A 72,089-nucleotide genomic window follows, 5' to 3' on the forward strand; every position below is an offset into this window, starting at 1 on the left:
CTTTATGCAAATCAAATCAAAATAATTGCAAACAGAACTCCCTCGGGACTGTTGTTAGTTGGAGGCACTCGTTGTTTCGAGCAAGCAATGGATTGATGCTTGTTAGTGGAGGGGGAGTATAAACTTTATCATTCTGCTTGGGAACCGCCTATAATGTGTGTAGAATGGAAGATATCGCCATCTCTCGGTTGTTATGTTGACAATGAAAGTATGCCGCTCAAAATATTATTTATCTCTATTTCAAAATCGAGCTCTGGCACCTCTACAAATCCCTGCTTCCCTCTGCGAAGGGCCTATCTATTTGCTTTTATGTTGAGTCATCACCCTCTTATTAAAAAGCACCAGCTGGAGAGCACTGCTGTCATTTGCATCAATTACTATTAATTTATATTGGGTATGACTATGACTGGATCTCTTTTACCATGAATTACAATGTTTAGTTAGTCCTTGATCTTTAAAGGTGCTCTGCATTTATGTTTTGCGGTCTCAGAAAGGGCTAGGGAGATACCATCTTGTTATATCATATCATGATTGTTTTGAGAAAGTGTTGTCATCCGAGATTTATTATTATTGCTCGCTAGTTGATTATGCCGTTGATATGAGTAAACATGAGACCTAAGAGTTATTGTGAATATGGTTAGTTCATAACCTTTGCTGAAAACTTGAATGCTGGCTTTACATATTTACAACAACAAGAGCAAACAGAGTTTGTAAAAGTTTTTCTTTATCACTTTCAGTTTGTCAACTGAATTGCCTTTGGACAAGCAAAGGTTTAAGCTTGGGGGAGTTGATACGTCTCCGTTGTATCTACTTTTCCAAACACTTTTGCCCTTGTTTTGGACTCTAACTTGCATGATTTGATTGGAACTAACCCAGACTGACGTTGTTTTCAGCAGAATTGCCATGGTGTTATCTTTGTGCAGAAACAAAAGTTCTCGGAATGACCTGAAACTTCACGGAGATTATGTTTGGAAATAATAAAAAATACTGCCGAAAGAATCAAGGACAGGGGGCCCACACCCTTTTCACGAGGGTGGGGGCGCGCCTGCGCCCCCCCCCCCCTGGGCGCGCCCCCTGCCTCGTGGGCCCCTTGAGCTCCACCGACCTCAACTCCAACTCCAGATATTCGTGTTCGGGGAGAGAAAAATCAGAGAGAAAGATTCATCGCGTTTTACGATACGGAGCCCCCGCCAAGCCCTAAACTCTCTCGGGAGGGCCGATCTGGATTCCGTTCGGGGCTCCGGAGAGGGGAATTCGTCGCCGTCGTCATCATCAACCATCCTCCATCACCAATTTCATGATGCTCACCGCCGTGCGTGAGTAATTCCATCGTAGGCTTGCTGGACGGTGATGGGTTGGATGAGATTTATCATGTAATCCAGTTAGTTTTGTTAGGCTTTGATCCCTAGTATCCACTATGTTCTGAGATTGATGTTGCTATAACTTTGCTATGCTTAATGCTTGTCACTAGGGCCCGAGTGCCATGATTTCAGATCTGAACCTATTATGTTTTCATGAATATATGTGAGTTTTTGATCCTATCTTGCAAGTCTATAGTCACCTACTATGTGTTATGATCCAGCAACCCCGAAGTGACAATAATTGGGACCACTCCCGGTGATGACCGTAGTTTGAGGAGTTCATGTATTCACTATATGTTAATGCTTTGGTCCGCTACTCTATTAAAAGGAAGCCTTAATATCCCTTAGTTTCCGCTAGGACCCCGCTGCCACGGGAGGGTACGACAAAAGATGTCATGCAAGTTCTTTTCCATAAGCACGTATGACTATATTCGGAATACATGCCTACATTACATTGATGAATTGGAGCTAGTTCTGTGTCACCCTATGTTATGACTGTTACATGATGAACCGCATCCGGCACAATTCTCCATCACCGATCCAATGCCTACGAGCTTTTCACATATTGTTCTCCGCTTATTTACTTTTACGTTGCTACTGTTACAATCACTACAAAACCCAAAAATATTACTTTTGCTACCGTTACCGTCACTTCCATACTACTTTGCTACTAAATACTTTGCTGCAGATACTAAGTTATCCAGGTGTGTTTGAATTGACAACTCAAATGCTAATACTTGAGAATATTCTTTGGTTCCCCTTGTGTCGAATCGGTAAATTTGGGTTGAATACTCTACCCTCGAAAACTGTTGCGATCCCCTATACTTGTGGGTTATCATTCGCCCAGAATATGTTCTTAACTCTGTCAGACTCATCAAGTTGCATGTCACAGAAGAATTCCCTGTTTGTAGCTTTCATCTCCCTAAATAAGTTGATAGTCTTTAGGATATCTTCCACATCATCCATCCTTGAATTCTTTGCTTTGCTGCATATTTAAAAGTGAACAGTCATTCAAAAATGCATGTTGAACTGGCGTCAGGTCATGCGTTGCATAATATGTTTGTACTGACAGAGGAAAAAAGACGGAGGTGGCTTATGGGAGGAGAACAAGTTTGTACTTACAGGTTAATCAGGTCTTTGGCATTCATTTAAAGGAAGTAGCTACCGGGGTCATCGCCGCCCAATATGCTCATGATTTGCGCGTGTTCAATGCCTTTGAACTACAGGTACTTGACGTACTCCAAGATTGTTTTGTCAAAGTTTTTGTGGGACTGCAAGAAGACAAGCATTTGGGGGGGTGAGCTGTAGCCTGTGATTGTGTTCCCAGACTACCTCTTTTACGACAAGTGTTCCATCCTTTTCCCTCTTCAGCCTCATTTTAGCCCCGCAGTTAGTCCTGGCTGTCGTCTTGTTCCGCTGTCTATTTGCTTCTAACACCTTCGATTCATAGACTCCATAGCACGTGCAATAAAGGTAGACTCTGGTCTCAACCTTGGAGCCTTCCCTGACAGCAAAACCCGCATGCTTTGCATAGACGTTGTAGAAGTCCTTTGCTTCTTTGAAAGTTTCAAAGCGCATCTCTAGCCTTGGCAGAACGTAAGCTTCAATGTTAGGTGGCTGCACGCAACAGTGAGCAAACAAAAACGCAGTTATGAAAATGTTAGGATGGGGTGGTCACAGTACCATGGTATGGACTGTTCTTGTATGTTTTTTTGTGAATGGATACTTACATGTGTATAGCTCTGTGCTGCCTCCGGTGTTTGCTGTTCACCCTGGTGTATGGGCGCAGGTGGTGTCACCCTTAGCACATGCAGCAATGCATCTCTTAAAGGGAGCAATGTTGACGAAGCTCTCCGTCTCTCATTGTACGGCCGTCTCCCCTCAGAATCATTGTGAGGTTGCTCCTTTCTATATGGCTCATATCTTGTACTTTGCACCCTGCTAGAGTGGCCAAATTTTCTGTCTCTTTGGCCTGGTCTTCCCGTCGCAACCGCTTTTGCAGCACGGATGATTGATGTTGACAGAGCGACTGGTGGAAGCCTGTGTGTCCCTGCCTTTCTGCATGCGCTAGGGAAGGAAAACATTTGGCGTTGGGGAAATTGTTGACCTTGATGCAACCCAGCAGTGGCAAAGCTTGTATTCCCAGATATTGGTGTTTGCTGCATAGAAGAACATGTCCGTGCTTCTGATGATTCTGGTGTAGCTTGAAATCTGCCTGTATTATTGAAGTATCCATGTGCAATTTCTGGTGTTACCCAACGAGGGGGTGTCCCATATCTACTTGGCCCATCAAACCCTCGCTGCATGTGCCGCCTTGCATGTTTCTGCAATGACATTCAACAGTTTTGGGATTAATATTTTCTGCATTTTTCTCGTATACATGTTGTGGGTAACATGTCATGCACTGAAGGCAATGTACAAGTTGAACTTGCATCGCTGGCCGTTATTAAACTTTGTTTTCTATTTTGTATCTGGTTTAGTTTTCAGTCGAACTGATGAACATACATGTTCAACACTGATGTACTGATCTACTGATTCTTAGCACTGCTTGTAAACTGAACATTGAACTTCATCTGTTATGGAAAGTTTTTTACTTTTTCCCTATAACTGATGCATAAACATTTGGTGCACTGCTTGCAAACTAAACATTGAACTTCAGATATGTATGGATATGCATATATATATAAGTAATGCACGTCTTCTCTTTTTTTCATCTATAACTTATGCAACTACACTAGAAGTACTCCTAGTTTATGTATCATTGAACTTACTGTGTAACAAATGTATATTTTTTCAACAACATTCTTTTACTAGTTTGAACTGACTCAACTACACGGCATGCACTAGTAGAAATAACATCATACAACTTGCAGTGGTAGCCGAACCTTATATAAAGCCTAGTAGCTACTTGGATTGATGCATAAGTTTATGTTTTTTGGCTTGAACTGAAGCTAGCATATTAGAGGTACTGACAGTAACCTCGACATCCAAACTGTGCATCAAGTGGCAGGGGTGTAACGAACTGATGCAAGCATTTTTGCAATGTACTATCTGCTTCTGCATCATAGGAACATGTGTCACTGATGCAGCACACATGTAGTACTGATGAATCTGATAGTGTAACATGTAGGCAGATCATAGTGTGTGCAATTTTTAAACTGAATCTTCTTGTTGAAAGTTTTTCTAAATTTGAATGGCTTAAAAGTAATTTATAAAATGGTACAAGTTCCACCAAGTTCGTATTTTCGAGCTAATTTTTAACCCTACGTCCAAATGCAGCAAATGATATGGCGTTCGAAAGCTTGAGGAAATGCAAAACTTTTTGGTATATATTGTTTCTCCCAATTCCTTACTATTTTAAGTCAATTTTGAAAATGGCTAAAACGTATTTTCATCGTAATTTCTACAAACTTTATCGAAATGTGGTAAATAATATACCGTTGAAAAGCTACGGAAAATGTGAAACTTTTTCATGTTGATGGTTTTCTCTGATTCCTTGCTGTTTTCATCAAATTTCAAAAACGGCACGATCAGTCGTTCTGTCTTTATTGCGAAACTGATTCTTCGAAAATGCACCGCGTGAAGAACTTGAACTTCTCGGCATGTCTACTTGAACTTCACTCTGTTTTTCACGTACTTTTTCCCCGTAGCTCTCTATCCACTTACCAGAACACTCACCGGAATTAAGCAAGTGATATACCGGTGGAAAGCTGTTGTAAATACGCAACTTTCCCGTGTTGATCATTTTTTCATACTCGCAACGGTTTTAAAAGTTTTTCATCTCAAATTCATTCAGTGTAGTAGTTGAACTTCCTGCTGTTTTCATGTTGAACTTCTGTGGCGTATTTTCGTTTGTAATTTTCTCATCCATTGGTCAGTGTTACACAAATGATATTTCTTTTGTACAAACCTATCTGACAATAATTTTTTTAACTTTCTCTGATGGAGGACTTGAACTTATAACAACAACAAAATTGGACCTTGCTTTTTAATTCATTTTGTCATATTAAACACACACCATGTGGTACATGAACCTTTTCCATTTTTGAAATTTGTTTTTCTTTATTTTCTTTTTGAAATCAAATAGCTCACAAATAATAACTGAACTTCTTTGTCGATTGAGAGAATTATTTTAAAATGCAAAAAACAATTTATTTTTCTTGTTTTTGAACATGAAAATACAAGGTGAACCTCTCTCGCAAGATTTTTTGAACTTCCCCTGACAGAGCACTTGAACTTCTTTCAACAAACCTTTTAAGCTTTTATTTTTCTATACTTTTATGCTCACCTCAAATTCATTTATTGCAGTACTTGAACTTCTCATTGTTTTCACTATGGACTTCTTTCACATTTTTGTTCAACCTCTCTCACGAGAACTTTTGCACTTTCTCGGGTCAAGCACTTGAACTTCTAGCAACAAAACTTTAGGCCTTGCATTTTCATTATTTTTTTAATACAAAATGCACACTGTGTAGTACGTGAACTTTTGGCCATTATCAACCTGAACTTCTGAGATCATGCGTTCTGCCTTCATCGGAAAAACCGAAGTCTCCGAAAATGCACTTCATGAAGAGGTTGAACTTCTGGAGCAGTTGTTTTTGAACTTCACTCTATTTTCACGTGTTGTTTTTACCCGTAACTCCCCAACCACTTACCAAAATGGAGCAAATTATATAGCAATGGAAAGCTGTTGAAAACACGCAATTTCTTTGCATACGGTTAAACTTTTTTTGAACAACTGTAACATCCCAAATTTTCAATTTGGAATGTTATACCTTAGATCATCACTGCATATCATATTTTATTGCATTTTGGCTTGATCCTAGAAGTTCTACGCAACTCAAGGACCCACGGAGAGAGTTGGGGATTTCGTTATTTTCATATTTGAGTTTTCTCAAATTTCGAAAAGAGGATCGTTTGATTTTAATTATTTTCTCTTCGAATATTTCTTTTATGAAAATAAAAGAGAGGGGATAAAATGACTTCCCCAAAATAAAGAAATATTGGAGATTTAATATTAAAATCAAATAAGATTTTTATTCGGAGTTTTATCGCTATTTTATTTGAATTAGGAAAAATATGTGTTTTCCAAAATTGCATTAGAGGCCCAAATAAATGTTCACCTTGTCCGATAAATTTTTAGCGGACGGGGAAAATTTGTTTCAGGATTTTTGGAGTCCGTTTATTATTTCGTTTCTTCGTTTTTCTATGCGGATTTTTTTTTTAAAGTCAACCGACTTACCGGGCCGTGTCCGACCTGGACACTGCGCCCAGGCGGCTTTATAAGCCGAGGCCCGCGACCCCGAGGCCCAAGTCGCCCGCCCCGCCCGAAACCCTAGCCGCCGCCACCGCAGATCCCGCGTGCCGCCGCCGCCTCGCCGACCCGCCGGAGCAGCGCCGTCGCCTCGCCGCCGTCCCGCCGCCGCCGCCCGCCGCCGCCGTCGGTTTTCGCGAGAAAACCGATCAGTTTTTTTCGAAACCCTAGATCCCGTTTTTTATTTTAGATCGGTTTTTTCCAGTTTCGTTATTTAGCGAACGTCCGTTCGTACATTCTTTTAACGAATGGTTTTCACCGGTTAACCGCAGAGAGCAAACGTTCATTCATTAGCCTGTTCGTCAGTTTTCTTTTTCCAGGGTTTTTCCGCGATTATTTTCGATCGTGATTTCTGACCCGATTTTTGTTCTAGTATAACTTTTCGCTCGTTTATCGGAATCAGGCAATTCAAGCGCCTAGATCTTCGCCTCGCAGCCCTCTTTCTGTTTAACCAACTTGAACAAGATTTTGCTACTGTAAAATTTGACTTTAGTCCAGATTAGTAAACGGGTCTTGTTTCTTTTGCAGTTTGAGTTTTGTTGCTTCGTTCGATTTGATTATTTTTGCAAACCGGAGTTCTTAAGTTGAACTTTCTGGTTAGATCTCTTATTTGGAGTTTTACCCGTGCTTCTAGTTGAGTGCTTATTGTATGCTTGTTTGTTTGCGATAGAGTACCCGGAGTGTGAAGCGTGCTACTACGAGTCTCTAGGTTTCGCGGATCATCAGCAAGGCAAGTAACACTTTGATCATACCTCTTTACTACCCAGTTTTATTGCATTAGATCAATCCTCAAACAATTTTATGGTTAGGATCTGATTAAATTGTGGGTTTTGGGAAGTAGATGAGGTAGTACCTATTCACCTGTTCATTATCAAACCCTTGGGAGTTACTTCTATGTTGCTTATATTGCTATGCTATGCTCGTATACGTGGATTGGGTTTGAGTGTATTTCATGACAGATGTGAGTTTGTTAACTAATGGTTCAACATAAGGTGGCAACTTAATTTCACATCTGGGTGGATTGCTTGTGGGCACCTGGAGAATCCAGTGTTTTCCTAGGATATCCCGGAGGACCCGTGTGATCATCCTACGGCCCGCCACCCAGGCTCAAAGGGATCATAAGATTATTCATGCTAGAAACTTCCGTGTGCAGCCACAAGATATTATGGGCTCTAGCATAGTTGAGTAAGTTGCATGAAGCTCTTGAAGAGGTAGACTAGCAGATGTAGTGGGTTGTAGGTGGTACTGTCTACCCAGAGTAGAGAGTTAATGCTTCAGAAAAACTATGTCTCGAATCTCCGACCATGGATGTATTCGAGTCTTGTGGGGGAAAAGTGCGCAAACCTCTACAGAGTGTACAAACTAATCATGATTAGTCGTGTCCCCGATTATGGACATCTTGAGTATCTAGATCTTGGACTATCATGTGGATCTCATCACTTTTAATATAATTTGATTGGGTTTAATGATGATGTTTAATTGGGATTGAGTTGGAGGAACCTTCTCAATGTTTAACAACCACCATGATAGTTAACTAAAATTTATTCCTTTGTTGTAGGGAAAAATTGGCTTTTCGCAAAACATATTAACCATACAGCCTCCACCAGCCAGATATGCATGTAGTGATAGCATTTATTCTGTTCATTACTCTTTTGTGTTACATTGCCAGCATATTCCATGTGCTGACCCGTTTCGGGCTGCAACGTATCATGTTGCATACTTTTCAGACGACGAGTAAGGAGCCATAGGTCGTTGTCTTTCACTCAGTGATGCCGTTGGAGTTAATGGACTCACTTTATCTTCCAAGCCTTCTGCTGTTATCGTTTTAGATGGCCTTAAGCCATATTTATTGTAATAAGCTCTCTTTGAGACCTTCGATGTAACAAGTGTGTGATTGCTACTCTGTTATAAATCCTTCGAGTACTGTGTGTGTGTTAGCATTACCGATCCAGGGATGACACTGAAGCACAGAGACTTGACCCTCTGAGGTCTGGTCACTACAAGATGGTATCAGAGCACACGCTGAATGTAGGACACGACCCCTAAGCTAAAAACTCTAGATCACTAGTCTCTTCTCATTTCTGACTCCTCTCCATTTTCTACTCTTTAGGATGGTGGACGCAAGGAACAAGTTTGCACAACCGGACGAAGACACACCTTTTGGACGACATTTGAAGGAAGTTACTAGATACCTGAACATCGGAATACCAAGCTTCACCAGGACATACAACGCCACCTTACCAGAAGAGGAGCGCTGGATGATTCAAGTTCAAGTTCCAGGAAGGACGTTCGCGCCAGTCACTGAGCCCATAGAGTTTTCCTTTGACACACCCACCTGGAGTCTAGGCAAGAGCATGACAGCCCACATCACCATGGGACGCATTGGAGAAGTTTACCACAAGGATATCAAGGATACTATTTACCAGATTTGTGGGTGCCGAGATGAGCAATGGGAGATGATCAGCACCAGGAAGGATAGATCTATTGCAGCTTCCATCCAGGAGTTAATCCAACACATTCGTCGCCAGGAGAATCATATGTGCGCAGGCATGATGGATCTGAAGAAGGCAATGACCAGGATCACGGAGCTAGAGGAAGAGCTCAAGGCTACTCACGAAGATTATGAGGAGGAAATCGTCGTACTAGTGGAGAAGAATGACGACCTGACAAGGAAGTTGGGAGTATTCATGGGAGACCCCGCGCCAGGAGGAGAAGATGACGATTCCACTTGCCCGGAGAACTACACCATCATCGACGACACCGACTCGGACCCCGACGATAGCAATGATGACTTTGTTGATGAAGCTAGAGCAGATATTATGGAGTCTTCCACCGATCAATTTTTCTAGTCGACCACCATGTCAGTAGTAGTATTCCCCCATGTATATACTACAGTCCGAGCACTTTTGTAACGATATTAGGCCGATTGTATGCCCTTGTTTGAATTGATTGAAGTGATACGATTGTGTTTGTCTCATGTGCATATGGGTAGTGGTTTCCCCCTAGACCTCATTCTACTCTGTTATCTCACCTTTTCTAAACCCAGCAGATGCCTCCGAGACGTGACAATGGATTTGCTTTCCCACCGGAGCTCACCCAGTTGATCCAGCAGCAGAATGCATTGATGCAGATACTAGTCCAGAATCAGAATCAGGGGAACAACAACAACCCACCACCACCACCACCTGTTGATCACTTAGCCCGTTTTCTAAGGCTGAATCCGCCGGTGTTCTCCAGTAGCACCGAGCCGATAGTTGCAGATGATTGGCTCCGCAAGATTGGAAGGGAGTTGACCACTGCAGGATGCACAGATGTGGAGAGAGTGCGTTTTGCCGCACATCAGCTTGAGGGACCCGCAACATCATGGTGGGAGAATTTCACAGCCACTTACCCCATCGACACTGTTAAATGGGACCAGTTTCAACAGGCTTTTCGCACTGCCCATGTATCAACAGGAGCTATGGCCATGAAGAAGCGTGAGTTTCGCAACTTAAGCCAAGGAGGACGCACAGTTGGCCAGTATGTGGATGACTTTAGTAAGCTAGCACGTTATGCCCCAGATGATGTTGCTACGGATGCAGCAAAACAGGAGAAGTTTCTGGAAGGACTGAATGATGAGCTGAGCATGCAGTTGATGGTGGCAAATTTCAATAACTACCAGGAGTTACTAGATAGATCTCTCATGATTGAAGGGAAGCAGCAGGAGATTGACAACCGCAAGAAGAAGTATGGACAAGGGAAGTTCAATTCTGGAGCTCAGTAGAGACCCCGTTTTACCCTGAACTCGGGAGGACCCCTTCAGCATAACCATGGAGGTCACAATCACAATGGAGGGATGTCGCACAACCATAGTGGCTCCAAGAACGGGAAGAGTAATGGAGGAAGCAACGGACAGAATCGTTCCAACCCAGCAACACCCGCTAAGAAGGATCTAAGTCACATTACTTGTTTCAAGTACGGGAAGAATGGACATTATGCCACAGAGTGTTCTGAAGCAAAGAATGGGAATGGCAATGGAAGCTCTGGGAAGAAGCCCAACCCTTTCAACAGAGGACAAGTGAACCACGTTAGCATGGAGGAGGTTGAAGCGCAACCCGATGCAGTAATAGGTAAGTTTACGGTTAAGTCATTTACTGCAATCGTTCTTTTTGATACTGCTACATCGCATTCATACATATCAAGGGGATTTGTGGATAAGTTTAAACTGCCAACCCAAGCCCTTAGGTCACCCATGTTAGTAACCTCGCCAGGAGCAGAGTATATGGCTAGCCTATGGTGTGAGCGGTTACCATTAAGGATTGGTAACTACCTGTTTCCCTCAGACCTAATAGTATTGGAGTCACAAGGACTCGATGTGATATTAGGCATGGATTGGTTATCGAAGTATGGAGGGAACATTGACTGCGCCAGTAAGTCGATTTTGCTTACCACCCCAGAAGGAAGAAGGATCAAGTATGTATCCCGGCACGTGCCGAATAGGACTCAAGTAAATTCCTTATCAGGAGTTGTACAGGAGGAAGTACCAGTGGTGAAGGATTTCCCGGATGTATTTCCAGAAGAGTTGCCAGGCATGCCACCGGATAGAGACATTGAGTTTTTGATCGATCTTTTGCCAGGCACAGGGCCAATATCTAAGAGACCGTACAGGATGCCCGCTAAGGATTTAGAGGAAATTAAGAAGCAGATTAAGGAGTTACTGGATAAAGGCTATATTTGCTCAAGTTCGTCACCTTGGGGATCACCAGTACTTCTAGTGGAGAAGAAGGATCGATCGTTGAGGATGGTTGTTGATTATCGAGGATTAAATGAGGTGACGATCAACAACAAGTACCCACTGCCAATGATGAATGATTTGTTTGACCAGCTGCAAGGAGCTAAGGTGTTTTCCAAGATCGATCTGCGATCAGGGTACCACCAGCTGAAGATTCGAGAGCAGGATATACCTAAGATAGCTTTTACCACAAGGTACGGGCTATATGAGTATATCGTTATATCATTTGGACTGACTAACGCACCTACCTATTTCATGAACATGATGAACAAGGTGTTTCTGGATTTTTTGGATAAGTTCGTCGTGGTGTTCATTGATGATATTTTGGTCTACTCGAAGAATGAAGAGGAACATAAGGAGCATTTGCGTCTGGTACTTGAGAAGCTCAGAGAACACCAGTTATATGCCAAGTTCAGCAAGTGTGAGTTTTGGTTGAAGGAAGTTGGATTCCTCGGACATGTTATATCCGGAGAAGGAATAGCAGTAGACCCTACCAAGGTTGTCACTGTGACAAATTGGGAAGCACCCACGTCAGTTGGAGAGATCCGGATTTTCTTGGACTCACGGGATACTACCGGAGGTTCATTGAGAATTTCTTGAAGATTGCAAAGCCCATGACGGAGTTGTTGAAGAAGGACACCAAGTTCAAATGGACTGAGGAATGTGAGGCCAGTTTCAGGAGTTGAAGAAATGCTTGGTTATAGCTCCAGTGTTGATTCTTCCAGATCAACGCAAGGATTACCAGGTGTATTGCGACGCTTCTCATCGAGGACTTGGAGCAGTGCTTATGCAGGAGGGAAGAGTTGTTTCATATGCCTCATGACAGCTTAAACCCCATGAGTTGAATTATGCTACCCATGATTTGGAGTTAGCAGCCATAGTACATGCGTTGAAGACATGGAGACATTTTCTCATCGGAAACCATTGTGAGGTAAACACGGATCACAAGAGTTTGAAGTATATCTTCATGCAGAAGGAGTTGAATCTCAGGCAGAGGAGATGATTGGAGCTCATTAAGGATTATGATATGAAGTTGCATTATCATCCCGGAAAGGCTAACGTAGTAGCCGATACGTTGAGCCGCAAGAGTCATGTCAATACACTCATGACCGGAGAGTTACCCAAGGAGTTAGCAGAGGATCTTCGTGAACTATGTTTGGAAATAGTTCCGAGAGGTTATGTAGCAGCATTGGAGATTCAGTCTACTTTGATGGATAAGATCCGAGAAGCTCAGAAGACGGACAAGGAGATTGCCGAGATAAAGGAAAGAATGAGCAAAGGAAAAGCTAAGGGATTTCGTGAGGATGAGCACGATACCCTATGGTTTGAGGACCGCGTTTATGTTGCTAATGATCCGGAGATCAGGAAGTTGATTCTGCAAGAGGCCTACGATTCGCCATATTCGATTCACCCAGGAAATACCAAGGTGTATCTGGATTTGAAGGATAGTTTCTGGTGGACCGGAATGAAGAAGGACATTGCGGAGTATGTAGCAGTTTGTGATGTATGTCAGAGAGTGAAGGCAGAACATCAGAAGCCAGCTGGATTGCTACAGCCATTGTCGATACCCGAATGGAAGTGGGATAAACTAGGCATGGACTTTATCACGGGATTACCCAGGACTCGTTCAGGCTATGACTCGATATGGGTTGTAGTCGATCATTTGACGAAGGTAGCTCATTTCATCCTAGTGAAGACCACTTACATCTGTGCTAAGTTGGCAAATATATACATGACCAGGATTGTATGTATGCATGGAGTTCCGAGGACCATTGTATCAGATAGAGGAACCCAGTTTACCTCAAAGTTTTGGAATCAGTTGCATGAGACTTTGGGAACCGGGCTAGAGTTCAGTACAACTTTTCACCTGCAGACAGATGGACAGACCGAGAGAGTCAATCAGATTCTGGAGGACATGTTAAGAGCTTGTGTGCTAGACTATGGATCTAGTTGGGACGATAATTTGCCGTATGCAGAGTTCTCTTACTACAACAGCTATCAAGCTAGTTTGAAGATGGCCCCTTTCGAAGCATTGTACGGAAGGAGGTGCAGGACACCGTTGTTGTGGGATGAAGTTGGCGATCGCCGGTTGTTTGGACCAGATTTCATTAAAGAGTCTGAAGAGAAGGTTAAGTTGATACGCGATAGACTCAAGGTAGCCCAGTCTAGGCAGAAGAGCTATGCGGATTCTAAATGCAAGGAGACAGTTTACGAAGTCGGAGAAAGAGTGTATCTTCGTGTATCACCACTTCGAGGAGTGAAGCGTTTTGGAGTTAAAGGAAAGTTAGCACCACGTTTTGTGGGACCATACAAGGTTTTGGAACGTATGGGAGAAGTTGCTTACAAGTTGGAGTTGCCCGAAGGATTGTCAGGAGTTCACGATGTGTTCCACGTTTCTCACATGAAGAAGTGCCACGCAGAGATGGCTGATATTCCTCTGAGAGATACAGTGCCACTAGAAGCGATTCAGTTCGACAGTGATTTGACATATGAGGAGAAACCAGTCAAGATTCTTGAGTTTGCCAGCTGAGTCCCATGCAGTAAGGCTATCAAGTTTTGCAAAGTTCAGTGGAGCCACCATACCGAAGATGAAGCCACCTGGGAACGAGAGGAAGACCTACGGAAAGATCACCCTCACCTATTTTCTAGCCAACCCGAATCTCGAGGGCGAGATTCATCTTAAGGGGGGTAGGTTTGTAACATCCCAAATTTTCAATTTGGAATGTTATACCTTAGATCATCACTGCATATCATATTTTATTGCATTTTGGCTTGATCCTAGAAATTCTACGCAACTCAAGGACCCACAGAGAGAGTTGGGGAGTTCGCTATTTTCATATTTGAGTTTTCTCAAATTTTGAAAAGAGGATCGTTTGATTTTAATTATTTTCTCTTCGAATATTTCTTTTATGAAAATAAAAGAGAGAGGGGATAAAATGACTTCCCCAAAATAAAGAAATATTGGAGATTTAATATTAAAATCAAATAAGATTTTTATTCGGAGTTTTATCGCTATTTTATTTGAATTAGGAAAAATATGTGTTTTTCAAAATTGCATTAGAGGCCCAAATAAATGTTCACCTTGTCCGGTAGACTTTTAGAGGACGGGGAAAAGCTATTTCGGGATTTTTGGAGTCTGTTTAGTATTTCTTTTCTTTGTTTTTCTGCGTGGAATTCTTTTTTTTAAGTCAACCGACTTACCGGGCCGTGTCCGACCTGGACACTGCGCCCGGGCGGCTTTATAAGCCGAGGCCCGCGACCCCGACGCCCAAGTCGCCAGCCCCGCCGCCCGCCGGCGCCGCCAGCGCCGCCGATCCCACGCGCCCCCGCCGGAGCAGCGCCGCCGCCTCGCCGCCGTCCCGCCGCCGCCTCGCCGACCCCGCCGCCGGACGTAGCCATCGCTGCCGTCGGTTTCGCGAGAAAACCGATCGGTTTTTTTTCGAAACCCTAGATCCCTTTTTTTTATTTTAGATCGGGTTTTTTCGGTTTTGTTATTTAGCGAACGTCTGTTCGTACGTTCGTTTTAACGAACGGTTTTCACCCAGACAGCGAACGTTTGTTCGTTAGCCTGTTCGTCAGTTTTCTTTTTCCAGGGTTTTTCCGCGATTATTTTCGATCGCGATTTCTTACCCGATTTTTCGTTCTAGTGTAACTTTTCGCTCATTTATCGGAATCAGGCGATTCAAGCGCCTAGATCTTCGTCTTGAAGCCCTCTTTCTTTTTAACAAACTTGAACAAGATTTTGCTACTGTAAAATTTAACTTTAGTCCAGATTAGTAAACAGGTCTTGTTTCTTTTGCAGTTTGAGTTTTGTTGCTTCGTTCGATTTGATTCTTTTTGCAAACCGGAGTTCTTAAGTTGAAGTTTCTGGTTAGATCTCTTATTTGGAGTTTTACCCGTGCTTCTAGTTGAGTGCTTATTGTATGCTTGTTTGTTTGCGATAGATTAGCCGGAGTGCGAAGCGTGCTACTATGAGTCTCTAGGTTTCGCGGATCATCAGCAAGGCAAGTAACACTTTGATCATACCTCTTTACTACCCAGTTTTATTGCATTAGATCAGTCCTCAAACAATTGCATGGTTAGGATCTGACTAAATTGTGGGTTTTGGGAAGTAGATAAGGTAGTACCTATTCACCTCTTCATTATCAAACCCTTGGGAGTTACTTCTACGTTGCTTATATTGCTATGCTATGCTACGTGGATTGGGTTTGAGTGTATTTCATGAAAGATGTGAGCTTGTTAACTAATGGTTTAACTTAAGGTGGCAACTTAATTTCACATCTGGGTGGATTGCTTGTGGGCACCTGGAGAATCCAGTGTTGTCCTAGGATATCCCAGAGGACCCGTGTTGTCCTAAGATTATTCATGCTAGAAACTTCCGTGTGCAGCCACAAGCTATTATGGGCTCTAGCATAGTTGAGTAAGTTGCATGAAGCTCTTGAAGAGGTAGACTAGCAGATGTAGTGGGTTGTAGGTGGTACTGTCTACCCAGAGTAGAGAGTTAATGCTTCGGAAAAACTATGTCTCGAATCTCCGACCATGGATGTATTCGAGTCTTGTGGGGAAAAGTGTGCAAACCTCTGCAGAGTGTACAAACTAATCATGATTAGTCGTGTCCCCGGTTATGGACATCTTGAGTATCTAGATCTTGGATTATCATGTGGATCTCATCACTTTTAATATAATTTGATTGGGTTTAATGATGATGTTTAATTGGGATTGAGTTGGAGGAACCTTCTCAATGTTTAACAACCACCATGATAGTTAACTAAAATTTATTCCTTTGTTGTAGGGAAAAATTGGCTTTTCGCAAAACATATTAACCATACAGCCTCCACCAACCAGATATGCATGTAGTGATGGCATTTATTCTGTTCATTACTCTTTTGTGTTACATTGCCAGCATATTCCATGCGCTGACCCATTTCGGGCTGCAACGTATCATGTTGCAGACTTTTCAGACGACGAGTAAGGAGCCATAGGTCGTTGTCTTTCACTCAGTGATGCCGTTGGAGTTGATGGACTCACTTTATCTTCCAAGCTTTCCACTGTTATCGTTTTAGATGGCCTTAAGCGATATTTATTGTAATAAGTTCTCTTTGAGACCTTCGATGTAATAAGTGTGTGATTGCTACTCTATTATAAATCCTTCAAGTACTGTGTGTGTCAGCATTACCGATCCAGGGATGACACTGAAGCACAGAGACTTGACCGTCTAAGGTCTGGTCGCTACAACAACGTACACCAATTAGTGTTTAACCGTTTATTTTTTTGGATCAAGAATATGATATGCCCTTGGAAATTTGTTGGATAGAAAGAACATTCTTCATGCAAAGCATTCTTGTTTCAAATTTGTAATGGATTGACAGGATTATTTTGAAGATACCAAAACAACATTTTTTGTGTGTTTCTCAACATGTAAATACACGGTGAACCTCTCTCACAAGAATTTTTCAACTTCTCCAGGCAGGTCAGTTGAACTTCGAGCAACAAAATAGTTAGACTTTGCCTTTTTATTCTTCTTTTCTCATACGAAAATGCAGACCATGCAGTACGTGAACTTCCGACAGTTATCAATTTGAACTTCTCTCTGTTTCACTTAGTAATGGAAAAAATCCGAGTTTTCTATAGACATCGAACCTCTCTTACTGTTTTATTAGAACTTCTTTATGTCTTTTTTAGAAATATGAAAATTAGAGTTTTATTAGAAACATCGAACTTCTTCATTATTTTGAAATTGAACTTATTGGCTTTATTCTTTAGTAACCGAAAAAATCTTATTTCTGAAATAAATATGAAACTGCTCCGCTTTTTAAAATTGAACTTCCTGGTTTTATTCTCCATTAACGAGGGAACCTAAGTTTTACTATATACATTGAACTACTCCGTTTATTTAAATTGAACTTCTTGCTTTATTCTTTAGTAACGGGGGAAATCTGAGTTTTGTAAAAAACATCAAACCACTCTACTATCATAAATTGAACTTCTTGGGTTTATTGTTTTAGTAATGAGAAAAATCTGAGTTTTTCATATACATTGAACATAGTCCGTTATTTATTTTGAACTTCTTGGTTGTATTCTTTTAATAAAGAGAAAAATCCAAGGTTTTAATATACATCAAACTATTCTATTATTTAAAATTGAACTTCCTAGTTTTTTATTTTTGCTAGGTGTATTTTAATGAACATCCAATTGTTGTGGTATTTAAACCAGAATGTTTTTTAGAAACAAATATTTTTTTCTTTTTTTAATAAACTTCAGACTTCTCTATTTTTACAATTTGAACTAGATGGCTTTTTTTATGTTCACCTCTTTATTTTTGGATACCCAATGTGCGTGTTTGGCCGTAAGCGTACATATTGAACTATCCGCGGCAGAGAATATGAACTCCGCATCAACCTTTTTTTTGTCTTCAAGAAATGCACGCTTCTCTTTTGCTTTTAATATTGAACTTCTATGCTCTATTTTTTTGTAACAGTTTCATGAAGGAGAAGGAAAGCAGCAATATAATGTGTGTCGTCAGCGCGCCATGGTCGAGGATGAAGGAGCTCGCCGGAGTAGCACACCCCCCGCGTGAGCATCTGCAGAACTAGTGACCAGTGCTTAGATCCGAGGCCACCGGCGGTGTCACGATGCAGTATGGGGTCGGGGTCGCCGGGGGAAGGAGGCGGAGGTGGGCATCGCGTCGCTGCGGCCGGTGGATTCGGTAACAGGGCGCGGGGGCTACGCCGGCGGCGGCGGCTCCGGCGGCCGGAAGCGGGAGGGCATTGGGTCAGGTGGCCGGCGGCAGGAGGTGGGCATTGGGGTCGGTTGGCCGGCGTCAGGAGGTGCGTTGGGGTGGGGGGCGGCGGCGGGAGGCGGGTTGGTCCGGGGGCGGCGGTGGGAACCAGGGGCGATGATGGGATGGCACGGGAGCCAGGGGGAATCGACGGAGGTGGTGCGGGAGGTTGGGGGGAATCAGCAGAGGTGGTGCGGGAGGTTGGGTTTTTTTTGGAGTTCGGGATCCGCTCCGCGTCGTCTATATAGGGCTCTCCGTGATCCAAATAGTTATTCTAATCCTGGGATAAGAATAGTGCTACTATATATATATATATATATATATATATATATATATATATATATTTCAGTGAGACCAAATCAATATGGCGAAGATAAACTTTCAAGTCAAAACCAATATTGAAGTCAAACCAAATATGAAGATAATGTACCCAAGACGCCAAATGAAAATCTTCAAGAGGATGTGCTGGTGGCGTTACCCACGGTATAGGAAATATTAGACCCAGACACGGCGCACAATTATCGTGGCGCTCCGAAGTCAAATTCCACATTAATGGATTCACACTTAGAGGGTAAGTCTTCATGAATTGAAGATATATGTTACTTGACAGGACATTTGAGGATTCTAAGTCATCAATGTGCATAAGCATTAGGATGTGTGTCCATTGACAGGACATTTGAGGATTCTAAGATATTTAGCTCACACCCTAGCTTGCGAAACCTTTTCTCATCCAAGGGCTTTGTGAAGATATCGTCCAATTGCTCTTCAGTGTTGACGTGAACGATATCAATGTCTTCCTTCAATACATGATCCCTGAGAAAATGATGACGGATTTGAATGTGCTTTGTCTTTGAGTGTTGAACAGGATTGTGAGCAATCTTGATGGAGCTTTCATTGTCATAGTAGAGTGGCACATGCTTCATGTTGATGCCATAATCCTTGAGAGTTTGCTTCATCCAGAGAAGCTGAGCGTTGCAAGATCTAGCAGCAATGTATTCAGATTCAGCAGTGGAGAGTGATACACAGTGTTGCTTCTTTGAAGACCAACAGACAAGAGATCGTCCAAGGAAGTGAATGTGCCTGATGTGGACTTGCAATCAACCTCATCACCAGCATAATCAGCATATGAGAATCCAACTAGATCGAACTCTGGGCCCTTTGGATACCATAATCCTAGTGTTGGGGTGTGAGCCAAATATCGAAGAATTCTCTTCACTGCTAGGTGATGCAATTCCTTTGGTGCCGCTTGGGATCGGGCACACATGCAAAGGCTAAGCATTATATCAGGCCAAGATGCACATAAGTACAGTAAAGAACCAATCATGGAGCGGTATACCTTTTGATCAAACTCTTTACCATTGTCGTCGGGGCCCAATTGGCCTTTGGTTGGCATTGGCGTCGTGTGCCCTTTTCGGTCCTGCATTCCAAACTTCTTCACGCAACCTTTGAGGTACTTCTCTTGTGATATGAAGATGCCACTTCTTTGCTGACGGATTTGAAGACCAAGGAAGAACTTCGGCTCACCCGTCATGGACATGTGATATTGCTCTTGCATCATATGCCCAAACTCATCACTATATCTCTTATCAGTGCAGCCGAAGATAATGTCATCCACATAGATTTAGCATACAAACAGTTCACCATCATATGTATTCGTGAAGAGAGTGGGATCTAGAGAACCAGGTTTGAAGCCTTTGCTCTTCAGGAAGTCTTTGAGTGTGTCATACCAAGCACGAGGTGCTTGTTTGAGGCCATACAGTATTACGCCCAATATGTGATCCTATCCGAGAGGAACTCGAAGGTCCCACCAAGGATAGAGCCGCATATTGGAGACACTTCTGTAAGGTGGACATCATTACATCGTACCATTACATAATAGCTGGGGATCCATACAAAGGGCATAACAATCCTCAAGAATACATCGAACATCATACATGACATCAACATCTGACTACAGATGAAACACAAACATAAACTCAAATGACATCCACCCTGCTAGCCAGGCTGCCTACCCAGAACCTATCCCCTGATCGAAGAAGAAGCAGAACAACTCCAAACAAGTAAACATCGCTCTCACGGCATGATCATCGCATTACCTGTACCTGCAACTGTTTTTGTAGTAATCTGTGAGCCACGAGGACTCAGCAATCCCATTAGGATGGGTATCAAGACTAGCAAAGCTTAACGGGTATGGAAAGGATAAGTGGTGAGGTTGCAGCAAGCAACTAAGCATTATATGGTACCTAACTTACGAGTACAAGAGTAAGATGAGAAGCTACACAAACGATCGCAAACTAGTAATGATCAATAAGTGATCCTGAACTACTTATGTTCAAACAGAACCCCACCGTGTTCTCTTCTCGAATGCACCCGAAAAGAGACAGTCACGGTTACGCACGCGGTTGATGTATATTAATTGAGTTTAGTTCAAGTCCACTACAATCGGATATTTAAAATTCCCATCTGCCACATAACCGCGGGCACGGCTCTCAAAAGTTTAAACCCTGCAGGGGTGTCCCAACTTAGCCCATGACAAGCTCCCACGATCAACGGAGGAAAATCCTCCTCCCGGAATAACCCGATCAAACTCGGAATCCCGGTTCACAAGGCATTTAGACAATGGTAAAACAAGTCCAGCAAGACCTCCCGGCGTGCCGACACCCTGATAGTAGCCGCGCGTATCTTGCCTCAGACCACGACCGGATAGGTCAGCCTAAGAGTAAAACCAGAAACTCGGGTTGCCCCGCAGTCTGCCCGTTTGGGACTAACACCATAAGCACCGGCCCCCTGTCTTATGTTAAATTACTCCTCGGGTAGAGCTAACTCCCTATGCGTCAAATTTGTTAACATGTTTAAGTTATTATGTTGGGAAAATGGTAAAACCAATGTTGGGTCTTGCTGGAGGAGTTTTATTCAAAGCGAACTGTCAAGAAGGGCCCATAAACCCTCATCATGTTAGGGACACAAAATCAAGGAACATCACACCGGTATGACAGAAACTAGGGCGGCAAGAGTGGAACAAAACACCAAGCAAAAGGCTAAGACTTCCAACCTTTACCAAGTATATAGATGCATTAATTAAATAAGAGATATTGTGATATCCCAAGAAATCCATGTCTCAACATGGAACAACCTGCAACTACACCTGCAACTAGCAACGCTATAAGAGGGGCTAAGCAAAGCGGTAACATAGCCAAACAACGGCTTGCTGGGATGGTGAAAAGGTTAGAGGTTGTTTAATGGCATAATGGGAGGCTTGATAAACATGTGGTAGGTAGCGCGACAAAGCGATAGCATCGAGACAACTAGCATAGCAAAGATAGTAGTGAGATCCAAGGTGACGGTCATCTTGCCTGAAATCCCTCTAGGAAGAAGATCGAGGCCATGAAGAAGACAAACCCACGTAGTCGAACGAATACTCACAATCGCAACGTTACCGGAACTATCAAGAAAAGCAACACCGGAAAGAAGAGCAGAGATTGAAGAAGCATGACGGCCGTTGGATGGACATCTGATGACCCACAAGTATAGGGGATCTATCGTAGTCCTTTTGATAAGTAAGAGTGTCGAACCCAACGAGGAGCAGAAGGAAATGATAAGCGGTTTTCAGGAAGGTATTCTTTGCAAGCACTGAAATTATAGGTAACAGATAGTTTTGTGATAAGATAATTTGTAACGAGCAACAAGTAACAAAAGTAAATAAAGTGCAGCAAGGTGGCCCAATCATTTTTGTAGCAAAGGACAAGCCTGGACAAACTCTTATATAGAGAAAAGCGCTCCCGAGGACACATGTGAATTATCGTCAAGCTAGTTTTCATCACGTTCATATGATTCGCGTTCGGTACTTTGATAATTTCATATGTGGGTGGACCGGTGCTTTGGTGTTGTCCTTACTTGGACAAGCATCCCACTTATGATTAACCCCTATCGCAAGCATCCACAACTACAAAAGAAGTATTAAGGTAAACCTAACCATAGCATGAAACATGTGGATCCAAATCAGCCCCTTACGAAGCAACGCATAAACTAGGGTTTAAGCTTCTGTCACTCTAGCAACCCATCATCTACTTATTACTTCCCAATGCCTTCCTCTAGGCCCAAACAATGGTGAAGTGTCATGTAGTCGACGTTCACATAACACCACTAGAGGAGAGACAACATACATCTCATCAAAATATCGAACGAATACCAAATTCACATGACTACTAATAGCAAGACTTCTCCCATGTCCTCAGGAACAAACGTAACTACTCACAAAGCATATTCATGTTCATAATCAGAGGGGTATTAATATGCATAAAGGATCTGAACATATGATCTTCCACCAAATAAACCAACTAGCATCAACTACAAGGAGTAATCAACACTACTAGCAACGTACAGGTACCAATCCCAGACTTGGAGACAAGAATTGGATACAAGAGATGAACTAGGGTTTGAGAGGAGATGGTGCTGGTGAAGATGTTGATGGAGATTGCCCTCTCCCGATGAGAGGAGCGTTGGTGATGATGATGGCGATGATTTCCCCCTCCCGGAGGGAAGTGTCCCCAGCAGAACAGCTCCGCCGGAGCCCTAGATTGGTTCCACCAAGGTTCCGCCTCGTGGCGGCGGAGTCTCGTCCCGAAAGCTTGCTTATGATTTTTCTTCGGACGAAAGACTTCATATAGCAGAAGATGGGCACCGGAGGGCCAACAGGGGGCCCACGAGGCAGGGGGCGCGCCCAGGGGGTAGGGCGCATCCCCCACCCTCGTGGACAGGTGGAGGCCCCCCTGACGTGGATTCTTCTTCCAGTATTTTTTATTATTTCCAAAAATAACTTTCGTGGAGTTTCAGGACGTTTGGAGTTGTGCAGAATAGGCCTCTAATATTTGCTCCTTTTCCAGCCCAGAATTCCAGATGCCGGCATTCTCCCTCCTTATGTAAACCTTGTAAAATAAGAGAGAATAGGCATAAGTATTGTGACATAATGTGTAATAACAGCCAATAATGCAATAAATATCGATATAAAAGCATGATGCAAAATGGACGTATCAACTCCCCAAGCTTAGACCTCGCTTGTCCTCAAGCGGAAACCGATAACGATAAATATGTCCACATGTTTAGAGGTAGAGGTGTCGATAAAAGAAAATACGGACATGAGGGCATCATGATTATTCGCATAACAGCAACATATATGGGTATTGTCATATGATTTCTTATGCTCAAGTAATAATCTATTCACAATGCAAAGTATGAATCAGAAACTTTATTGAGAACTAACAAACTATAATCTCAGTCATTGAAGCAATTGCAATTTATCAGAACATCAGAAAGAGTCTATGTCAGAGCTTTCCAGCAAGTCCACATACTCAACTATCATTTAGTCTTTCATAATTGCTAACACTCACGCAATACTTGTGGTTACGGAGTTTTAATCGGACACAGAGCAAGATAGGGGCCTATAGTTTCGCCTACCAACCTTTTACCTCAAGGGTAATGTCAACAATAATAATTCAGGCTAACCCACATCCAATTAGATATATATCAGGATCTTTCCAACATCCTGCGCTTGCCAAAGGATAAAATGTAAAAAGGAAAGGTGAATATCACCATGACTCTTGCATCAGGTATAAGATAATAACAAAAGATAGGCCCTTTGCAGAGGGAAGCAAAGGTTTCCATGCGCTTTCAGGGCTGGATGCACAAAATCTTATTGCCAAAGAACGTCACTTTATATTGCCACTTGTGATATGAACCTTTATTATGCAGTCCGTCGCTTTTATTTCTTCCACATCACAAGATCGTATAAGGCTTATTTCCTCCACACCAATAAATCACACATATTTAGAGAGCAATTTTTATTGCTTGCACCGATGACAACTTACTTGAAGGATCTTACTCAATCCATAGGTAGATATGGTGGACTCTCATGGCAAAACTGGTTTAAGGGTTTTTGGAAGCACAAGTAGTATCTCTACTTGGTGCAAAGAATTTGGCTAGCATGAGGGGGAAAGGCAAGCTCAACATGTTGGATGATCCATGACAATATACTTTATGTCAGATATAAGAAAACATAACCCATTACGTTGTCTTCCTTTTCCAACATCAACTCTTTAGCATGTCATATTTTAATGAGTGCTCCCAATCATAAAAGATGTCCAAGATAGTATATTTATATGTGAAACTTCTCTTTCTTTATTACTTCCTATTAATTGCAACGATGACCAAAGCTATGTTTGTCAACTCTCAACAATTTTTAATCATCATACTCTTTCTATGTGAAGTCATTTCTCTCCATAAGATCAATATGATCTCTTTGTTTCTTTTTATTCTTTTCTCTTTTCTTTTATTCACTCAAGATCATAGCAAGATAATCAAGCCCTTGACTCAACACTAATCATTATTATATAACTCACGGACTCGATTACATAAGGGATCATAAAGCAAAGCTCAAAACTAAATCATACCAAAACTTTATTCTACTAGATCAAGATACTACTAAAAGGATCGAACTAAGAAAAACGGTAAAGATAGGAGTGTGATGGTGATACGATACCGGGGCACCTCCCCCAAGCTTGGCAGTTGCCAAGGGGAGTGCCCATACCCATGCGATTATGTCTCCTTTGCTGGTGAAGGGATTGTTGATGATCTAGGCTTGTTGTCCGTCTTCCAAGGCATAGGCTCACCATCATAGAAGGATGATCGAGTCTCCGGGATCCTTAAATCTGCAGCCAAACTCATCCTCTTGAATCTATATTCATACCCACAGTTTTGGTTTTGCAGGTCATAAATTTGGGCTTGGAGTTGCTCGATTTTCTTGTGGAGCTTGAAGATGGCCTCCCCAATGTCCTTGGCATCCAGCTTGTGGTTGTTGGTGAACTCCGTGATCATTATGTGATTGGAGTCAAGTCCACGCTCCACCATCTCTTGGCACTTGAAAACTTGCTGCTCCATTGCTTCAAGCCTTGTCTCCACGCTTCCGGTCCTCTGTGGTCCCTCAACATCGCGGATGTGCAGTACCCCCTCACGCATCTCAATGGTTTGAGGGTGTTGCAGCACCTCCGCAAGGTAGGGGTTGATGACCTTCTCTAAGAACTTGTCCTTGGGGGCACTTGGAGACGTCATGATGATCTAGAGCTGTTAGAAAAATAGCTCGAAACAAGAACAGAGGATATTTGTGTGATACAGGAGTCAAAACCTTCGGGAGATTATATAATGAATTTTTATCGACCAAAATACGTAACGTGCAAGAAAATGGAGTCCGGAGAGCACACGAGGTGCCCACGAGGTAGGGGGGCGCGCCCAGGGGGGTAGGCCGCCCTCCACCCTCATGGAGGCCTCGTGTCCTTCCCGGACTGCTTCTTATTTTTCTATTTTTCTAAATATTCCAAAACAAAGAAAAATTGCCATAAAAACTGTTTTGGAGTCGGTTTACTTACCGTACCACATACCTATTCCTTTTTGGAGTCTGAAACATTCCGGAAAGTGTCGCTTATGTATTCCTCCGGGGTTACGGTTTCAATAACATTGGTTTCAACATTTATGGGATTACCTGAGATATAATGTTTAATTCTTTGACCGTTCACCACCTTCGGATTTGTGCCTTCGAAGTTGTTGATTTTTATGGCACCTGAACGATAGACCTCTTCGATAACGTAAGGACCTTCCCATTTAAAGAGAAGTTTTCCTGCAAAAAATCTTAAATGAGAGTTGTATAGCAATACGTAATCACCTACATTAAACTCATGCTTTTGTATCCTTTTGTCATGCCATCTTTTAACCTGTTCTTTAAACAATTTGGCATTCTCATAAGCTTGGGTTCTCCATTCATCAAGTGAGCTAATATCAAATAACCTCTTCTCACCAGCAAGTTTGAAATCATAATTGAGCTCTTTAATAGCCCAATAAGCCTTATATTCTAGTTCGAGAGGTAAGTGACATGCTTTTCCATAAACCATTTTATACGGAGACATACCCATAGGATTTTTATATGCAGTTCTATAGGCCCATAATGCGTCATCAAGTTTCTTGGACCAATTCTTTCTAGATCTATTAACAGTCTTTTGCAAAATTAATTTGAGCTCTCTATTACTCAATTCTACTTGACCACTAGACTGTGGGTGATAAGGAGATGCAATTCTATGATTAACATCATACTTAGCAAGCATTTTACGAAAAGCACCATGAATAAAATGTGAACCACCATCAGTCATTAAATATCTAGGGACACCAAACCTCGGAAAAATAACTTCTTTAAGCATCTTAATAGAAGTGTTATGATCAGCACTACTAGTTGGAATAGCTTCTACCCACTTAGTAACATAATCAACAGCAACTAAAATATGTGTGTAACCATTAGAGGCAGGAAAAGGTCCCATATAATCAAAGCCCCAAACATCAAATGGTTCAATAACAAGTGAATAATTCATAGGCATTTCTTGATGTCTACTAATATTACCAATTCTTTGACATTCATCACAAGAAAGGACAAACTTACGGGCATCCTTGAAGAGAGTAGGCCAATAAAAACCAGATTGCAATACCTTATGTGCAGTTCTATCTCTAGCGTGGTGTCCTCCATAAGCCTCGGAGTGACACTTGCGTAGGATCTGTTCCTGTTCATGCTCAGGTACACAACGTCTAATAACACCATCTACTCCTTCTTTATAAAGATGTGGGTCATCCCAAAAGTAATGTCTCAAATCATAGAAAAACTTTTTCTTTTGTTGGTATGTGAAATTAGGTGGTATAAATTTAGCAACAATATAATTAGCATAATCAGCATACCATGGAGCAGTACGAGAAGCATTTATGACATTTAATTGCTCGTCAGGAAAGCTATCATCAACAGGTAGTGGGTCATCAAGAACATTTTCTAACCTAGACAAGTTGTCTGCAACGGGGTTCTCAGCTCCCTTTCTATCAATAATGTGCAAATCAAATTCTTGTAGCAAGAGAACCCATCTGATAAGTCTAGGTTTAGCATCTTTCTTTTCCATAAGATATTTAATAGCAGCATGATCCGTGTGAATAGTTACTTTAGAATCAACAATATAAGGTCTGAACTTATCACAAGCAAATACAACTACTAAGAATTCTTTTTCAGTAGTAGCATAATTTCTCTGAGCATTTTCTTGAGTTTTACTAGCATATTGAATAACATTTAATTTCTTATCAACTCTTTGTCCTAGAACAGCACCTACAGCATAATCACTAGCATCACACATGATTTCAAAGGGTAAGTTCCAATCAGGTGGCTGAACAATAGGTGCAGAAATCAATGCTTTCTTAAGTATTTCAAATGCTTCTACACAATCATCATCAAAGACAAATGGTATATCTTTTTGTACTAAATTAGTCAGAGGCCGAGAAATTTTTGAGAAGTCCTTAATGAACCTCCTATAAAAACCGGCGTGACCAAGGAAACTTCTTATACCTTTGATGTCCTTGGGACATGGCATTTTTTCAATAGCATCAACCTTGGCTTTATCAACCTCAATACCTCTTTCAGAAACTTTATGCCCCAACACAATACCTTCATTAACCATAAAGTGGCACTTCTCCCAATTCAAGACAAGGTTAGTTTCCTCACATCTCTGCAAAACTCGATCAAGGTTGCTCAAGCAATCATCAAAAGAGGATCCATAAATGGAGAAATCGTCCATGAAAACCTCACAAATATTTTCACAAAAGTCTGAGAATATAGCCATCATGCATCTTTGAAAGGAAGCAGGTGCATTACATAAACCAAAAGGCATACGTCTATAAGCAAAAGTACCGAAAGGGCAAGTAAAAGTGGTCTTTGATTGATCATCGGCTGACACAGGTATTTGAGAGAAACCAGAATAACCATCTAGAAAGCAAAAGTGTGTATGTTTGGATAATCTTTCTAGCATTTGATTGATAAAAGGTAAGGGGTAATGATCTTTTTTAGTACCTTTTATTTAATTTGCGGAAATCAATTACCATCCTATAACCTGTAATAATTCTTTGCGGGATCAATTCATCTTTATCATTAGGAACGACAGTAATACCTCCCTTCTTAGGGACACAATGGACAGGACTTACCCACTGACTATCAGCAACGGGATAAATAATACCTGCCTCAAGAAGCTTTAGTATTTCCTTTCTTACCACTTCTTTCATCTTAGGATTCAGCCGTCGTTGGTGATCACGAATTGGTTTGGCATCTTTCTCCAAATTTATTTTGTGTTGACATAGAGTGGGACTAATGCCCTTAAGATCATCAAGAGTATATCAAATAGCAACGCGGTGCTTCTTCAGAGTTTTCAATAATCTCTCTTCTTCATGCTCTGAAAGGTCAGCACTAATAATAACAGGATATATCTTTTTCTCATCAAGATAAGCATATTTAAGAGTATCAGGTAACGGTTTAAGCTCAAACACGGGATCACCCTTGGGGGGAGGAGGATCCCCTAGGATTTCAACAGGCAAATTGTGTTTCAGGATGGGTTCCTGTTTAAAGAATACTTCATCTATTTCCCTTCTTTCATTCATAAACATATCATTTTAATGGTCTAGCAAATATTGTTCTAAAGGATCACTAGGAGGTACGGCAATAGAAGCAAGACCAATTATTTCATCCTTACTAGGCAATTCCTCTTCACGGTGTTGTCTACGAAATTTAGAAAAGTTGAACTCATGAGACATATCACCCAAACCAATAGTAACAACATCCTTTTCGCAGTCTATCCTAGCATTAACGGTGTTCAAGAAGGGTCTACCAAATATAATGGGACAAAAGCTATCTTGTGGGGAACCAAGAACAAGAAAATCAGCAGGATATTTAGTTTTCCCACACAAGACTTCAACATATCTAACAATTCCCATTGGTGAAATAGTATCTCTATTGGCAAGTTTAATTGTGACATCAATATCTTCTAACTCAGTAGGTGCAATATCATGCTTAATTTCTTTGTATAAGTCAATAGGTATTGCACTAGCACTAGCACCCATATCACATAAGCCATGATAACAATGATCTCCTATTTTAATAGAAATAATAGGCATGCCTACCACAGGTCTATGTTTATCCTTAGCACAAGGTTTGGCAATTCTAGCAGTTTCATCACAGAAATAAATAACATGCCCATCAATATTATCAGCCAAGAGATCTTTAACAATAGCAATATTAGGTTCAAGTTTGATTTGCTCAGGAGGTGTATAAGTTCTAATATTGCTTTTACGAACCACAGCTGAAGCTTTAGCATGATCCTTTATCCTAACAGGGAAGGGTGGTTTCTCAACATAAGAAGTAGGAACAATAGGATCATTATAAGTGATAGTCTTTTCTTCAACTTTAGTAGGTGCAGCTACTTTTACTTCTATGGGAGGATGATATTTAAACCACTTCTCCTTGGGGAGATCAACATAAGTAGCAAAAGATTCATAGAAAGAAGCTACTATCTTAGAGTCAAGTCCATATTTAGTGCTAAATTTATAGAAAACATCTGTATCCATAAAAGATTTAACACAATCAAACTTAGGTGTCATACCTGACTCCTTACCTTCGTCGAGATCCCAATCTTTTGGTGCACTGCTTGCAAACTGAACATTGAACTTCAGATATGTATGGATATGCATATATATATATATATATATAACTGATGCATGTCTTCTCTTTTTTTCATCTATGACTTATGCAACTACACTAGAACTACTCCTAGTTTATGTATCATTGAACTTACTGTGTAACAAGTGTATATTTTTTTCAACAACATTCTTTTACTAGTTCGAACTGACTCAACTACACGGCATGCCTAGTAGAAATAACATCATACAACTTCCAGTGGTAGCTGATCCTTATATAAAGCCTAGTAGCTACTTGGACTGATGCATAAGTTTATGTTTTTTGGCTTGAACTGAAGCTAGCATATTAGAGGTACTAATAGTAACTTCGACATCCAAACTGGGCATCAAGTGGTAGGGGTGTAATGAACTGATGCAAGCATTTTTGCAATGTACTATCTACTTCTGCATCATAGGAACATGTGTCACTGATGCAGCACACATGTAGTACTGATGAATCTGATAGTGTAACATGTAGGCAGATCATAGTGTGTGCAATTTTTAAACTGAATCTTCTTCATTGCAGGACTGATGAACTAATGAACTGAACACAAACGTGGTATTTTTCTTTAGGCAAACCCAGACATGAAAAAAAAATTGAACTGATTCAATTTTGGAGGAAAATTAGTGTGGGAAGCAGACGTCACCTCCAGTGGCATGTTCTTGGATCTGACTTCTTCTTCTGCCTCTCGTGGGCAGCGTACTGGCATGTTCTTGGGAGGCGACGCCATTGATGCAGGCAAGGAGCTTGGGGAGACGATGGTGCTCCTACTTGTAGTGGATGTCCAGCGATGAGGTGCAGGGAGGCAGCTGCTGGCAGGGATCACGGCCCCGACGAAGGAGCCCCGACGAGTAAGGGAGACAGGAAGCGTGGATCACGTGCCCGGCGAAGGAGCCCCGGCGAGGGAGGGAGACAGGAGGCGCGGATCACAGGCCCGGCGAAGGAGCCCCGGCGAGGGAGGGAGGCGGCTGGCGCAGATCACGGCCCCGGCGAGGGACGGACGTGGCTGGTGCGGATCACGGCCCAGTCGAAGTATCCCGGCGATGAAGGGGATGGAGGCGCTGCATCCGTCGGTGGCCAGTCACGGCGCCGCGGGCTCCCTCGCTCTGGCTGCCACCGTCGCTCGCTCGCCCGTGACGGCTGCCTCCGCCGGAAGAAGGCGGGTTGGGTTCGGGCTGGCTCGGGGGGATTCTACTGTGTAGGTGCGTCGGGCCTATATAGGGCCGGGGGGTAACAGAATATTATTTTGTTATGGGTAACAGAATTGTCCAACCCTATATATATAACACTATTCTGATCACGAGATCAGAATAATATTCTGATCACAACCTGAACTGCCTGGGTTACGCGCCTGAACTTCCCTCTATACGAACCGGACCTTCGGGCTATCTTCGCAACTGTGTCTCCCCGCGCGAATTATTCTGGTTAGTTGTGTTCTATATGATGTTAGTGTAATCTACAAACGTTTTTAGCAACTAAATACCTGTTTTAAATAGGAATCTCGATCGTTGGCGGATTTTGCTCTCGGGTTGTGATGAAATTGCGTTTTTTGCAATTTTACTACCTGAGTTGTTCGACGTGAACTTCCCCCAGTGCTAGGTTGAACTTCCGCCAACATTGCCCAAATGGGGCTTGCGATATACCGTTGGAAAGCTATGGACACCAGTATCATGACCTAATTTAAATTTTTGGCAAAATGTAAGCGGTTTAAGAGCAGTTTTGAAAACCGTTTTTTCTTCATACAAAAAACGTGAATCGTATTTTCGATCGGGTTTCTAAACCGTTTATCGAAATGAGGCAAACAATATGGCGCAGGTAAGCTGCTCCAAAAACGCTCCTTCCACATGTTGAAAGTTTTCTCTAATTCCTCATGGTTAAAGAGTAATTTGGAAAATCATAGAATTTCGCAAACCGAACAGCCGACTTCGTATTTTCGATGCCATTTCTAAATGGCTAATCCAATTGAGGCAAATGATATGGCATTGGAAAGCTTATGAAAATGTGCTACTTTCTCTTGTCGAAAGTTTTTCTAATTTTGAACGGCTGAAAAGTAATTTATAACACGGTACAAGTTCCACCGAGTTCTTATTTTCCAGCTAATTTTTTAACCGTACGTCCGAATGCAGCAAATGATATGGCGTTGGAAAGCTTGAGGAAATGCAAAACGTTTTGGTATATATTGTTTCTCCCAATCCTTACTGTTTTAAGTCAATTTTGAAAATGGATAAAAACGTATTTTCACCATAATTTCTACAAACTTTATCAGAATGAGGCAAATAATATACCGTTCAAAAGCTACAGAAAATGCGAAAAAAATTCATGTTGATGGTTTTCTCTGATTCCTAGCCCTTTTCGACTAATTTCAAAAACGGCAGGATCATTCGTTCTGCCTTTATTGCGAAACAGATTCTTCGAAAATGCACCGCGTGAAGAACTTGAACTTCTCGGCATGTCTACTTGAACTTCACTCTGTTTTTCACGTACTTTTTTCCTGTAGCTCTCTATCCACTTATCAGAACACTCACCGGAATTAAGCAAGTGGTATACCGGTGGAAAGCTGTTGTAAATACGCAACTTTCCCGTGTTAATCGTTTTTTCATACTCGCGACTGTTTTAAAAGATTTTCATCTCAAATTTCATTCAGTGTAGTAGTTGAACTTCCTGTTGTTTTCATGTTGAACTTCTGTGACGTATTTCCGTTTGTAATTTTCTCATCCATTGGCCACTGTTACACAAATGATATTTCTTTTGTACAAACCTATCTCACAATAATTTTTTTAACTTTCTCTGATGGAGGACTTGAACTTATAACAACAACAAAATTGGATCGTGCCTTTTAATTCATTTTTGTCATATTAAACACAGACCATGTGGTACATGAACCTTTTCCATTTTTGAAATTTGATTTTTTTTATTTATTTTTTGAAATCAAATTGCTCACAAATAATAACTGAACTTCTTTGTCGATTGAGAGAATTATTTCAAAATGCAAAAAAAAGCAATTTCTTTTTCTTGTTTTTGAACATGGAAATACAAGGTGAACCTCTCTCGCAAGATTTTTTGAACTTCGCCGGAGAGAGCACTTGAACTTCTTTCAACAAACCTTTTAATCTTTTATTTTTCTATACTTTTATTCTCACCTCAAATGCATTTATTGCAGTACTTGAACTTCTCGTTGTTTTCACTATGAACTTCTGTCACATTTTTGTTCAACCTCTCTCACAAGAACTTTTGAACTTTCTCGGGCCGAGCACTTGAACTTCTTGCATTTTAATTCATTTTTAATACAAAATGCACACCGTGTAGTACGTGAACTTCTGGCCGTTATCAACCTGAACTTCTGAGATCATGCGTTCTGCCTTCATCGGAAAAACCGAAGTCTCCGAAAATGCACTTCATGAAGAGGTTGAACTTCTGGAGCAGTTGTTTTTGAACTTCACTCTGTTTTCACATGCTATTTATACCCGTAACTCCCCAACCACTTACCGAAATTGAGCGAATGATATAGCAATGGAAAGCTGTTGAAAACATGCAATTTCTTTGAATACGGTTAAACTTTTTTTCAAACAACATACAGCAATTAGTGTTTAACTGTTTATTTTTTTGGAACCAGAATATGATATGCCCTTGGAAATTTGTTGAATAGAAAGAACATTCTTCATGCAAAGCATTCTTGTTTAAAATTTGAAGACACCAACACAACATTTTTTGTGTGTTCCTCAACATGTAAATACACGGTGAACCTCACTCACAAGAATTTTTCAACTTCTCTGGGCAGGTCAGTTGAACTTCGAGCAAAAAAATAGTTAGACTTTGCCTTTTTATTCTTCTTTTCTCATACAAAAATGCAGACCATGAAGTACGTGAACTTCCGACAATTATCAATTTAAACTTCTCTCTGTTTCACTTAGTATGGAAAAAATCCGAGTTTTCTATATACATCGAACCTCTCTTACTGTTTTATTAGAACTTCTTTAGGTCTTTTTTAGAAATGTGAAAATTAGATTTTGTGTGGAGGCTATATATACCCCTCCACCCACTCTTATTCGTGAGGAGAGCCATCAGAACATACCTACACTTCCAGCATACATTTTCTGAGAGAGAACCACCTACTCATGTGTTGAGGTCAAGATATTCCATTCCAACCACATAAATCTTGATCTCTAGCCTTCTCCAACTTGCTTTCCACTCAAATCATCTTTCCACAAAATCCAAATCTGTGAGAGAGAGTTGAGTGTTGGGGAGACTATCATTTGAAGCACAAGAGCAAGGAGTTCATCATCAACACACCATCTATTACCTTTTGGAGAGTGGTGTCTCCTAGAATGGTTAGGTGTCACCTGGGAGCCTCCGTCAAGATTGTGGAGTTGAACCAAGGAGTTTGTACGGGTAAGGAGATCACCTACTTCGTGAAGATCTACCCTAGTGAGGCAAGTCCTTCGTGGGCGATGGCCATGGTGGGATAGACAAGGTTGCTTCTTCGTGGACCCTTCGTGGGTGGAGCCCTCCGTGGAATCACACAACTGTTACCCTTCGTGGGTTGAAGTCTCCATCAACATGGATGTACGATAGCACCACCTATCGGAACCACGCCAAAAATCTCCGTGTCTACATTGCGTTTGCTCCCTCCAAATCCCATCCCTTTACATTCTCGCAAATTGCATGCTTTACTTTCCGCTGCTCATATACTCTTGACATGATTGCTTCAATCTATTGTGAATGTTTAAACTTGTGCTAAAACTCTACCCTAACTTGAAGAAAATAAAAACTGCAACCTTTTCTTGGTAAGAGTCTATTCACCCCCCTCTAGACACCTCTTCTCGATCCTTTCAATTGGTATCAGAGCATTGGTCTCCATTGCCTTGGTTTAAACACCTTTGGAGGAAGATGGACGTGTCTACGTTGGGGAGTCTTAGACATAGAGTGCCTATACTTGATGGAGAGTACTTTCATGAGTGGAAAAATGAGATGCTTGAGATTTTCAATGAATATCACTTGAACAAGTACATTACTAGTCCTTGCATTCCCCCTAGTGATCCTTTGCATCCCACTCCCGATGAGGATCTTGACATGATTCGCAATCTTAGAACTATCAATCTTATCATTAGAGGATTGCCCAAAAAATTGATTGCTAGCTTACCTACTCTTGATTGTGCCTACACTATATGGAGATTTCTTGAGGAACGATTTCAAAACTATTCCTTGCAAAACTTAGATGAGATCCTTCATAAGTCTATTGCCTTGAGTAAGATGAATTCCAATGATCCTAGGTTTGGTGATTGTCTATTTGAGCTTACTAATCTCATGTGTGCCAAAGGAGATGTTGGAATCATTAGCAATATCATCTCCGAAGTCATTAGAATTCATAAAGATGATTATTGTGATGATCATTTATCTAATGAATCACTCTCTCTAGGAATTGATCCATCACAAGACGATGTTGAACATAGATACTATGATGAGGATGATGATAGTGACTTTGATCTCGATGAGTCTATGAGACACTTTGGTATTATGGCTAATCTTCGTGGCTACATGGCTGGAGGAAAGGAATGGGTCCTTGATAGTGGATGTACTCATCATATGACCGGATATAAGGATATGTTTCATGAGCTTGCTGAAAATTACGGCCCTCGGAAGTATGTCACCTTTGGTGATAACTCAAAGGGTAAGGTGGTTGGCCTTGGTAAGGTGGCCATCTCACATGATAGCTCCATACAAAATGTTATGCTCGTTGAATCTCTTGGCTACAATTTACTTTCCGTATCTAGACTTGCTGACTTTGGTTTCAATGTCCTATTTACTAAAGTAGATTGCCAAGTGTTTCATAGAGATAATCATAAAATGGTCTTTACCGGTATACGTAGAGGTGATCTTTACATTGTTGACTTCACTAAAAGGGCTCAACCTAGAACTTGCTTTATTGCTAAATCTTCTAAAGGTTGGTTGTGGCATAGAAGGTTAGGTCATGTGGGCATGCGAAATCTTGATAAGCTTATTAAAGGTAATCATATCCTTGGAGTGAAAGATGTTATATTTGACAAGGATAGATTGTGCAGTGCGTGTCAAGCAGGAAAACAAGTAGGAGGAAGTCACCCCGTGAAGAACATCATGACCACGAGAAGACCGCTCGAGCTACTTCATATGGATCTTTTTGGTCCCAATGCCTACAAAAGTCTCGGTGGTAACTCATTCGGTCTAGTCATAGTTGATGATTTTCCAAGATTTACGTGGGTGTTCTTTCTTGATGATAAATCGCAGGTTCAAAAGATCTTCAAGAGCTTCGCTAGGAAGGCCCAAAATCAATTTGAAGTGAGGATCAAGAAGGTTCGTAGCGACAATGAAACGGAGTTCAAGAACGCAAATGTGGATACCTTTCTTGACGAAGAAGGGATTTCACATGAGTTCTCGGCTACATACACGCCTCACCAAAATGGAGTTGTTGAGAGGAAGAACCGAACTCTTATTGAGATGGCGAGAACGATGCTTGATGAGTACAAGACTCCAAAACACTTTTGGGCAGAAGCGGTTGAGATGGCTTGTCATGCAACAAATCGCTTGTATCTTCACAAGCTACTCGGCAAGACGGTATACGAGCTCCTCACCGGTAACAAACCCCAAGTTGGATACTTTCGAGTATTTGGCTCAAAGTGTTACATGCTTGATAAGCATTGTCGTTCTAAATTTGCTCCTAAATCTCATGAGGGTTTTCTACTTGGTTATGGCTCAAACTCTCACACTTACCGTGTCTACAACAATTTCACCCGAAAGGTTGAAGAGACGGTAGATGTGAAGTTTGATTAATCTAATGGCTCGCAAGTAGAGCAATTGCCAATTGATGTAGGAGACAAAGACCCTTCGGAAGCAATACAAGGCTTGTCTATTGGCAAGATTCGTCCAACGGAGGTAAAGAAGAGTACCTCGTCCGTCCAAGTGGAAGCTTCTACCTCACGACATGGTGAACCAAGAGTTGACACGGAAGCATCCACAAGTGGGACACATCGAGATGAAGAAAACGAGGAAGTACACCAAGATGAACCTCATCAACCTCCTTCTCCACGAAGATAAGAGAACGACAACATCAACAATGAAGAAGGCTAAGAAGAAGAAGAAGATGATGAAGAAGATGGTCCACCCCGACCCAAGAAAAATCTCTCATGAGTTCGAGCAAGAGTCTCAAGAGACCATCCCGTCGAACAAATCTTCAATGATATCCAAACTGGGGGAATCACTCGCTCTAAAACTCGTTTGGCTAATTTTTGTGAACATTATTCATTCATCTCTAGCATTGAACCTATGAAGGTTGAAGAAGCATTGGAAGATCCGGATTGGATAAATGCTATGCATGAAGAGCTACACAACTTTGAGAGAAATCAAGTGTGGACATTGGTCGAGAAGCCCGACAACAACCACAACATCGTCGGTACCAAATGGGTGTTTCGCAACAAGCAAGACGAAGATGGTCAAGTAGTTGGCAACAAAGCACGTCTCGTCACCCAAGGCTACACTCAAGTCGAAGGTATGGACTACGGTGAGACATATGCCCCCGTTGCTAGACTTGAGTCCATCCGCATCTTACTTGCCTATGCTAATCACCATGATATCACCTTGTACCAAATGGACATTAAAAGTGATTTTATAAATGGTGAAATTGAGGAGGAAGTTTATGTTAAACAACCTCCCGGTTTTGTCAATCCTAAGAAACCCGATCATGTTTACAAACTTCACAAAGCTCTTTATGGTCTCAAACAAGCTCCTAGAGCATGGTATAAATGCTTGACCAAGTTCCTTATTGAGAAAGGCTTTGAAATTGGAAAAATAGATTCTATTCTTTTTACTAAAAGGGTTAATGGTGAATTATTTGTGTGCCAAATTTATGTTGATGATATCATATTTGGTTCGACTAGCCCTCATGTTAGTGAAAAGTTTGGGAAGCAAATGTCTAAGAAATTTGAGATGTCTATGATGAGTGAACTCAAGTTCTTTCTTGGTTTGCAAATCAAGCAAACTAAGGAAGGCACCTTTGTTTCTCAAACAAAGTACACCAAGGACTTATTCAAGAAGTTCAACATGCAAGAAAGCAAAGGTATGAAAACACCAATGCCTACTAGTGGACATCTTGACTTGACCAAGGATGGCAAATCGGATGACCAAAAGGTTTACCGCTCTATGATTGGTTCATTGTTATATCTATGTGCCTCCCGTCCTGACATTATGCTAAGTGTGTGCATGTGTGCACGATATCAAGCGGCCCCCAAAGAATGTCATCTTAAGGCTGTGAAAAGGATAGTGAGATACTTAATACATACACCAAATTTTGGCATTTGGTATCCCAACAGGTCCTCTTTTGATCTTGTTGGCTATTCCGATTCGGACTATGCCGGAGACAAGGTTGATAGAAAGTCCACTTCCGGTACTTGTCAATTTCTTGGTAGATCTCTTGTGTCTTGGTCCTCCAAGAAACAAAACTCGGTATCCTTATCCACCGCTGAAGCGGAATACATTGTCGCCGGTTCATGTTGTGCTCAATTACTTTGGATGACCCAAACTCTTAAACATTATGGGATCAATGTTAAACATGTTCCATTGCTTTGTGACAATGAGAGTGCTATTAAGATTGCTCACAATCCCGTGAACATTCTCGAACCAAGCATATTAAAGTTCGTCATCATTTCATTCGAGATCATGTTGCTAAAGGGGACATTGATCTTAACATGTTCGTACCGATAAGAAATTGGCGGATATATTCACCAAACTGCTTGATGAGAAAGTTTTTTGCCGTTTGAGAGGTGAATTGAACATCATTGATGCTTCAAACTTGGAGTAGGAACTCCATTTGGATACATGCAAGGCATGAGCCTATGACTAATCCTCGATTTTTTATCTTATGATGATTATCATATGTCTTGGATACATTTGTGCCCTTGCATGCTATCTAACCCTTGTAGGCACTTGGATGAATCTAAATCCATGGGATTGCAACTCACTCACATCTTGAGCAATCTCTACATCACCAAGTCCCTACACCGTGGTGGTTGAAGACAAGGAAGCATGAAACCCTTCAACATATCCTTTGACAAATTCTATATATCAAATGTCATTTGGTATCAAATTTCATGATTGTCATTTTGGATACACAAGTGCTCTTCCTTGCAAGACTACCCCATGTAGGTAGATGAACTCAAATCCAAGTGGTGCTCCCAATTCTTGATGAGCTACATCAACCTTGAGCAACTCACACAAGTTCAACTACGACACCACCACCCAAGGTATGCTATTCCATCTTAGAGAAGCTTTACCCAAGCCATGGGTCAAAGCAGCTCAACAAGATGCGAATACATCAAAATGCTTAATCGAAAAATGGTAACCCCATTTTGAGCTTAAACGATGAGTATGACTTATGATCAAGTGTTCTCACTTGACTCCTTAGTCAATATACTCTAACATAGGTGACTTTGTCACCGCCCAATTCTAGATGATGTTCTCTAGTGTTTCTTTGAGTTCTTGCATTTGTTCCCTGCATATTTTTCTTTTCTCTGTTTTGTTCTGCATTTCCTGCATCAAATTCTTTGCAAATCCTTCAGTTAATTCCTTGCAAATCTTTGTGAGATCTTATTTGCCTAGTGAGCTGAGGTGACAATTGCTCTTTGTCTGTGTTGAACTCGGTCACACCGATCTATCACTTTGGGTCAAACCAAACCATTTTGGTGCAACCGAAAATTATAACTTGGTGCCACCGATTTCACTGCCAAGAAGACAATTTGCCACTTGTTCCAGCACTTTTGTTCCAGCTCCACTCAATGATTCTTGAACTCTACCAGCATCATATTGTATATGCTGCTTTGCTCTGTGACTCAAGAACCAAACCTATTTTGACTCATACTACAGAAGATCCCTTCTTGGAAATTGATGTCAAAGGGGGAGAGAGAGATCACATCAAAGCTTATTCTCTTCAAAAGGGAGAGAGAGAGAGAGAGAGAGAGAGAGAGAGAGAGAAAGGGAGAGAGAGGTAATCACATCAAAGGCCCCAGATGCTTGGTGTTCAAGAGGATAGAAGTCACATGTCTTTAAGAGGGAAAGACATGTTTGTGTTATGTTTCTGTGATCTGATCTGTTTTGCTCTGATTTTGTTTCCCTATGTTCTCCCATTATCCAATATAAGATTCAGGGGGAGAAAGACTGATAGGGAAGGACATCCTTGAATTCACTGCATATCCTTTTACCTTTGGGGACATGCCTATATCAAATAGAGTACCTAGTACTCACTCTCTACATGTCATCCCAGTCTTGGTACTCTTGTGGTTCTTTTTGTTTGCTCTGTCTAGTAGATATATCTGTGTTATCTAACCTTGTTTACTCAGGTTCATCTCTTCCGAAGCCAGCTCAAGACCACAAGGTAAGTATATGCATCACACTCATGTGCATGAAGATCTCTTGCTATTGTACATATTGTTTGCAAGAAGGAATCATGAGCATCAAGTTACAACTTGATATATTCACATCATTTGCTCTGATGCATATAGACAAGATACATGTAACTCTTTGCTTGCTCTATCATGTTTATGCATTCACATACTCTTACTTTGCATATTGACATGAGTGCATACATGTAGGGGGAGCCTATGCATGTTACATGTCTTTCCAAAGCTTTACCTGCTATTCTCTTTATCTTTATCTAAAGCTTTGATGTATGTTGTCATCAATTACCAAAAAGGGGGAGATTGAAAGCAAAAGTGCTCCCTGGGTGGTTTTGGTAATTAATGTCAACATATCTCTTGTTGGACTAATGCTTTTATCTAGTATATTTCAGACAAGTTCAACAGATGGAGTGGCGTGGACAAGAGGATGTGGAACCCCTTCAAGGTGCTAAATACAAAGGATTGGCTCAATCTCAAAAGCTCAAGACTCTACATTTTAGTTTTAGTGATCCAAGATCACATTGAGTCTATAGGAAAGCCAATACTATTAAAAGGGGATGAGGTGTTGCTTAATGGGTTGCTTGCTCAAAGTGCTTAGTGATATGCTCCAAAACCCTCAACCACTTTCTCATATCCACATATGTCCCAAACCAAAAGTCAAACTCGGCCCCACCGAAACATTCTATCCGGCGCCACCGAGTTCATTTAACATAGCCACTGCCACGAACCCTAGTCAATTCAGTCTCACCGATGGAATCCCCATCTCACTGAGATGGGCTTGCAAAATCTCTGTTGCCTATTGCAATAATTTAGGTCTTACCGAGATAAGCAATCGGTCCCATCGAGTTTGCCTGACCAACTCTCTGTTTCGCTTATTACCAAAATCGGTCCCACCGAGTTTGTGTAATCGGTCAAACCGAGATGAGGTTTTACCCTAACCCTAGCACATCGGTCCCACCGAGTTGATCATACCGGTCCCACCAAAATACCTAACGGTCACATTATGAACTGAATCGGTCTAACCGAGTTTCATTATTCGGTCCCACCGAGTTTGGTGATTTGTGTGTAACGGTTAGATTTTGTGTGGAGGCTATATATACCCCTCCGCACACTCTTCATTCGTGAGGAGAGCCATCAGAACATACCTACACTTCCAGCATACATTTTCTGAGAGAGAACCACCTACTCATGTGTTGAGGTCAAGATATTCCATTCCAACCACATAAATCTTGATCTCTAGCCTTCTCCAACTTGCTTTCCACTCAAATCATCTTTCCACCAAATCCAAATCTGTGAGAGAGAGTTGAGTGTTGGGGAGACTATCATTTGAAGCACAAGAGCAAGGAGTTCATCATCAACACACCATCTATTACCTTTTGGAGAGTGGTGTCTCCTAGATTGGTTAGGTGTCACTTGGGAGCCTCTGTCAAGATTGTGGCGTTGAACCAAGGAGTTTGTACGGGCAAGGAGATCGCCTACTTCGTGAAGATCTACCCTAGTGAGGCAAGTCCTTCATGGGCGATGGCCATGGTGGGATAGACAAGGTTGCTTCTTCGTGGACCCTTTGTGGGTGGAGCCCTCCGTGGACTCGCGCAACTGTTACCCTTCGTGCGTTGAAGTCTCCATCAACATGGATGTACGATAGCACCACCTATCGGAACCACGCCAAAAATCTTCGTGTCTACATTGCGTTTGCTCCCTCCAAATCCCATCCCTTTACATTCTCGCAAATTGCATGCTTTACTTTCCGCTGCTCATATACTCTTGCCATGCTTGCTTGAATGTATTGTGAATGTTTAAACTTGTGCTAAAACTCTACCCTAACTTGAAGAAAATAAAAACTGCAACCTTTTCTTGGTAAGAGTCTATTCACCCCCCCCCCCTCTAGACACCTCTTCTCGATCCTTTCAGTCGGTATGCTGCAATTTAGGCCGGAAGGTTCAGTGGATCTCAGTGTTGTCGGTCTTCAGGCCGGCCCATTACTCATATGGGCCAAAACATGGGCCTATAATCATCTTGGGCCATTAGCAGGTCTAAACCTATAGTAGTTTCCCGCCTTTATCAAGCCGAGTAAAGTTCTGGCCAGCTGGGCCGGAGAATACCATGGGCTTTTAACAGGCGAAAACCTAGATTGGGCTAGCATTGAGCCGAAAAATTTACAGTCCAATACAGGCCGAAACTGCCTAAGGCCCATGTTTGGCCCAAATAGGACGAGTAGTTAACAGGCCAAAATATATCTCGGGCATGTTTGGCCCAATAAAATTATGGGCTTTAAGCAGGCCGGTATCCACGTGGGTCATAGGCCCAAAAGTGTCATGGCCATCAGATGGGTTGTAAGCAGGCCGGATTCAACGCGGACTGTAATTAGGCCCAACTGTTACACGGGCCATTAACAAGCCGATAGGCTAGTTGGGCTAAAATTTATCCACAAAGACAACGGGCCATTAAGAGGCCTAAAGTTACTTCTGACAAGAAATAGCCCAGTTTCTGCATGGTCCATTAAATGGCCTAAAGTTAAACCGGGCCGACAACGTCCTAGATGCACCACGGGCCGCTAACAGGCCGAAACTATTATCGGGCCAAACTAGTAAACGGGCATTTAACAGGCTGAAATACAAACCTGTCTTAGAATGGGCCCAAAAGAATAGTGGCCTATTAACGGGCCTGATTCGATATGGGCCGTAATTTGGCCCAAAACACGGCAGGTTGTGAAAGGGCCTTATCTGATATGGGCCTCAATTTGATCCAAAACATGGCAGGCTGTTAATGGGCCAGCCCACTAGTATCAGAAAAAACATGGTGGGCCTTTAGCTGGGCCGGCCTTTTTACCTAAAATGGGCCACTGTTGGGCTGTGCCACATGTCGACATATCACAGGCGTCTTCCGTCCATTGTAGGAATGACATCTGTCCCAACGATTAGGTGACACGTGCATTATCCGGCGAATGAGAATTTTACACGTGGAAAATCCCATTGGTCGGGGCTGTTAACGGGTTATCAGATCCAAACTGGAACCCGATAGCTTAACGGCGACCCGTTACGGTGGATGCCACGTGTCGGTCACCCTTGACGAAAGCACTTCTATGACGCGCGATTTATCGTCATGGAAGTGGACACTTCCATGATGATAATTTTGGTAATGTCATGGAGCACTTCTATAACAACACAGGTATGACTATCTTGATTCTGTCATAAAATCGTCATGGATGTACATGCATGAGAGAAAACGTGACCTACTGTGACAAACACGTATCATCACGGAAGTTTATTTTTTTATAGTGTTCCTTAGTGGACTGGTAGTCCGGCCCATACATTTTTCTGGCTGGGCTAGGACCCCCTAGTCCATGACACTGTCACTACCCTTTGAAATTATGTGTCATGCTAGTGATTATGCTATTGGTGTTGTTCTAGGTCAAAGAGTTGATAAGAAATTCAAGGTTATTCATTATGCTAGTAAAACCTTGGATAGCGCTCAAAGAAATTATGCTATTACTGAGAAAGAATTTTTGGCAGTTGTGTTTGCATGTGATAAATTCAGACCTTATATTGTTGATTCTAAATTTACTATTCACACCGATCATGCTCCTATTAAATATCTTATGGAAAAGAAAGATGCTAAACATAGACTATTTAGGTGGGTTCTTTTATTGTAAGAGTTTGATTTGCACGTGTTGATAGAAAAGGAGCTGAAAATCATGTAGCAGATAACTTGTCTAGGATGGAAAATGTTCATGATGACCCACTACCTATTGATGATAGTTTTCCTGATGAGCAATTAGTTGTTATAAATGCTTCTAATTCTCGTAATGCAGACTATGCTAATTACATTGTTGCTAAGCATATACCACCTAGTTACACATACCAACAAAAGGAAAAAGTTCTTCTTTGATTTAAGAAATTACTTTTGGGATGACCTACATTTATATAAAGGAGAAGATGGTGTTATTAGATGATGTACCTGAGCATGAACAGGAACAAATCCTACGGAAGTGTCATTCTGAGGCATACGTAGGGCACCATGCTGGAGACAAAACTGCACATAAGGTACTACAGCTTGGTTTTTACCTGCCTACTCTTTTCAAAGATGCACGTAAGTTTGTCCTTTCTTGCGATGAATGTCAAAGAATTGGTAATATTGGTAGACGTCAGGAAATGCCCATGAATTATTCACTAGTTATTAAACTATTTGATGGGGCTTTGATTTTATGGGACATTTTCCTTCCTGAAATGGTCATATTTTAGTTGTTGTTGATTATGTTACTAATTTTGTATAAGCTATTCCAACTAGTAGTGCTGATCACAACACATCTATTAAAATGATTAAAGAAGTTATCTTTCTGAGGTTTGGAGTCCCTAGATATTTAATGACTGATGGTGGTTAACATTTTATTCATGGTGCATTTCATAAACTCCAGCTAAATATGATGTCAACCATAGAATTGCATCACCCTATCATCCTCAGTCTAGTGGCAAGTTGAATTGAGAAATAGGGAAATATAATTAATCTTGCAAAAGACTATTAATAGATCCAGAAAGAATTGGTCTAAGAAACTTTATGATGCATTGTGGGCTTATAGAACTGCTTACAAAAACCCTATGGGTATATCTCCATATAAAATGGTCTATGGAAAAGCATTTCATTTACCTCTTGAGTTGGAACATAGAGCTTATTGGGCAATTAAAGAACTTGACTCTGATTTTCAACCTGCTGGTGAGAAGAGGTTATTTGCTATTAGTTCTCTAGATGAATGGAGGACACAAGCTTGTGAAAATGCCAAGTTGTTTATAGAAAAAGTTAAAACATGGCATGACAAAAGAATCTAAAATGGGAATTTAAAGTACCGATCAAGTTCTATTGTACAACCCTCGTTTCAGATTCTTAGCAGGAAAACTTCTCTCTAAATGGGAAGGGCCATATACCGTCGAAGAAGTTTATCGCTCCAGAGATATCAAGATCAACAATGCCGAGGGCACTAACCCGAGAGCGGATTTTGGGCAAAGAATTAGTCATCATATCTCAGGTACGCCCATTAATATTAAGACTAATATTATTCAATCCATGACACCGGAGGACCACAGAAAAGAGACCTTGTGGAATGCTCCATAACCCTAAAAAGGAGTAGGTATGTGATATGCTAAGTAAACCGACTTCAAAAGTTCCATAAAAGTACTTTTTGTTCATTTTGGAATATACAAAAAATTAGGAAAACAATAAATAATCATAAAAGTGCACAAGGGAGCGACGAGCTCAGGGGGAGCGCCCAACCCCCCCCCCCCCCCGGGTGCGCCGTGTGAGTTTGTGACTCCCCCGTGGACTTTCCCGACTCAATTTTCTCCTAGGTTGCTTGTCCTGCACTAGAAAATTAATTATATATACTCCTCACTGTTTTGACCACCGTTTTGCAAGTTTTCCTTCTGTTCTTGTTTCGGGCTATTTTTTGACCGATCTAGATCACCATGGCACCTCCAAGTTCATCCAAGGACAAGTTCTACTAGAAGGTCATCAACCCTTACCTTCTGGAGGTGATGAAGCACCCTTAGACCATTGAGATGCGTGAGGGGGTGCTTCACATCCAGGACGTTCAAGGGCCCAAGAAGGACGGAAGTGATAAGGCCAGGCTCGAAGCCGTGGAGCAGGAGATCTTCAGGTGCCAAGGGATGGTGGAGCGCGGTCTCAGCTCCAATCACTCCATGATTACTGAGTTTGTTCATAAGAACAAGTGGGACCTCAATTAAATTGGAGATGCTATCTTCAAACACAATTTCGGTGTACTAAAGTTTGGGTCTTTTAGCACCCCACACTTTTGCATAGGCAGTAGTAGCTTACCCAAAGGCAGGGCTTGCCAGAGGGTGGTTGTGGACGAGCTCAAGACTTGGTTGATTAAACCATGAAGAAGATCTACAGACAAGTGATTGAGAAGTACGAAAGTAGTACAGAAGACTAAGACTAGAGTTGCCGGCAAGCTCCGTGCCAACAAGCCCCCACTACCTTGCCACCGCTCCACCTCAGCGACCAGCCCATCACTTGCCAAAAAGGTGTCGAGCGGGCAGGTAGGTACGTGAGTTCTGTCTGGGCACGTGTCAGCTACCGCCGGAGACGCAACTTTAATGTCGCCCATCCCAGGGGCATGTCAAGTTAATACGAGGTAGCTGGTCAAACAACACAGAAGGAGAGGCGCTCCTTGCCGGAAGGCGCCCCCAACGCAACACATCATGGCGCAATTAATGCGTTTGTCCTGACCCGTCAGAGTAGGTATTTAGCACTATAGCCACTATTTACTACCTCCTTTTCAGTTTATAGGGCTCAATTCAAAAATCTCACCAACCAAGATAGATCGTGAGTGGTGGAATAATTTTTGTGGTTTGCAAAGCACTCAATTAATGCACTTGTTTTTCTCAAAAAAATTGTTTATCAATGCATTAATTGCAATGCGTGCATGCATGAAGTACATGCATTGGTCAATTTGCTCTTAATCTTTGGATGCAATGATTTAATGCATCTTGGAATCTGAACATGTGATGGGGAACAATCGAATTGAGACTTATAAAACGGGAAATCTAAAATATTGAGATAAGCCCTATGAACCGGAAAGGAGGGAGTACCTTGTATAAAGACTATTTTGTCACTGTGGTAACCCCTTGATCCATAAAAGGGGGCCCATGGCTACCTTTGGAAAGGTTGGCACTTTGTTCAATTACACGCGTAGTTGCACTTCACGCGCACCTTGTCGGCAAGCTGCGCTCCCTGTACTTGAACTATCACTTCCAATACAATCAAAGTAGGAGTAGGGTTTTACGCTTCACAGCGTCCCGAACCTGGGTAAATCTTCACGTTGATTGCTAGATCTGCTCTTCGTGCTTGACGATCTCCCAAGTCGAACCGCAGTGGGGCCTTTGCTAGTCCCATAGATTGTCGTACGCATGACATCTTTAGCGTGCTAGGCAGGGGGATCGCTTGCGTGAACCTGATTTAGCAGTCGGCGCATTTAATGCTTCATGGCTCCCAGGAAGAAGGGCACCATGGCGGTCACTCCGTCTACATCCAAACTGTCGATGCCTACGCCGATAGGCGATGGCACAGGCGATGGCGGAGGAGGCGGAGGTGGCGAACAGCTTCCTCGACATTCTGGCGATCCAAGCCAGACGAGTGGACTCGCCCAGAGCGGGAACAACAACAACCCGCATGCCATCAGGTCTAAGGATGGAGTTGTGCTACCTACGGGTGGTGCGGCAAATTCCAAGGATGGTGCGGTGCTTTCCAAGACACCTACAATAGCGCACATGTCGCGACCATCTCAGGTCGCACGTGACGAGCAGTGCCATAACATTGGCGATTCCAGGCATCCTCATGTCAAAGCCCCTCCGAATCATTCTCGGGATTTGCAGGGCAACCATGCACGCCAGCATGCTAGCAAAAAAAGGTCGTCACTGCAAGACCGAGATGGAGCTCCTTCTAACTCTGTTAGAAGTAAGAACACCTCTCGATCTTCACATTGTTCCCTGCCGACTATGTCAGCAGAGGCCTTGGCATGAGCGCAGTCGCTCTTAGACTTCCCTCCTGATGCGGAGAAGATGGACAAGTAGAGAGCTGCCATACAGAGCATCCTCAACTGCACCAACGATGACAAGCCACAGCAGGTTGGGCCTTCGCAGTGGCAACCCATGGCATCAGTGTGTGCTGCTAGGGAAAGGACCGGAGGTGGTGCAGCCACGGTGCAGTCCCCCCGACAACAACAGAACTGGCAGAGTCAGCACGTCGACGCCCATGATGATGTTTCCATGGCGTCTTCTGATCCACGAGCTCACCATGATCAGTGGCAAATTCTCCAAGAATGGCATAGAGAAAATGCTTGTACCACAATCGAGCTATGACGGGAAGCATGTTGTCGGTGTCCTGGGAACGGGGGTACCCAGACTTGCCTGCCTGCGGCCCACGGTGCTCCACCAACGGCCCGGTACGGCCCATCTTCAGCAGCAGCAACCCAAGACCCTCGCGAGGCAGACGACACCAAGACCTCACTGGGGGCGGCCTCACCAGGAGCTCCCAAGGAGGAGAGATATCTATGCAAGGGGCACCTCGCGAGGCTCGCGTGATGTGAGCCGTGACGACCAAGGCCAGGCAGGTGCAGTGCACCAGTTTCCTCTTTGGTGCTAAAGAGGCAAGCGCAGGCGAGGAGTCCCGAGGCATCAGGCAAAGGTTTCCATATCGATGCAACAAGACCAAGACCAGCAGGATGGCAGGACGGAGGTCACCACGGAGCCCACTGCAGCGTCACCACCAGAGCCTTTGGCAGGCGAAGACCACCTTTTGTCAGGATAGCTTGTACTAGTTTTCCCCCTTCAAAATTGGCCGTTGTGGGATCCCTTCCCGCCTAACATTTGGGAAGAGGACCAGGGCCTCTATAAATAGGACTATCCACAACCATAGAGGGGGGTCATCTCATCTTGGATTGGATCCATCCCCCCAAGGCCATCTCACCAGCTCATCGAGCTCTAGAACACATCTCCTCAGGAGGATGTTCATCCACTGTACTAGTTCATCCTTAGCCCTCGAGGCAATCCACCACCACCACACTGGAGTAGGGTATTACACCACACGATGTCCTGAACCAGTATAAACCTCCGCGTCTCGTGTTCCTTGGGTCCGTCGAGCTAGGCCGTGAGATCGTTGAGCGACCGAACTAGAGAGAGTTCTTCATGCGCACCCCAGAGTTCGAACCTCATAAGGGTTTGCCGAAACCCCGAATCCGACACATGTCGTCAATCCAACAAGTGTGCGGGGCCCACTGCCGACGATCCAGTGCCAGTGTACTCTAGGTACCTACCTTACGAGGTGGGTTGTCCAGTGTTCACTCGAGACCTACGGCAAGTCCAGTGGCCCACTTCCCGAAATTTCAAGCCAGAAGTGCGAGAGAAGTACAACGGCAAGATCCATCCATCAGAGTTCCTGGGCATCTACACCATTGCGCTGCAACCTGCCAGGGCAAGTGATGAGAAGATCCTCACCAATTAATTTCCATTGGTGCTCAAGCCCAACATCAGATCATGGTTGATGAACTTGCCAGAGAAATCCATCTCTTCATGGTTAGATCTGTGCATGATTTCGTTCGTGCTTTTACTGGGGGCCACAAGGTTCCCGGTCAGCCCAGTGACTTTCATGTGATACCGCAAAGGGATGGCGAGCCTCTTCACAAGTATATATAGATTCGGCCATGTGTAGTACAACATTCCTGGCATTCACCCTGCTGCTATGATTACCACATTTCACACAAATGTGTGTAATCAAAAGATGTGGGAAGAATTGGCCATGAACAAGGTGAAGGATGTTGCCGAGCTCTATGCCCTGGCTGACAAGTGCGCACGTGCTAAAGAGGTAAGGAAACTTCCTGGTGAGGACGTTGGCACGAAAGTCGATGCCACCAACACCCCTAAGAAGAAGAACTGCAAGCGCAATAGGAAGCGCAAGGGCAAGGCAGTGATGGCTGTTGAGGGCTCCGCCAATGCCAATGCCGGCAAGAAAGCCAAGACTGAGAGCTCCGACAAGGAGGTTGCCGGGTGCGCCTCGTGCCAAGAGCTGGTGGTTGGCGACAAGATGGAGGGCTCTGGCAAGCAATATTGCAAGATCCACCGTACCAAGGGCCATGACCTCCAACACTGCCAGCAAATAGAGAAACTTGCCGGAAAGCAGAATGCTGAGTACGAAAAGCATGATAAGGAGAAGGCCCAAGACAGTGCTGGAGGATCTGGCAAGAAGGTTCGTGGTGGCCGTGGAGGTCGCCGCGGCAAGGCCAAGTAGTAGAAAGAGAAGCCTACTAGAGGTCACGAAAAGAAAGGCGAGGAAGATGACGACGAGTCCAGTGAACACGAGTTCCAGAAACCTACGGAGGCTATGTGCATTGACGGGGGTGCATCTTTGCACTCCTCTCACTACTAACTCAAGAAGTGGGCGCGTGAAATCAATTCGGCGCAGCCGGCAGTAGATGCCCAGAAGCCACTCAAGTGGTCCAACATGCCCATCATCTTCGACACTCACGACTGCTCTGATCGCACAACTGTAGTTGGGTGTTTGTCGTTGTTGGTTTCACCGACAATCCGCAGCCTCAAAGTCACGAAGATGATGGTTGACGGTGGGGCTGGCTTGAACTTGATCTCACCAGATGTAATCAAGAGGCTACAAATTTCTGATGAAGATCTCAAAAAGATGGGCGTGTTTCAAGGTGTCAATCCGGGAAGAAGCCAACCGAAGGGCAAGATCACGCTGCCGGTAACATTTGTCAGCAAGCTGAACTACAGGACGCAGAAGATCGACTTCGACATCGTCAATATTCCATTGTCATATATGCGATCCTTGGCCGCCTAGTGTTGGCTAAGTTTATGGCAACATCACACTATGCCTACAACACACTCAAGATGACAGGGCCGATGAGCGTCATCATCATCAATTCTGACAAGAAAGACACAGTCATCTGCGCTGATCAACTCTACTGGGAAGTAGTTGCAGCATCTGCCGCCAAGGCACTTTCTCCTGCCGACAAAGCTCCCGGGGGAAGAAGAAGACCGGCAGGACTTCTAACAAGGACTCTGGGAAGCGCACCTCTTCGGAGTGTCGCGCACATGTTGAGGACTTGCCGGAGAGCTCTGTCGGCAAGAGCAAGAAGTACAAGGCAGCTCCACCAGCAACCAACAAGGTGTCTGCAAAGGAGGACGAGACGGGAGGCACTTTCACCATAATGCCACCCTTGATGACAAATAGGAAAGCATGATCATTGCCTTCCCGTGGGCGAATGTCGATGTGTTTGCATGGCAACAATCTAATATCCCATGTGTTCCTGGTGGGGTAATTGAGTACCACCTCGTGGTCTCCCCACACGTGCGACCCGTTAAGTAGAAGGTCAGGAAGGAAGCTTTGGAGAGGTAACAATTCATTGCCGAAGAGATCAAGAAATTAGAAGCGGCGAGCCTAGTCAGAGGAGTGCTCCATCCAACTTGGTTGCCAATCTAGTTGTAGTGCATAAGGTAAATGGAAAATGGAGAATTTGTATTGACTACGCTGACATTTGTCGGATTTGGGGCTCCGCAGACCCAAGATAGATTCGAACGCTGGGGTGCGTGCGAAGAACTCAACCTCCCCAGCCTGCCAACTCGACGATCTCACGGCCTAGCTCGATGAACTAAAGAGGAGCGGGACAAGGCAGTTTACCCAGGTTCGGGCCACCTTGCGGTGTAATACCCTACTCCTGCTTTGTGGTGGATTTGCCTCGAGGTGGGCTGAGCATGAACTAGTACAATGGAAGAACAACCTCAGGAGGTGTGTTCTTGTGTTTGTGTGAGCTGGTGAGGGTGTGGATCGTCTGGATCCGGATCCTTCTTTATGGTGGTGGCTAGGCTATATTCATAGTGGCCTTGGTCCTCTTCCCACAATGAAGGCGAGAAGGGATCCCACAACGGCCAAATTTGAAGGAAGACAACTAGTACATCCTATCTTGATGAAAGGTGGTCTTCGCATGCAAAGCTGCTAGTCGTGACGCCATGGTGCGCTCGGCGATGACCTCCGCCCTGTCTTCCTGGCGGTCTTGGTCTTGTAGCATGGAAACGGAAACCTTTGGTTGATCCCTCGGGACTCCGCGCCTGCGCTTATCTCTTTTGCACCAAAGAGGAAACTTGTTGTACTGCACCAGCTGGCGCCCACCTGGCCTTGGTCATCATGGCTTGCATCATCTGATCCTCATGAGGTGAGGGCTTTCATAGGAATCTCCACTCCACGGGAGCCAACCTAAGGAGACAGCTCCTTATGGAGGTCTTGGCGTAGTCCGCCTCGCGAGGCTTGGCCCCTCGTGAGGGTCTTGTGTTGTTGGTGCTGAAGATGGGCCGTACCAGGTCATCGATGGAGCCATGCCATGGGCTGCAGGCAGGCAAGTCTGGGTACCCCGGTTCCTAGAACACCGACAGTAGCCCCCAGGCCCAAGGCACGCTCGGACTTGGCTTCTAGGCGAAGCCAAAGGGCAAGGGCGAAATGTCGCAGGCCCCAACAGCCTGCGGCCCCGGTTGACGCGTGGCACTTGATGGGACATGGGCATCTCCGCTTCCCCACATCGCCTTGGCAACCGCTCGATTTGACAAGAGTCTGCATGAAAAAAGGTCATCATTACTAGGGATCGTGGATGCCAGCGGTTGGCCTTCCTCTGGCTAAAAATGGGGAGAGGGGCGAGACCTCCCGCTCATCTCCACCTTCTCGCTGCCCGCTCTTCCTTCTTCTTCCTTGTCTCGCCGTCATGCCGAAGGATTCATGGCGCCGATAAGGAGGTTTTCCGCGGCAAAGAAGGGAAAAGTTCCTCGGGAGGAGCTCGGGCCACTTCTGCCAAAGAAAAGGCTTGGACGCTCCTGCGACGCGGACGGGGGGCAGGAGATGACACGGCCTTAGCACGAGCAGCCGCCGCATGGCTTCCCGATCCCTCTGTACACCCACGCGCAGAGCCCTAGATGGGGGGCAATGCCCAGCGCCGCGCGGGTCGGGGTCACGGAGGACAGGCCGTGGTTGCATGGCCAGCCAGCTTGTGAACTCATGCCGAAGGCACATCGCGTGAGTTCGTGGTGTCGGCGGCAATGCCGCCATGCATGTGGATCTGGTTCCCGAGGTTCTTTGCCAAGGAGATACCGCCGAGCTGTGGCTGCAACACGCCGGGTGCTGCAGCCAAGCTACTAAAGCGCAGGTCGAGGTCGTCCCTCGGGCGACGTCTTCATGACTCGAGGATGGGGCGAGATCGCCCGCGCCTACTGTCTGGAAGGTGCCCTTGCCATCCACTTCGAATACGATGGAGCCTCCATGCTTTTCTTCAAGGTCTTCGGCGAAGACGGCCGGTGCCTGGAGCGCTGCTCCGGAAGAGGCGGCCCTCGCAGCGCAGGCACGGGCGCTGAACTTGCCCTTGGCCTTGCCAGCAGCTCCTCCAGCAGCAGCAGCGACTCCCCGAAATCCAGCGATTCTCTGGAGTCCAGCGACAATGACAGCTACGAGCCGCCGAGCTCTCGCCACGCCCGGAGTGCGGCGGCGGCGGCCGCTCGGCGTCGTCGGTGACGCCCTGTAGCCAGAGTTCTTCTAGGTCCTCTTCTTTTGTTTTCCCTGCGCGGAATCGTGACGGGCCCCGTGGGGGCGTGTAAGAAACTGCAATGCTTTTGTCTCAATGTTATTATTCCCAGTTTGGTGTTGTGATTGCGTATCTTGCTTCGGCACGGTGCTCCTTTTCGTTCTCGCGGTAGCTTAGTGCTCTACGCCGATAGGACCTAGTCCCAGGCAGGCTTCAGCCATCCCTGGTATGCCAGGTCACGATGTCGTGGTCAAGGCCAGGAGATGAGCGGCCCGAGGTCCGATAAGAGCCCCTGAGGCGCGATGCTCAGAAGGTCCCCTTTAGCGTGCAAGCAGCTCCCTGAAGGTCGAAAAAGGAAGCGGCATTGCCGGAGCGAGATCGCAAGAGTCGAAATACTGGGTCGTGAGGTCCACGCTGATATGTATGAGGTGACTTATCTTGGCGAACCCGCGGTGATTCCCTTGCGCGACGCCTGACCGTGTCCTGGTGGTGGCGCTTCTAGGCAGGGCTCGTGCCGATCCCCCTTTTCCTCGCTCATTTAGATGCTCTACGTCCTCGGGTCCCGGCCCTCGAGCGAGGCTCGGCCGCCGCTAGTATGCCAGGTTGCGATGTCGTGGTCAAGGCCAGGGAGTGAGGGCTTGAGAGCCCGTAGGAGCCCCCAAGGCGCGATGCTCGGGAGCCCCTTCCCCTTTAACGTGCAAGCGAATTGCGTGAAAAAGGAGCGGACGGCGGGGCCTCTCGTACTCTGGCTCCGGAGGTTCCTGCGAGTTAGTCGGAGAAGGAGATCATAACACACAGCCGTGCTTGCAATCCTGCCGTTGATCTTTCCGCAATGAGGCGAAGGCACTGAGGACCTAGTGAGGTGACGTGCGGGGGGCAGGCCGCGAGTCAGAGCTTGATCTCTCAGATTTATCAACACTGCAGGGACGGACCCGAGCACAGGCGTTGTACCAGTAGCCCTCGTGGCGGGATGAGCAAACGGCGGGTCAGCAACGCGCGGAGGCTGCGAAGGGCAACGAAGCACCGGACAGGCAGGTGATAATCATAAATCAACTTACGAAAGGGTAAGGCCAGTTCTGATAGATGCAAAGAACGATACATGCCGCAGGGACGGACCCACACAGCTTGGGGATAATGCAGCCCGAGGGGCGCCCCCAACTGAACAAACCAAAAAGTGTCACCTGGCACCGTTGCTAAAGAGGTGTTTGAGTAGCTGAAGATGCGTGCTGCAGAAGTCGCTCCTCACGAGTCGTCCGGGTCCTGAACCTCCTGAGGCTCTGGAGGGCCGGGGGGCTCGCGAGGATTCGGCGCCACCTCCGATAGGATCGCCTGGCACCTGGCCTCATGAGCTGTCAGGAAGTCCCGCATGTGGCGCTGGTGCATGGCAGCCCTGTTCAGCAAACTGAAAGGCATGCGAACGTAGCTGTGAGGGGGGCCTTCGCACCGGTCAACGTGGGACGGCCAGAAGAGCTCCTGAGACGCGACTCTGTTGAGCCCTGGGATGTTGACGCAGACGCGCAGCTCGCTACCCTGGTCAGGAGTGGGAGCTGCGCTGGGGGGTGCAAGTCGACGCTCGCCTCGCATGGCTCTTGCCTCCTGAAACTCCTTGGTTGCCTTGGTGATGAACTCCTAAGCGCCTTGCGCCCTCCTCGCGGAAGCGTGCGTTCAAGCACGCCTCCACACGGTGCCCGAGCGCCTCCCTCATGACGTTGGCCTTCTCAGAGGCCCTCCAGAGGAGAGCCCCCGAGCCCAGCCTGAGAAGGGCACCGGGCGCTGGTCCTGAAGCACGGCCATCGGAAGCCCCATCCTCCTGAGGTACTAGGCAGAGTAGCTGATTCTTCTTGGGGACAGCCTCAGGAGGGTAGACAGCACCCTCGTCATCTGGGTTCTCGACCGCCGCAGCTTGGTAGGCGCGCTCGAGGGAGCACACCGCGTCCTTTTCATCGCAGGCGACCGTGATGATGCCGCAGCTTCCAGGCATCTTGAGGACATTGTAGCCATGATGTGTTGCAGCCATGAACTTGGACAGGGCCGGATACCCAAGGATGGCGTTCTACGGGAGGCGAATGTGGGCGACGTTGAAGTCGATGAGCTTAGTGCGGTAGTTGTCGCGCTTGCCGAAGGTGACAGGGAGGCAGATCTGCCCTATTAGGGTGGTGGACTTGTCGGTCACTCCTGAGAAAGGCTTGGTAGGTAGGAGCTGGTCGTAGGGCACCTAGAGGATATCGAACGCCTCGATTAAGAGAACATTGATCCCCGCGCCGTCATCGATGAGTGTCTTGGTGACGAGGACGTTGCTGATGGTAGGCGAGCAGAGCATCAGGAGGGCGCTGGCAGTGGCCGCTGTCGGTGTTCTGGGAACGGGGGTACCCAGACTTGCCTGCCTGCGGCCCACGGCATGGCTCCATCGACGGCCTGGTATATCCCAACTTCAACATCAACAACTCAAGACCCTCGCGAGGGGCCAAGCCTCACAAGGTGGACGACACCAAGACCTCCACGAGGAGCAGTCTCTCTAGGCTGGCTCCCGAGGAGCGGAGATTTCTATGCAAGCCTCACCTCGCGAGGTCCAGATGACGTGAGCCATGACGACTAAAGCCAGGCGGGCGCCAGCAGGTGCAGTGTACCAGTTTCCTCTTTGGTGCCAAGGAGGCAAGCGCAGGCACGGAATCCCGATGAATCAGCCAAAGGGTTTCCATTCTCGTGCAACAAGACCAAGATTGCCAGGACGGCAGGACAGAGGTCATCGCCGAGCCCACCCCGGCATCACGACCAGAGGCTTTTGCATGCGAAGACTACTTTTGTCAGGATAGCATGTACTAGTTGTCTCCCTTCTAATTTGCCCGTTGTGGGATCCCTTCCCGCCTTCATTTGGGAAGAGGACCAAGGCCACTATAAATAGGACTTAGCCACCACCGCAGAGGGGGACGGATCCATTCCACCCTCAAATCCACCAGCTCACTTGAGCCCAAGAACACCTCTCCTCCTGAGGTTGTTCACCATTGTACTAGTTCATCCTCAGCCCCTCAAGGCTAATCCACCACAAAGCAGGAGTAGGGTTTTACACCGCAAGGTGGCCCGAACCTGGGTAAACTGTTGTGTTTCTTTTCCATTCAGTTCGTCGAGCTAGGCCACGAGATTAGCGAGTAGGCAGACTGGGGAAGACGAGTTCTTCACACGCACCCAGAGTTCAAACCTCTCAAGGGTTTGCGGAACCCGAAATCCGACATTTGGCGCGCCAGGTAGGGGTGCATCGGAGCCTCTCTTCCGCCGGTCGACCCGCCACCGCTCCACCACTTCCATGGCTGATGCCCGTCGAGCTCGTGCTGAGCGTCGGGCCTCTTTTGCCACCCGCATCGCTCAGACGGCACCGGCGAGTGATGGCTATCTTCGCTGTCCCCCGTCTCTAGCGGCGAACGCCGCTACCAACCCGGTGGGGCACGAGCAGCAAGCTTCGTCGCTGCACCCCTCTGTGCAGCATGATGGGTGCACCACCACCCCGTCGCTGACTCCGGCTGGTTCATCGTCACATGCTCATCATGGGTCGGCGAATGCACAAGCTGCATTACTCATGGCGCGCGAGCTCCTACGCTATCGCCCCGTCGACGACTTCTGCGAAGACTGGCTGGACCGCATCGCCGAGCTTGTCAGCGCCGCCGGGGGCTCTCCTGCACCGTCTCTCTCGCTGCCTCGCCCACCACCTGCTGCGGGTGACATAGCCCACTGGGCACCTCCTCCACCTCCCTGCCAAGGCGCGAGGCCCCGCGGCGCGACCCGCCGCGCAAAGCACCGGCGCACGAAGAAGAAAGCTAGCAGGTGGTCCAGCGGCTGCAAGAAGAAGCTCATGCACTCCCAGCACCGCAACGTCAAGACCGCGCCGCCTGCGACGGTGGCGCGGGAATGCCAGGATCAGGCTCCACCTCCACGAAGGGCTCCCGTGACCACAGCGGGTTGCCGCGCCTTCACTCCGAAACTACGCACCGTCATCTGGCCGGGGAAGTTCAAGCCCGACCAGCCTCCACGCTACGACGGCACCCCCGACCCTGCTGAGTTCCTACAGCTCTATAAGCTGAGCATCGAGGCAGCCAACGACGACAAGAAGTTCATGGCGAACTGGTTTCCCATGGCCCTTAAGGATGGCGCGCGCTCGTGGCTCCTGAACCTGCCCGCGGGATCGATTTCCTCCTGGGATGAAATGTGAGAGCGTTTCGTCGCCAACTTCCAGGGCACCCGCGACCGGCCGCCGGCTACGGGTGACCTGCGGCGCGTCAAGCAGCAGCTAGGGGAGACCTTGCAGAAGTACATCCAGCGCTTCAACAATGTTCGCCTCAAGATCCCCAAGGTGTCGGACGAGGCCATCATCTCGGCATTCACTGATGGCATCCGCGACGTCAAGATGAAGGAGGAGCTCGCCATACACGAGGACCTATGCACGGCTCTGGAGATGTTCAACATGGAAACCAAGTGTGCAAGAGCTGAGGAGTGTCGCCTCTCCCTCCTGGAGCTCCCGGGGGCTGACCCAGAAGACAAGAAGGCCAAAGCCAAGGACGTGAAGCGCAAGGGACCGGCCGTGCTCGCGGCAGAAACGGAGATGAAGCGCGGTTGTGATCACCTGGAGTCATCCAAGGGGAGCCGCCCATTTCGCGTCTTCCACAACGTGCACAGCCACAACACCAACGACTTTCAAGAGCTCAGAGCCATCCACGACGGGCGCCTGGTCGTCGCCCCGAGCGCAACGACCGTGGCTACGGCCGCGAAGGAGGCCGAAGTGGAGGACGCTGGGACGGCCGTGACCTCCGCCAAGAGTGGCTCGATCAGCCTCGTGAGGAATGCTGGCAGGGCCAGCCTCGCGTGGGCCCCTGGAGGGACCAGCCTCGTGAGGATTGTCCTCAGGGCAACGCTGGCCTCGCTCCCCTGCCGCCACCACCAAGAAGGAACGACGACCACCACCAGGACGAGGGGGTTGGGGGCTTCCAAGAGCCTCGTGCCATCACATGCATCCTGGGCGGCGCTCAGGCCCCTGCCTCTCATCGCATCTTCAAGTAGTTTTCCCGTGAGGTGAACGCGGCCCTCCCCAAGCTCGAGGCTACGCGCCCGCTCAGGTGGTCCAAGTGCACCATCACCTTCAGCTTGTCCGACCAGCTCAAGTGCGCGGCAACTACCGGTGCTCTCCCAATGCTCTGCTCGCCAACCATCAGCAACGTCCTCATCACCAAGACTCTCATTGATGGCGGTGCAGGGCTCAATGTTCTTTCCATCGAGACATTCGACCAACTCTAGGTGCCATATGACCAGCTGCAGCACACCAAGCCCTTCTCAGGAGTGATCGACGGCTCCACCACCCCGATAGGGCAGATCCGCCTCCCTGTCACCTTCGGCAAGCGTGATCGATATCGACGTCACCCACATTCGCCTTCCATACAACGCCATCCTTGGGTATCCGGCCCTGGCCAAGTTCATGGCAGTGACTCATCATGGTTACAATGTCCTCAAGATGCCAGGGAGCTGCGGCGTCATCACGGTCGCCTGCGAGGAGAAGGACGCAGTGTGCTCTCTCGAGCACACCTACCAGGCTGCGGCAGTCAAGAACCCTGACAACGAAGGCACCGTCTACCCTCCTGAGGTTGTCCCCAAGAAGAAGAAGCTACTACTCCGCCAAGGACCTCAGGAGAGCGGGGTGTCCAGCGGCACCACCTCAGGACCTGCGCCCGCCGACGGGGCACCTCCCTCTCTCACATAGGAAGGAGCGCCCGGCGCCCCTCTCGAACTGGGCTCGGGCGCTCTCCTCTGGAGGGCCTTTGACATAGCCAACGTCATGATGGAGGCGCTCGGACACCATGTGGAGGCGTGCTTCAGCGCGCGCTTCCGCCAGGAGGGCACAAGGCACGGGATGCCATGTGCTCAAGAGTTCATCACCAAGGCAACCGAGGAGCTTCAGGAAGCAAGAACAATGCGAGGCGACCGTCGCCCACCACCCGGTGTAGCTCCTTGTCCCGGCGAGGATAGTGAGCTGCGCGTCTGCGTCAACATCCCAGGGCTCAACAGGGCCGCGTCTCAGGAGTGCTTCTGGCCATCCCGCGTTGGTCGGTGTGAGGGCCCCCCTCACAGCTACGTTTGCATGCCTTTTGGCCTGCCGAACGCGGCTGCTACCTTCCAGCGGCTCATGCAGGGCGCCCTGGCAGCTCGCGAGTCCAGGCATCAGGCAAGCCTGATGGAGGAGGAGTCAGAACCTCCGGGGTCCCTCGAAAATCGGCCACCAGACGACTCGTGAGGAGCGACTTCTGCAGCACGCGTCTTCAGCTACTCCAACATCTCTTCAGCAATGGTGCCAGGTGACATTTTCTAGTTTATTCAGTTGGGGGCGCCCCTCGGGCTGCATTATCCCTAAGCCGCGTGGGTCCGTCCCTGTGGTATGTATCGTTTTGCATCTATCAGAACTAGCTCTACCCTATCCATGAGATGATTTATGTTATCACCCGATTGCCTGATGTTTTATCGCCCTTCGCGGCCTCCCGCGTTGCTAACTGGCCTCTTGCTCATCCCACAATGGGGGCTACACATGCTGGCACGGCGCTTGTGCTCGGGTCCATCCCTGCAACGCTGACAAATCTGAGAGATCGAGATCTGGCTCGTGGCCAGCCCCGCGCATGTCACCTCACCAAATCCTCAGTGCCTTCATCTTCTTGTGGAAAGATCAGCAGCAAGAAACCAAGCGCGATTATGAGTTATACTCTCCTCTCGGACTAACCCGCAGCAATCCCTGGAGCTTGGCTGCGGGTGTCCCCACCGGCCGTCCCTTTTTCACGCAATTCGCTTGCATGTTAATGTTGGGGAACGTAGTAATTTCAAAAAAAATCCTACGCACACGCAAGATCATCGTGATGTATAGCAACGAGACGGGAGAGTGTTGTCCACGTACCCTCGTAGACCGAAAGCGGAAGCGTTTAACACAACGCGGTTGATGTAGTCGTACGTCTTCACGATCCGACCAATCAAGTAACGAACACACGGCACCTCCGAGTTCAGCACACGTTCAGCTCGATGACGTCCCTCGAACTCCGATCCAGCCAAGTGTTTAGGGAGAGTTTCGTCAGCACGACGGCGTGGTGACAATGATGATGTTCTATCGACGCAGGGCTTCGCCTAAGCACCGCTACGATATTATCGAGGTGTAATATGGTGGAGGGGGGCACCGCACACGGCTAAGAGATCAATGATCAATTGTGTGTATAGAGGTGCCCCCCTGCCCCCGTATATAAAGGAGCAAGGGGGGTTCGTCCGGCCAAGGGGAGAGGCGCGCCAGGAGGAATCCTACTCCTACCGGGAGTAGGACTCCCCCCCTTTTCCATGTTGGACTAGGAGAGAGAGGGGGAAGAGGTGGAGGGGAGGAAGGAAAGGGGGGAGCCGCCCCCCTCTCCTTGTCCTATTCGGACTGGGGGGAGGGGCGTGCGGCCCTGCCCTGGCCTCCTCTCCTCTCTTCCACCTAGGCCCACTAAGGCCCATTAAGTTACCGGGGGGTTCCGGTAACCTCCCGGTACTCCGGAAAAATCGCGATTTCACCCGGAACACTTCCGATATCCAAACATAGGCTTCCAATATATCAATCTTTATGTCTCGACCATTTCGAGACTCCCCGTTATGTCCGTGATCACATCCGGGACTCCGAACAACCTTCGGTACATCAAAACATATAAACTCATAATATAACTGTCATCGTAACGTTAAGCGTGCGGACCCTACGGGTTCGAGAACTATGTAGACATGACCGAGACACCTCTCTGGTCAATAACCAATAGCAGAACTTGGATGCTCATATTGGTTCCCACATATTCTATGAAGATCTTTCTCGGTCAGACCGCATAACAACATACGTTATTCCCTTTGTCATCGGTATGTTACTTGCCCGAGATTCGATCGTCGGTATCTCGATACCTAGTTCAATCTCGTTACCGGCAAGTCTCTTTACTCGTTCCGTAATACATCATCCCGCAACTAACTCATTAGCCACAATGCTTGCAAGGCTTATAGTGATGTGTATTACTGAGTGGGCCCAGAGATACCTCTCCGACAATCGGAGTGACAAATCCTAATCTCGAAATACGCCAACCCAACAAATACCTTTGGAGACACCTGTAGAGCACCTTTATAATCACCCAGTTACGTTGTGACGTTTGGTAGCACACAAAGTGTTCCTCCGGTAAACGGGAGTTGCATAATCTCATAGTCATAGGAACATGTATAAGTCATGAAGAAAGCAATAGCAACATACTAAACGATCGAGTGCTGAGCTAACGGAATGGGTCAAGTCAATCACATCATTCTCCTAATGATGTGATCTCGTTAATCAAATGACAACTCATGTCTATGGCTAGGAAACATAACCATCTTTGATCAACGAGCAAGTCAAGTAGAGGCATACTAGTGACACTCTGTTTGTCTATGTATTCACACAAGTATTATGTTTCCGGTTAATACAATTCTAGCATGAATAATAAACATTTATCATGATATAAGGAAATAAATAATAACTTTATTATTGCCTCTAGGGCATATTTCCTTCAGTCTCCCACTTGCACTAGAGTCAATAATCTAGATTACATAGTAATGATTCTTACACCCATGGAGTCTTGGTGCTGATCATGTTTTGCTCGTGGAAGAGGCTTAGTCAACGGGTCTGCAACATTCAGATCCGTATGTATCTTGCAAATTTCTATGTCTCCCACCTGGACTAAATCCCAGATGGAATTGAAGCATCTTTTGATGTGCTTGGTTCTTTTGTGAAATCTGGATTCCTTTGCTAAGGCAATTGCACCAGTATTGTCACAAAAGATTTTCATTGGACCCGATGCACTAGGTATGACACCTAGATCGGATATGAACACCTTCATCCAGACTCCTTCATTTGCTGCTTCCGAAGCAGCTATGTACTCCGCTTCACACGTAGATCCCGCCATGACACTTTGCTTAGAACTGCACCAACTGACAGCTCCACCATTCAATGTAAACACATATCCGGTTTGCGATTTAGAATCGTCTGGATCAGTGTCAAAGCTTGCATCAATGTAACCATTTACGATGAGCTCTTTGTCACCTCCATAAACGAGAAACATATGCTTAGTCCTTTTCAGGTATTTCAGGATGTTCTTGACCGTTGTCCAGTGATCCACTCCTGGATTACTTTGGTACCTCCCTGCTAAACTTATAGCAAGGCACACATCAGGTCTGGTACACAGCATTGCATACATGATAGAGCCTATGGCTGAAGCATAGGGAACATCTTTCATCTTCCCTCTATCTTTTTTTTGACTGTACACAGTAGGGCAAAACCCCACTGCAATTTTTTGTTTATATTAATCTAAAAAAAGGTAAAGTCCCAGAAAGGAACCAGAGTACAAAAGGCTTGAGATAAGCCAAGAAGGAAAAAACAAAAGAAATAGGAAAGAAAGAAAAAAATAACTAAACAACTAAGAAAAAAAACAAGGATTACAGCACAAGATTATCCAGCCAAAAACAGTATGCTCCAGCATAGCTCTTTTTAATTCTGAATCTGAGAAGAGAGAGCTCCTCCCTAAAGATGGCTTTCCACCTTTGAATGCTGGGTTGAATTGCTTGGAAAATCATGTTGTTCCTGGAGATCCAAATAGCCCAAGAGGCAAGGATGACTATCTCCATGAAGAAAGGAACATGAAGTTTCTGCTTGAGGTCAAGAAAAGCTTCCATGATTGACACATTTTCCTGTCTTGAAGGGCAGATCAGATCCCAACACTGTGCAGCAAAAGGGCAAGTCCAGAAAAGGTGCTGGAGAGTCTCTTCCTGTGGGCAATTGTTGACAGCACAGTTATAGTTGCCCAGCTGAAATGATTTCCTTCTCAGAAGATTTCTAGTATTGAGCCTGTCATAAAGTAGTCTCCAAAAGAACACCTTATGTTTTGGCTGACAAGAACTGCTCCAGATCCAATTGTACTGTTGTGGCACAACTTTGACTCCCATCAGCACTTGGTATGCCTTAGCCACAGAGAATTGCTCAGTTCCCCAGATGTAGCTCCATGTATCTGTGCAATCCAAAGTATCAGAGGCCCTTAAAGTAATGCAGATGTCCTCTATAGCCTCAAATTTCTAGAAAGCTTGCACAGTCAGAGGCAGATGAAATAGGTCCTCTAAGTATTCAGTTTGGAGAAAGGTGTGAACAGTAGCATCCTTGTTTTTCACAAATGAGAATAGGTGGGGGAACATGTCTTGCAAGCAGTGTGAGTGCCAAAGATCAGTCCAAAAATAAGAAATCTTTCCATCACCTATGTTGCATCTGGCCAAGGATTTATAGTTATCAATCAGCTTAAGGTTTGCCTTCCACCAAAAAGATCCCAGCCAGCTATTACCAGGTAGAGAATCATTGCTGTAGTAAGATTCCCAAATCAGATTGACCCAGGGAATATTGTGTCTGTTGTAGAACTTATGCAGTTCTTGAGAAGCAATGCTTTATTCTGGACAAAAATATCAATCACTCCTAACCCACCTTGATTTTTAGGTCTACACACAGTACTCCATGCCACCATGGCAGGTCTATGGTCCTCCAAATCAGGGCCTCTCCAAAGACAATGTCTCAAGTACTTTATGGCTTGGGTTTTTATGGTAATGGGCACATCAAGGCATCCCATGAGATATATCAATAAAGAGTTGAGGACAGATTTCACAAGCAATAATCTCCTAGCCAAAGTCATAAAGGTGGACAAACCCACAATCTTCTTCTGCAGTCTTGTGACAAGGGGAAAACATTGTTCAACAGTAGGCTTATGGAGGCCTAGGGGTACTCCCAAATATTTGATTGGAAAAGATTCCTTCTTGCAATGAAAAGTATTTATTAAAATCTCCATCTTCTCTTCTGGCACATTTATTGGAATCATACTTGATTTATTGTAGTTCACTTTCAGGCCTGTGGCATCAGCAAAAGTATTGAGAAGGGCTTTGAGGCAATGTAATTGCTTTGCATCTGCTTGCATAATAACCAAGGTGTCATCAGCATACTGGACAATTGGAAAATCAGGGCATGACTCTACTTGCAAGGGAGAAGTTACCAAACCCAGGTGCATTGCCTTATTGAGAATTGTCTGAAGTAGATCAGCAGCCAGCACAAAGAGAAGAGGGGACAGAGGATCCCCCTGCCTTACACCTCTAAGGCAATAAAAAAAATTCCAGGAACACCATTTAGTAGTATAGCAGAAGATGCAGAAGTAAACAATAATTTGATCCAAGTAAGCCATCTGTCCCCAAAGCCCTTTGCTTTTAAAATATCCAGCATAGCCTGATGTTCAATGGTGTCAAAAGCCTTTTCAAAATCCAATTTCAGAACAATGATTTCCTCTTTTGACTTATGACATTGGTGCAAATACTCATAAGCCCACCCCAAACAGTCATGAATAGATCTTTCTTTAAGGAATCCATATTGGTTGATGTGTACCAATTGCAGAATCACCTTTTGCAGTCTATTGGCCAGCAACTTAGTAACAATTTTCAGACAGCTGTTCAGTAAAGAGATAGGCCTAAAATCATTTGCAGTCAATGGAGAGTTACCCTTTGGAATGAGAGTTATAAAAGAAGTGTTCAAACTCTCAAGAGAGATGTGTCCTACATGAAAAGCATAATGAATTTGAGCACATCTTCTTTAATAATGTCCCAACAAGACTTGAGGAATTCATTGTTAAAACCATCAGGGCCAGGAGACTTGTCATTTGGGAGAGCATGGACAACAGCTTCAATTTCTTCAGCAGTAAAAGGCAATTTCAGATTAGCAAAAATATCTGAATGCTGTCTCTGCCCATACAAAGTAACCAGATCAAAGTGCATTGTGGTTTCTTGGGATGTGCCCATTCTTTTCTTGAAAGCATCCAAGAGAATAGCAGCTTTACCAGCATGATCTGAGATCTCCATTTGGTCCTCATTGTGAAGAATAGCAATATGGTTATGCCTGTAATTGATGGAAGCTTTTGTGTGAAAAATTTTTGTGTTTTCATCTCCAAACTTCACCCCCTTGATTTTCCCTCTCTGCTTCCAATAAATCTGTTGGTTCCTCAGTAAAATAAGCAGTTGTTCTTTAAGAAGAGCTTTGCAGCTCCATTCATGAGTATCCAGTTCTCTAAATTCCTCAAAGAAATCCCACATGAAGAGTAGTTCATTTAACTTTGCAATTGTAGATTTCAGACAGGACAGAGATTTAGCCCACACCTTCAAAGCTCTTCTTAAAATCTTGAACTTAGCATTCAAAGACTTAACAGAATCAAGGTTTCCAACTGGGATGCTCCAAGCAGAGGCAACAACTTGTTTGAAATCAGAATGATGCAGCCAATAGTTCTCAAACCTGAATACTCTTGCCTTTGGGATAGAAGTGCCAATTTTAATTACACAGGGCAAGTGATCAGATATAGGTTTTGCAAGTGGTAGTACAATTGTATTAGGGAAAGAAGTCATCCAGGAGGCAGAAGTGAAAAACCAGTCAAGTTTGACCAACAGAGGATCATGCTGCATGTTACTCCAACTGAACTTTCTACCATGCAAAGGTAATTCAACCAAACCTTGGTTACTAATGGCCTCATTGAACATAAGCATATCATTAACATCTCCCCCAGGTCTGTTCCTATCTGATGGAGCCCTCATAAGGTTGAAATCACCCATTAATATCCAGTCAACATCATCAGGCATGTGGATATTTAGAAACCAGTGAATAAACTCCATTTTGTCTTGAGGATCACATGGGCCATAGATATTTGAAAGAATCCAAGACTGATTGGAAAGCAAATTGGTGAACTGCATGGAAAGTGAGAACCTGTTTTGTGCAATGATCTCCCCAGAGAATTGTGAGCCATTCCAGGCCACAAGAAGCCCCCAGAAGCTCCAACAGAGGGGAGGAAGGCAAAGTTATTAATTCTAGAGGGGCAGAATTTTTTTAAGTAGGTAGTGTCAAAGGTCTCTCTTTTGGTTTCTTGAAGGCACACAATATTACAATCACTCTCATCAATCTTCTGTCTTAAAGCCAAGCATTTGTCCTCAGAGTTCATACCTCTAATGTTCCAATTTAAGATATTCCAGTTTCTGTTGTTGTTATTCATGGAAACAAAAAAAGATTTTGTACCAGAGAGCAAGCACCACCACTTGATCATCATCCAAGAAGGAAAGAAGCTGGCATAGTGCCCTGATCCACAACATAACATAATTCTTGATCATCATCCAAGAAGGAAAGAAGCTGGCATAGTGCCCTGATCCACAACATAACATAATTCCAGTAGTGCAACCAAAGATGACACATGAAAAGACTAGCAGGAAAGTACAGCCACAGGCATACAAGGTTCAGAAAGCACCAAGACCCAAGTCTTACAGTTGGCAAAAGCAGCAACAAACTAATAGGTGTGGGACTACAGACACAATCCCACCACACAACACTCCAAGAGGGGTCCCTAAACATTAAGAAGAGGTGGTAGCATATCCTTCTCCTTTGGCCAAGGGCACCTTGTCCAAAACCTCCTCATCCATTCTCTTGGGCTTCTTGGCCAGCATGTCCTCCAGTTCCCCCTCAGAAACCTTACACAAAGAGGCAGTGAGATTTTTAACAACTGATTTCTTGATGATGAGAGGGGCAGCATTGCAAGGTAAGCAATTATTATTAGGGCAAGAATTTCTCTTGTAACCAGCATTGCCTTTCTTAATTCTGTCACTTCTTCTTACCTCTGTTTCCACAAGTGGAGTTTTTCCACTTCTCCTCTTCCTTAAGTTTTCCTGGCCAAAAGGTTGCAGCAATGTAACACCCCGCATGTAACATGCCATATTTGTAACTCCGACTCTTGCCATTTTCGGCTATGTGCTATGTTTTTCCCTTCGTTGTCGGGTTGTGTCTTTCGTTTTGTATTTTGTCATGTCATGCATTTTCATATCATGTCATCATGTGCATTGCATTTGCATACGTGTTCATCTCATGCATCCGATCATTTTCCCCGTTGTCCGTTTTGCAATCCGGCGCTCCTATCTCCTCCGGTGCACCCCTTTCGTTTTCTTTCGTGTGCGGGTGTCAAACTTTCTCAGAATGGACCGAGGCTTGTCAAGTGGCCTTATTATACCACCCGGAGACTACCGGTCAAGTTTCGTTCCATTTGGAGGTCGTTTGGTACTCCAGCGGTTAACCGGGCATCCGCAAAGTCCATTTGTGTGTCCAGCAAAAAACCCCTCCAAAACCATCCCAAAACCCACCAAACTCCCTTCCATGCTCTAGGTCGTTCGATCACGATCGTGTGGGCGAAAACCGCACCTCATTTGAAGCCTCCTAGCTCCCTCTACCTATAAATATGTGGACATCCCGAAAAACGAAATCTCAGTCCAACCCTAGCCCTCGTCCCACTCCGCCGTCGGACACGTCCGGCGGAGCCGGACGCGTCCGCCTCCGCCGCCGCCGCCACGTGGCGCGCCTCCACCGCGCCGCCGCCGAGGCCCGCCTCCTCCCGCGCCGCCGCTCGGGCCTCATGCCTGCCCCCGCCGCCGTGCCGCCGCCCTTGCGCCTCGCCGGCGCCGCCACGGCCGCCCGCCGGCCCGCCGGCCTGCCCCGCCGTCCGCCGACCCGCCGGCCGGACCCGCCGCCGCCTCGCCGCCTCCCCGCGCCAGCGCCGACCCCCGCCACCGCGGCCGCCGCCGCCGCGTCCTCCTCCTCCCGCCGGCCCGCCGTTCTCCTTCCTCCGGCGTCGCTCCGGTCGGGCTCGAGCTCCCAGTGCGCCCCGATCCAGATCCGTTGACCAAGGTTGACCCGAGCCCCCCTCTAAATTTTCTAAGTCTGGGATTTTTTCACAGCATATGCCTCTGTTCGTGTTGCTATAACTCCGTGCATGTAGCTCCGATTCGCGTGTGTAATATGTCAAATTGTTCTTCTCGTGATGCTCTTCATTTAATTAAATTGTACCATGTTCATTAGAGGTCATCTTGATGCCCAAATCTCTGTTGGAAGAGGGCTAGTTGCTGTTATTCTCTGGTTCTTATCAGAACTTGGAGATTTGTCATTTTTGTATCATTTAATCTGTGCATCTTATAAGCATGAGCTCTACATATGTTTTGAAGTATGCCATACCATCTTTCCAGTGGTGTAGTCCATGTATTTTTTTGATCTCTGTGGTGACTAGCACAAGCATGCAAAGTAGGCCCCGTAATATTTCTGATTTCAGGGACAGTGATTTCTCTAAGTCCTTGTCTGCTGTAATTTTGTTGCCATGTAAACTTGATGCTACAGAGAGATCCATGCATATTTTGGAGATGTTCAGTAAGGATGTTTTGTAGATATAGTTGTATTTGATCCATTCCTGCAATTGTTTGCAACTATGGAGTGCCATATCATGACCCAATCTTGCTCTACTTTTGCTATAAAATATTTCTGGCAGATTCTTAATATGATATGCAATTTCGCCAAGCTTATTGTAGTTGATCCTTACATGCTATGCTTGTGTTCTTGTCATGGTTAGCTTCATAAACATGCCATCTTGCTGTAGGTGTGCTTGGTTTATCATGCATTGCTCTGTAGTGAGTGCATCAAGCTCACAAATAGGCCTACATATTATTATTTCTGCCATGCTCTGTTTTCTGCTAAGTCTGAAACCTGATAACGAAACTTGCTATGTTTACATGCTTGCCATCATATCTTCTTATCCTTTTTGGCTTTTGATCAGTAAGGGACTTTTGTCATGTTCTTTTATTAGAACACTGCCATGCCTTGTTTTGCTATATTAAGTTCCTGTAGTATGTTGTTTTCGTGCTCTAAACATTGCTACCTGATGCTGTTTTTCTGCCATGTCTAGTTTTTCACTAAGTCTGTGAACCTGTAATCTTTTGCACTTTTGCCATGCTTGTTTGAGCTTGATATGTTGTGATCTAGCCGTAGCTCAGTGTTCATCTTTTGTCAAGTATCTCCTTTAGATTACTTACATGTGCTTTGGTGCTATGTTGGGGTGCTGTAGCATTGTTGCTTGTTGCATTTTAAGTGCTATCTTGCTGTTTATCGCAGTTTAGTGCCATTCTTGTTTTGCTTGCCATTTGCAAACCGTGCATCCGTTTCCGGTGATCTTTATATCGATTTCGACCGAAATCATCTCATCTTTCCAGTGGCATGCTTTGTTTGCCAAGTTACTGGCATGTTCATCTTTTTCCTTCCGGAGCGCATATGCATCGCATATCATATCTCGCATATCATACATGTTTTGCATCATGTTGCTTGTGCATTTCTCGTGATTGATTGTGGTTCCGTTGCTTGTTCTCTTGTCTTGGGTAGAGCCGGGAGACGAGTTCGTGAACGAGGAACCTGTCGAGTACGCTTACGAGGATCAAGCTTTTGACATCTCTGAGAATCTTGCAGGCAAGATGACCACCCCTCGAAATCACTTCTATCTTTGCTATGCTAGTTGTTCGCTCTATTGCCTTGCTCCGCTACCTATTACTTGCTATATCTTGTCTCCCATTTTATCCATGTCAGCCCCTAACCATCCTCTCCTAGCAAACCGTTGTTTGGCTAAGTTACCGCTTTTGCTCAGCCCCTCTTATAGCGTTGCTAGTTGCAGGTGAAGTTGAAGTTTGTTGCATGTCGGAACATGGACATGTTGGGATATCACAATATCTCTTATTTAATTAATGCATCTATATATATTTGGTAAAGGGTGGAAGGCTCGGCCTTATGCCTGGTGTTTTGTTCCACTCTTGCCGCCCTAGTTACTGTTATACCGGGATTATGTTCCTTGAGTTTGCGTTCCTTACGCGGTCGGGTGATTTATGGGACCCCCTTGACAGTTCGCCTTGAATAAAAATTCTCCAGCAAGGCCCAACCTTGGTTTTACCATTTGCTACCTAAGCCTTTTCCCCCGGGTTTTCGCGAGCCCGAGGGTCATCTTTATTTTAAACCCCCGGACCAGTGCTCCTTCGAGTGCTGGCCCAAACCGAGCAATGTCCGGCGCCCCCTGGGCAACCAGGGTCTATGCCAACCCGACGTCTGGCTCATCCGTTGCGCCCTGAGAACGAGATATGTGCAGCTCCTATCGGGATTTGTTGGCACATTCGGGGGCTTTGCTGGTCTTGTTTTACCATTGTCGAGATGTCTTGTAAACCGGGATTCCGAGACTGATCGGGTCTTTCCGGGAGAAGGTTTATCCTTCGTTGACCGTGAGAGCTTATGATGGGCTAAGTTGGGACACCCCTGCAAGGTATTATCTTTCGAAAGCCGTGCCCGCGGTTATGAGGCAGATGGGAATTTGTTAATGTCCGGTTGTAGATAACTTGTCACTTGACCCATTTAAAATACATCAACTGCGTGTGTAGCCGTGATGGTCTCTTCTCGGCGGAGTCCGGGAAGTGAACACGGTATGTGTTATGAATGACGTAAGTAGGTGTTCAGGATCACTTCTTGGTCATTGCTAGATGACGCCCGTTCTGTTGCTTCTCTTCTCGCACTCATTTGCGCAAGTTAGCCACCATATATGCTTTTGCCGCTGCAGCTCCACCTCTTTGCACCATCCTTTCCTACAAGCTTAAATAGTCTTGATCTCGCGGGTGTGAGATTGCTGAGTCCCCGTGACTCACAGATTCTACCAAAATAGTTGCAGGTGCCGACGATGCCAGTGCAGATGATGGCGTCGATCTCAAGTGGGAGTTCGACGAGGAACGTGGTCGTTACTATGTGTCTTTTCCTGATGATCAGTAGTGGAGCCCAGTTGGGACGATCGGGGATCTAGCATTTGGGGTTGTCTTATTTTCATCTGGATTTTGACCGTAGTCGGTCTATATGATTGTATTTTGGATGATGTATGATGATATTTATGTATTGTGTGAAGTGGCGATTGTAAGCCAACTCTTTATCCCATTCTTGTTCATTACATGGGATTGTGTGAAGATGACCCTTCTTGCGACAAAACCACTATGCGGTTATGCCTCTAAGTCGTGCCTCGACACGTGGGAGATATAGCCGCATCGTGGGCATTACAAGCAAGGCCTGTGACTCCACATCATGCAGATTTGCAGCTACCCCAATATTCTCTTTACCCTTGTCCTGTACACCTTCCTCCATGACCTGACAGATTGGTGCATGAGAGGTAGGACATTTGTCAGGTATATGGAACAGAAAAGCTTGGTCCATATTTTCCACAGCAGTGAACAGATCCCACATTCCAGATTTTAACATATTGACAGTCCAGGAAAACTTATCAGGGGACAGGAGCAAGTGGACAATAAAATTAAACCAACTTACAGGAATGTTGGTAGAGAAAGAGCTCCTGTTGTCCAATGCTTGCTCTTTGAAGTGCTGCTTCCACAGTAACAGGCCTTCTTCAGAAACAGATAGTTCAGTGTTAGCAGTGGCAGCCATCTGAATACTTTTCAGACCAAGGAGGGAAGGTGCCATGTTAAAGTGATCATTGATTTGATTAACCCAGTTACCTTGGAGACCTGACTGGAGGTCCTCTAAATTCTCCACAGGCTGTAGACTTCCTCTAGCAGTAATAACATGTTCAGCATTGTCTTTCAAGACTTGAGCTGAAGATCCAGCAGTTGTCATAGGAAGATCAGAAAACATGACAGGCTCCAAGGCTGCTTCCAGAAGTGTAGGTTGGTCAGAAGCAACCTCCAAAGGAGGAGAAACATCAGGAGCAGCCTGTGCTGCAAGAGGGGCAACATGTTGCAGTGGATTTGCAAGAAGCTGATCATGCAAAGCAGCCATTTCCTGGTTTTGCTCCTGCAATACAGGAGGCTCCTCATCATCTGACTGGTAAGCTTGAAATATGTTCTGCAGTCCAGTA

Source organism: Triticum aestivum, chromosome 4D (assembly GCF_018294505.1).
Source record: "Triticum aestivum cultivar Chinese Spring chromosome 4D, IWGSC CS RefSeq v2.1, whole genome shotgun sequence".
Lineage (NCBI taxonomy): Eukaryota > Viridiplantae > Streptophyta > Magnoliopsida > Poales > Poaceae > Triticum > Triticum aestivum.